The 69,951-nt window shown below is 43.0% G+C and overlaps 9 protein-coding genes across 9 annotated transcripts; 3 read left to right on the top strand and 6 right to left on the bottom strand.

The window, feature by feature from the left end:
• The first annotated feature begins 24,522 nt into the window (after window positions 1-24,522).
• On the top strand, window positions 24,523-25,239 carry LOC128717942 (myb-like protein AA). Its single transcript, XM_053811617.1, has one exon. The coding sequence runs from the start codon at window positions 24,523-24,525 to the stop codon at window positions 25,237-25,239; it is 717 nt and encodes a 238-aa protein (XP_053667592.1).
• Window positions 25,240-30,744: 5,505 nt separating this feature from the next.
• Window positions 30,745-31,441, bottom strand: LOC128709665 (general odorant-binding protein 72-like). The gene is made up of 4 exons (XM_053804671.1): window positions 31,261-31,441; window positions 31,129-31,181; window positions 31,003-31,038; window positions 30,745-30,939 (listed from the first exon to the last, which is right to left on the bottom strand). The coding sequence occupies exons 1-4, from the start codon at window positions 31,439-31,441 to the stop codon at window positions 30,745-30,747; spliced, it is 465 nt and encodes a 154-aa protein (XP_053660646.1).
• A 724-nt stretch (window positions 31,442-32,165) lies between these two features.
• LOC128717941 (uncharacterized) lies at window positions 32,166-34,439 on the bottom strand. Its single transcript, XM_053811616.1, has 5 exons — window positions 33,729-34,439; window positions 33,546-33,666; window positions 33,367-33,475; window positions 32,480-33,293; window positions 32,166-32,399 (listed from the first exon to the last, which is right to left on the bottom strand). Exons 1-5 carry the CDS (start codon window positions 34,437-34,439, stop codon window positions 32,166-32,168), a joined length of 1,989 nt encoding a protein of 662 aa, XP_053667591.1.
• A 1,552-nt stretch (window positions 34,440-35,991) lies between these two features.
• On the bottom strand, window positions 35,992-38,194 carry LOC128717939 (uncharacterized). Its single transcript, XM_053811615.1, has 5 exons — window positions 37,937-38,194; window positions 37,706-37,865; window positions 37,373-37,635; window positions 37,163-37,295; window positions 35,992-37,100 (listed from the first exon to the last, which is right to left on the bottom strand). The coding sequence occupies exons 1-5, from the start codon at window positions 38,192-38,194 to the stop codon at window positions 35,992-35,994; spliced, it is 1,923 nt and encodes a 640-aa protein (XP_053667590.1).
• A 7,107-nt stretch (window positions 38,195-45,301) lies between these two features.
• Window positions 45,302-46,401, bottom strand: LOC128707675 (40S ribosomal protein S3a). The gene is made up of 3 exons (XM_053802632.1): window positions 46,052-46,401; window positions 45,589-45,898; window positions 45,302-45,460 (listed from the first exon to the last, which is right to left on the bottom strand). The coding sequence occupies exons 1-3, from the start codon at window positions 46,390-46,392 to the stop codon at window positions 45,302-45,304; spliced, it is 810 nt and encodes a 269-aa protein (XP_053658607.1). The 5' UTR covers window positions 46,393-46,401.
• A 32-nt stretch (window positions 46,402-46,433) lies between these two features.
• Window positions 46,434-47,102, top strand: LOC128717938 (mitochondrial import inner membrane translocase subunit TIM14). Its single transcript, XM_053811614.1, has 3 exons — window positions 46,434-46,439; window positions 46,675-46,914; window positions 46,989-47,102. The coding sequence occupies exons 1-3, from the start codon at window positions 46,434-46,436 to the stop codon at window positions 47,100-47,102; spliced, it is 360 nt and encodes a 119-aa protein (XP_053667589.1).
• Window positions 47,103-48,917: 1,815 nt separating this feature from the next.
• LOC128709059 (uncharacterized) lies at window positions 48,918-49,385 on the top strand. The gene is made up of 2 exons (XM_053804045.1): window positions 48,918-49,085; window positions 49,158-49,385. Exons 1-2 carry the CDS (start codon window positions 48,918-48,920, stop codon window positions 49,383-49,385), a joined length of 396 nt encoding a protein of 131 aa, XP_053660020.1.
• A 459-nt stretch (window positions 49,386-49,844) lies between these two features.
• Window positions 49,845-50,793, bottom strand: LOC128719728 (S-adenosylmethionine mitochondrial carrier protein homolog). Its single transcript, XM_053813357.1, has 2 exons — window positions 50,725-50,793; window positions 49,845-50,642 (listed from the first exon to the last, which is right to left on the bottom strand). The coding sequence occupies exons 1-2, from the start codon at window positions 50,791-50,793 to the stop codon at window positions 49,845-49,847; spliced, it is 867 nt and encodes a 288-aa protein (XP_053669332.1).
• Window positions 50,794-61,807: 11,014 nt separating this feature from the next.
• LOC128709725 (protein tramtrack, beta isoform) lies at window positions 61,808-67,228 on the bottom strand. The gene is made up of 3 exons (XM_053804734.1): window positions 67,091-67,228; window positions 65,714-66,851; window positions 61,808-63,174 (listed from the first exon to the last, which is right to left on the bottom strand). The coding sequence occupies exons 1-3, from the start codon at window positions 67,226-67,228 to the stop codon at window positions 61,808-61,810; spliced, it is 2,643 nt and encodes an 880-aa protein (XP_053660709.1).
• Between the last annotated feature and the right edge of the window lie 2,723 nt (window positions 67,229-69,951).

The following is a 69,951-nucleotide window of genomic DNA, read 5'->3' as shown; positions in this document are numbered from 1 at the left end:
CGGATATGTTAAGCTGCTTCGGAAAAAAAGAAAAAAAAAAAACATATAACGTGTCCCGTGTACCTGTGGCCACCTTTCCCTCTGTCTCTCCCGGTGGGCATTGAATTGTTTTCGGAATAAATTGACTTCGATATTGCACGGGACGACCTCCAAAAATTAAGCAATTCCCCATGCCAACATTCGGCAAAGTCAAATCACAGGCAACACCCACTTTCTAATCTCTAATCGCATGCCATGAAAGGTAAGGTTTCTTCCTTTGGCAAGCATCAGGTGCAGCTGGTGGGCTCTGTTGCTAGCTTAGCGAACACGAACAATATCCCTGCATGCGAGTTTCGCTACTGGTGACCCAGTCACACGCTGCTCAGCACCGCATGTTCCGTAGAAGATGCTGCAAAGACTTTGTTATGAGCCTTGTGGAAAGTGTCAGAAGTAATTAAGGTTTCACCTTGTACCTTGGCAGCATCACTAAGCTGTTGCAATGCCGGTTCCCGTACGGTTTGCAAGATTGTTTCAAAGAACTCTCATCTCGTCAAATCTTATCGGCTCTCGCACGTCCACCCCATCGAATTGGATCGTCCACCAAAATAACGGGACTGCAGATTGATCTGCGGGATCTTTAATGGTGCAGGTAAAAATCCAACTCCAGTCCCCGCGTGGAAATCGTTCGTTTTCTTTCGCCGCGCTCGGCAGCATCCGGCAGCAGACACTCATCGGTTAGTATCCGAATACCCTGCACTGCGGTAAATCTTTCTGATCTGATAATTTCCTTCGATTTTCTTCGACCGTCCTCCGTAGCAACGTTCTGCACCCAGTAACCTGTAACTCATTGGAAGGTTTCGATGGATATCAGCAACATTCACCGCGTCATCATCACCGCGAACAGTGTGTGCAAGCGCGCGTCATTATCGCATCTGCAACACAGGGTTCATTGGCCAATGTCCATGGGCCCATGTTTGGACCAGCGCGCTATTTGTTGCAATTGCCGTTGCAACAAATGCGGCAAAGAAATAGCATTGATCGTGAAAAACAAAACTGAAACATCGGCGAGACCAGCTGACTTTGCTGCGATCGTGGTCGATCGTGGCTGGGATGCACCACAACCATAATCATTCGGTGTTGGTTGAATGTTAGGACAGTGAGAGAGAATGTACCGCGGGAACCAATTTGGATCCGTGTTGCAAAAACGACGCAATGTTACCACGCTCAGGCTGATATTGAAAAAGAGTTTTACATGAATTAACGATGTTTAGTTGTTTAAAACACCCGAAACGAACCCGCTTGATTATGTATTCTACAGAAAAAAACCATTTTATAAAATTAATACTCATATTCTTACATAAACTACGTTACGATCAAACATCCATCCTCCATACGCTATAACCATGTACAGCCATTAAACCGATCGTCGTCGATCGACCCCTGTGTTGGTGCCTTCTCGCTACGCAAAGGATACGTGGATCAAGATTAAAACCCAGGTTTTGTGGCTCCAGGTTGCTGTTACGCTACCCCAAAAAGCTGCTGCTCCCCAAACCGATCGTTTAGCTGCACAGCCCCAAGAATGCAGGATAATAATGTGGGTACGCTAAACATCTGCCTCAATAAACAACGGACCGACCCGAGCGCAGAGTGAACACGAATTCACCTTCAACCAAACCCGAAAAGCAAAAACCAACCCGCAAGCTTGAACCTTTGCGAAACCGACCTGGCTTTGGTGTATGCTGTATGGGGCGCTTCTTTTTGTTTTTGGGGCTGGTTTGCCTTGGAGAAAGATTCTTTCGCCGGGAGCCTTTTTACCCGGACCCTCGTATCGCAAATCGTTAGCAGAGTGGAAATAATATCCTCTGCATTACCCCCCGGGTAGCCCCGCACAACAGGTGAGAAGAGTGTGTACGAAGGGGTTCCTTTTCAAACCATTCAAGGCCCTCGTCAGCGACCAGATATCCAAACGTCCTGGGATCATTTTGATTTGGTCGGGTTGGGGTTAGATCTCTCCAGTATAAGGTGAGATCGGTGTGTTTGATGAACCGGAGAAGTCTAAAAAATAAGACATAAAAAATATAAATTACCATTTGCTAGCTTATTTTGAACAACAAATTATCTAAATTTCAATTGGTTTGTATTACGAAGACACAGCTTTTGTTTTATGTTTAAAAATATTAAAATAACTTCAGAACAATTCAGGTCCAATATCGGTTTGTTCGTGCACTTTTAATCCAGTACTGGCTCGTCTATTTCTGATCGACCGTTCAATCGACTCTGACGAAATTGTGTCTACATTTTATTATACCGTCTAAACCCATCATACCGTCACCTTGACGACAACGAAAAGAAAATCAGCCCTTTAGATGTTTCCGTTAAGGAGAATCTCTCCAAAGCAAATCAAAAGACTGAAAGAATTTGTGGCGCAACAAGTGACGAACCCGCACCCAAAATAAAAAAAGGCTTCTCTCGCCCAACGGGGCCCGAAGGCGGCTGGAGGAGTAATTTGGCAATGGAGAAACTTTGCACTGACCACCGGCTGTTGCTTGCTTGGAACCGCTGGACAACTGGGGGCCACAAAGGCTGCGGCCTGGCCATGAAGGAAAACCCAATCCCCAACAGGATGAGCCATAACTCTTCGGTTGATTTACTTTCCATCGCATGGTTGATCTTTTCTTTGCATCTCAGGATTTTGTTCACGTTTGTAGTTCTTTTGGGGAAGAATGTAATTTGTTGGGGAAGTGTTTTGTAGTTTTGTAAGTTTACTAAAGACTCTAAATTTTTATCCTATTGATGTTATTAGGGTGCTGTATTTTTAAATGTGATGTCAATAGAATTTATTAAACAGAATTTATTCCGTGTAATGGATTCAACGCATTTTTAATATTTAAAAGTTTTATGCTACTACAATTGATTTCACTTTAAAATCTTCACTACGACAAATGTTGTACATCAATCAAGAACAAGGGACAAGGTGGATTAGATTGGATCCCTTTTTTCCAGGTTCCAGCGTCAGGTGTTTCCGCTTTATTTATTTTTGTCTTCTGCCTTTATCCTCTCCATTGAAATACTCGCTCAACAGATTGTTTACTCGCTGATATCCTAGCCGGTCTGTTAGGGAATGCATTACGACTTCCGTTTGACAAGAGCTTATGTAAAGATATGTAAAAATTTTTAGACATGTTGCTTTTAATACGTTTCGAAGCATCTGGGAAGGTAAATGGTACGACTGATTTGAATTCGCATTGTTTCTTTTCTCCTTTAAATGCTTTATGAAACAAACTTGGCGTCCATCAGAAGCATCTTGCAACCAACGGTACAATAAAGTTGCCGTTTCCAGTATGCTGGAGTCTGTGCAAAACTGAACAATTTGAGAGCCCGAGAGTGCACATTCAATTCATCCGTGTTTTTCTTCGAGACACGACCTTCTCCCTGCTGCCCCCCCCCAGTTCTGTCCGTAAAAGGTGGATAACTATTCAACCGTAACGAATGATCGCAATCGACTTCTGCTCAATATCGTGGATTGATTGCCTGCTTGCTCGCGGTTGTGTGTGTGCTGCTGCTGCTGCTGCTCTGTAGAGTCTTATTACAGCACTGCAAACTGCAATTGACGTGGCAAGCCGGGGAAGAATTTTCTCGATTTGTGTGTCGAATGTGACGCAGTGGTTGTAACGATAACTAGAACAAATCGAACTTTACTTTGTTGGCCGTCCAATCATAAGAATATGATCCTTTAAAGTAAAATCCTTTTCTAGTCAATTTGTTCAAACGCAATGCGTTTTTTCGACAATTACTATCCGAGGATCATTTTCCAATTAAGAGCATCTTTTTGGAGACCAACCATCACCAACCATCAACTGTACAACTGTCTAAATCGCTTTACAAGAACAAGATAATACGCCTGAAATACATTCGTTTGGTTAAGTTTTGCAGAAGACGGTAACATTTTTGGGCGTTTGTGCCCGGCAGGCACAGCAACACACTTAGCATAGTAATTATTTCGTAAGATAATTTCCCAAACAGAAGCAAAAAAAGCCGGAAAACCACCAACAGCACTGATGGCGACGCCAAACCAAACGACCCACCGATGGCTGAGGGCCCTTCCGATGCGGGCCTTCGGGGCGTTTGTAGCGTCGCGCTATTTGCTGATGCTTAAGCTGGCTGCCACTTAAACGCCAAATTGGAGTCACTGCAACGAGTTCTGCCGCGCGCACAAAGACTAAAATTATCCTTCAGCAGCATTGATTGCAGCGAAAATGCAATCAATGGATGCTGCAAGTCGTTGGATTCTGACAAGCGGAGCAGACGTGTCGGTGCGTTGTATATTCAAGTGGTACACAGGTCTGTGTGATGCATTTCCCTCGGTTTTGCTTGGGGATGGGGAACAAGTTTAACAACGGTACCTGATGGTATTCGTAAGATGTAGAATAACGTCTTGAATTTCTGTTTGTGAGATGAAATTTGCCACAACCACAAGGAAAACACTCATTTTCATCCATAAAGGATGATCTTAATATCATGATGATGTATAAAAACTTTGTATGTTCTAGAATAATTGAGTGGTAAATGTATACAGGTTCAAAAGATTTTCAGTCTTCAAGATTAATTTAATCCATTTGTTTTTTAGACACCGTGAATAATCTATATATTTTAGAACAATATTGTTTACTATTTGATCATTTTTGCCAAATGTTTAGATGGCACATTTTTATGCCATAATGATAATGCCAAAAACTGGTGATAGAATACCTACATGATGCACAGAAATGAAATAACCCCAGAGCTGAAAATGGTCCATAGACGATGTGAACTTTGAGTGCTTCCTGCACTTCGAAAACCGAAAACTTCGAAATTCCATCACCGACCATAAACAGGGTGTATGGGAATATTTTAATCTCCCCAAAAAAACAATTGGTCGTATGACGTTATGTTACATACTGCGAAGTTTAATAAAAACAACTTACATACCAACCTTCAGACACAATTTTCTTGAACAAACTCAACATATTAATGTTATCAACATTTCAACAAACATGTTTCGCTGTAGTTTAGTAAGGACGAAATATCTTGTCCTTTATTTACAGGACAAAACACGTTCGTTCCTGTTCAATCGTGTATTTTGATTCCTTCTTCTTCTTCTGCTTCTCGCCATCTTCATTTTACCGAGCCTGTACAGACACGGTAAGCAACAGATGGCGGTTGATGTACTCTTAATTTTCCCCTTTCTAGGAGCTAACAAAACCATTCCCTCTTACTCACCCTGCTTTTTTCATCCAAAGATGCGGCCGGCTACATGGAGCAGACTCGTCCAGCTAGAAATGGGAAAAAGATAACAAAAAAAAAAAAAAACAAAACACAAAAGCAAATGGATCGCAGGGCAAGGAGTGACACACAAAAGCAGGCTCAGGTACTTGCGCACACGCACGCACGCGCGCGCGCCCTTTTGTGCTCGCTTCCAGCGTAGCAGCTGCTGCTCCTTCCTAGACATTGCTCCCGGTTTGCTCAACAAAGGATGTTCGTTTCCTCCGGTCACCTCTTCTGGCTTGGTATGATCATACTTCTGCCCTTCGCCCTTGCATGATCGACGCTTTTGGCCACGTGTCGTATGTGTGCTGTGTGTGTGTGTGTGTTTTTTTTTATTTGGAGCCAAAACACAATTTCGGTTGCCATTTTCCAAGGGTAAAGCAGCCAGACAGTCCGTGAAATGGTACGATTGTCATTCGTCCACTATGACCACATCGAATAACGCATCGATTGTGCTTGATCTTCTTCTGTTGCGACGGAACTTAACTAGTAATTTGTGCAAAACAATCGAGTCCTTGTTTCGTGGTGCGCCAATTCTTGATTGGGTTTCAATTTGCTTTCTAGCTAAACAATGGTGTTCTTTCCCGGGAACGAAAAAATGAATTCAACAAAAGGGGCTAGAGACAGCTACTGCGAGTAGTCATCTTGCAGAGTTGTTCTAAAATGTCCGATTTTCGTGTGCAGCATTTGTCCAGATAAAATAAAATTTTCTAAGTAAAATTTTCATACAAAACGTCCAACAGTGTGTCAGGTCGAGACAGGCTCCAACGCTTTACAACGCAGAAAAAAGTTAAAAAAAAAAACAATCAAATACAAAGGTGGCCAGGACCACCGCCACTACCGCTCATTTGCCAACGCTTCCTTTCGCTTTCCTTTGCACCGTTTTCCTAACCGAAGGTACCGATGAACATCTGCCGCAAACTGGGGCCCCTAAGCGAGAAGCCCTTTTTTTGTTTTCCTTCTCAATTCCACGTACGGTTGTTCCCTTCGCGCTTGCATTGTCGTTATTTCCTGTCCCAGGATCTTGAGAAAAGTTTGCGAACGTGTGTGCGCGCGCATGTGTGTGTACGCCACGAGCGAGCGGCGTGCTCGCGTGTGTGCGTATGTGCGTTCGATAAAAGGCGCGTTTTTGAGGTTACGAGTGTGTGCGTGTGTGTAGGGTGGCGCACTTCAGTTAACGACGCGGCAAAAATCCTGCAAAAGCAATGGTCACTGTGTGCGTGAAGAAGTTTTGCATCCAGTTAGTACTGTTGCAGGGGATGACTCATCCACTGCATGGGTTGAAATAATTGTAATTTCTAGGATTTGTACCTTTTCAGTGAATTTTTCTATTTTCACTCAAATCATCCTTCGGTGATGGTATTCTTCACATTTTAATGTGCTGCTATCAAAACAGGACCATTCTTGATAGCATTCAAGTTCTTTGTATTTCTCGTTTGATTAACACTTCACGCGATGTTTCCTTATTGCCGTAGGTTCGTTCATTTGAGTCACCCTCCACCGTGTTATGCTCAAGGTCAAGGTTTCGCTGGGTATGAAGGGCTGCACCGTTTAGAACTGTTGCATCCAACTGCTGTTGCGCTGGTAATAGGGCACACTGCACAACGCGCATTGTTTTGGTTGTGCTAAGCTAAAACAACCACAGTTGTGCATAAAACATAAACATTCCATAAAACAGTGGTATGCTTCTTAACACACACCAAACCACGTGTTGGTTCGGTTGCGTAGTTTCTAAGCACAAAATTGTCTTTGTTGGAAGGGTAACTTGAAACCGTCCGGCCAGGCAATCGCTTGCCCGGTTTTTTTCTTTATATTCGGATGTTAAAATGATGGGTGTAAAAAGTGTAACGGCTCGGCCCGTACCACCCCAAACACAGCAGCACTGGCTCATTTATTTATGGTATGGCAGCATAGAGGCTGTTTTAAAGCATGTTTCCGGTTTCGGTTGTATTTTTTTTTACTTGAATGCTTACGTTTTTAATAGACGCATATCATGGATAAAGATTTCATTTCAACTTATATAATTTTGGATGTTTTTATTGGCTGTTGGATGTTGGAACTGGGTTTAGAACAACTTAAATTGAAAAATAATAATGTATAACATAAAACAGATTAATCATAACATACAAACCGAAGGCTCCCCAAACAATCGAAATGATCAGGATCGATTTTGTTTTTGCTTATTTTGATTACATATTTCGAAAATCCCCGAGATCTTTGTTCTCCTATCAGCAGTGTGGCGGCATGTTGGCACACAAAGGCGAGAAAAGATACCACACTCAGCACATGATGGCGAAACAGAGGGAAAACGAATTCTAGCACCAACGAGATGGTGGTGGAGGCGGTGGCCAAAAAGCAAGCAAGCATGAATTTTTATGCTACCCTTTAGCAAAAACCTTCGAAACATGTTTCACTCTCTTGGGAGAGAGAGAGAGAACGGGCGGGCTGAAATCAGATCGTACGATGATCACGGAAGGATCACCTTGCTACAAATTTTCGGAAACTCTTTATGCAAGGGTTGTTTCACGGTTGTGTATGTGTGTGAGAAGCTCACATGAATGCGAAAAAAAATCCCAAACATGTTTGAAAACTTGTGCCTTTTGTTGCGAACTGTACTTGGTCGTACAAAATTCCAAATTTTCTTCCAAAGTTAGCATCGTTGTGGCATTTTTTTGGAACGAATATCCATCCAGGGTTTTGTATATAACAGTTCCTTAAGAAATTTTCCTATCATTTCACGTGTGTGAGTCTTTTTTTTTTTTGCACACGCATCAGCGATGTAAAGCAACGTCTTTTTAGTCCGCGTTTTGTGTAACATAAAATCCGCCTCATGACAGTGGTGGTACGCGTTTCGATACGCATTGCCACAAACCGAAGGACCACTACCGTGGTAGGCAGAGAAGCAGGAAAGCATGCAGGAACCCACAGACCGCCGCACTACTCAGAAGGGTTGGAAACAAAAGAAACTTTCCGGGTAACACGAAAAGGAAACCGTCGCCAGAAGAATAAACGGCGCGCGTTCGGTCTGGAGGAAGTAAAACGGTTGGGATGGGCGCGTGTATGTGTGTGCGTGTTGTATTGTTCATGGGGAACGTGGAGGGTTCGTGCACACTAGCAATGCGCTCTAAAATTAATGCTTATTTTTGTGAAACAAACACAACAAATTGGAAATGCAACCAAATTGTATTTTGTTTTGTTGCGGGAAGATATGAATAGTTTCAAAAAAATACTATCATTTCTTCTTTTGCTTAATTTCTGATCCAAATTAATTGGTCGTTTTTTCCAATCCAATAATGAAGTGAATCAAAATTTGCTATACATTTTTTGAAAAAAATATTTATTAAAAACAAAACCAAAAAAAAGGTATCCATGCAGAGAAGTGCAGCGAGCCCTGTAAGTATGCTGTGTGTGTGTGTATATATGTGTACGGTTCTAGGAAACCGGGAAGCATCCGACGAAATCAGTGTGTGAAGAAGAACGAACAAAAAACCGTTCTGTGTGCGATTTGATGAACAGCCTCTGTGAATGTGTGTGCGTATGTGCGTGCGCTCTGTTGAAGATTCTGTGGTACGTGAGAACAGGATAGCGCGAACCGTGCGACAGAAAGACCGGTTGCGTTGGTAGTGGTGCGATCGTACCATGCTACGAAAAAGTCCGTTTGTCGCTGCACGATCGTAGGACTTGGGCAGTAAGTTCATTTTCAATTCAGCGGTTGCCGCAGTCGGTCGGTGTTCTTGCTGGTGCGTGGTTCGGCTAGACTGGATAGTGAGTTTTTGCTGGAGACCCTTAGAGGAAGAAGTGTGTGGTGATCGAATGTGAGAAGCGTCTCGTGTCGAACGCAGTGTGAACACGGTTTTGCAAGACAGATGAAAGGAAGTAGGATCCATCCCTCTAGCGGAGAGAAGATTATTATGATATACATTTGGTGAAGATTACTCGTAGTGCGAAGTACCCACCAAACCTCTCGCCCGGTATGCAAGACCCGGCATTAATAGAAGGTTCAGACATTGTAGCCCGCAAAAGTTAGATGAAGATCATGCTCTGTACATTGTGTCTGAACAGCTCTGTGAGTCATACTTCTCCATGAAGGAAAATTAACAGCCGGCATTGCGGCGGTGAACTGTGTGATTAACGCGCACGAGTAGCAACTTAAGCTCTCTGATGTTCTTGTATGGTTTGTGACATTTCATGTTCGAAATCCAAGCAGGTGTAATTTGTCAAGAAGTTGAAGGCACCGGTACACGGATACACCCGACAAGATTAAAACTATCTTAGAGTGAAGCTAGAGCCTTCGATAAGCGCGCGACGCCTAGTGAAAATATAAGTGTGGTTCAAGTCTGATGTGTGTTCAAATTGGCAAGTGAGCCCTGCCGTAAATTTCAACTTGTTCCGGAAATTCAACCTACTGTGGCGCCTGCTGTATTCACCAGCGACTGAGTACGTAATTACAACCTTTTACTCATAATTCTTGATTGTTCATACGATGGTGATTAGTATTGACGTGTTTAGGATGAAATTGTTACAAAATCTCAAGTTATGGGTTTTTATTGAAGATATGGATTTTTTTTGTGACATCCCTCTTCCCATCTCGTCTCTTTGTGTATCAATAACTTCGTTTCTGAAATTGTGAAGGCGCACGCTAGGGCGGCTCCATCGGTATCCCAGCAGTCTTTCATATTCCAAGATATGCGTGCTTAGCTTACGAAAGACGTAAAATTCATAGCGTTTGTTGCCGCCTGCTTGAGATATTTTTTTTCCTCTTGTCGTCTACCAAAATGTTGCGTCCAGAACAGAAAAAGGCGTCCGATCGTAGTTAGTAGGCAGTGCGCTTCCGCTGTGTGTTACCCTGCCAACGGCAGCAGCAGTTAGTGCGCAAAGCCCCACACACAGTGTGAGCGAGAGGGACCGATCGACGCAATATCGTGGAAATGGCGTTTGGGGATGTGTGTATATAGTTTAAGTGAAAAATTGTCGAACCGGAACGGAACGCAGCCCCGGGGACGGGTTTTGAATCATTCTTTTAGTTTTTGTTTTGAGTTTGTGTGGTTCTCGGCCACTGCCCCCTCCACATCCACACACCACACAACCCCCCCCCCCCCCTTCCCCGTTCGAAATGCGTTTCCCCATACAGTATGTGATCGCAACTTAAATGTTTTTTTTTTCTTCTGGTTGGAACGAGTGTTCACTTATTCCTTTTATTCCGTGAGCGTCCGCATGTTTCTTAAACGTAGAATTGAATTTGATGGTTTGTTATTTTTGGGGTTCTTCATTCGGACCCTTCTGTGGAACGATTTAACGTCCCAACCGACGGATGATGGGGGATTTAGAGCAGATTTTCTAGTGAAGTATGGTGGCATTCTAGGAAATAGCGAAGGTCTAGGTTCATTTGCCATCGATGATTAAAAGGGAGAGAGAGAGAGAGTGCGAGGAATGGTATTATGGGAATGTAGCTCCTCCAAGTGTAGAATTGCTTGTGCTCTTTCTACGGGGTAACGTTTAATTTTATGCATAATATTTTTAATTCCATCGCTTTGGAAATGTGGCAATAAGAAAATTGAATTGAAATGCGATCTAACTACATTCTACTTTTATTTTCTTGTCTCATGCTTGTTTGGGTTTTTTATAATTGGGACATCCGGAGGCATTGGTTATCGTGGTTAGCGGACGATCCGTCCACACTACCTGTTGCCTTTTTTATACATCAGGGTTGGATTGGAGAACGTTGGTCGAAGAATCAGTAGGGTTTCATCTGCTAGCAAGGCTTCTTGCTTCATTCAACTGGTGATCGTTTAGTCTGAACTGCAACTCAAATGGGAAATAGGAATTGTACGAATTTGATAATGTAAAATGATTTATTCTATCTTTCTGGTAATTTTACTGCATAGAAGTTAAATAACGATAGCATACCTCATTCAAACATAGATCTTGTACATCGTTTAAATCGGGTTCCCCAAGCTTTCTGCTTTTTTTCTATAACATATCGATTGTGTGTGCCTCTGAGTGCGAAGGAATGGCAATTGTGAGGTGTGGTGTGTAACTTTGACTCTCCTGGGCCAGTTGGCTGTCGTTCCCTCCAGCAAGAACAGGGGGAAGTGGTGAGTGGTTCGTGATTTCTGAAGCGTAACGCCACTTCTTCTGTGGTGCTTTTTGTATTTCGTTCCTGTATTGGGGAATGATTTCAGGAGATCAACGCACATTAAACATATTCACCACACTCGGTTCGTTTACTTTGAGATTGGTTCATTTTTTACTTTAAATTATCATTCTGAACATTATATGAAAGAAGTGTCATATTGTAACGCTTATATATTTTGACAACAATTTACTCCAAGGGCTAGTATTTCTGATAGTATGTGGGTGCGTGTTGGACAAATAGCTTTATATATTCGTTTTAAATTTGTATAATCAGCTGCTGTCAATGCTATCTCTATGTGAAGATATCGATTGGTGTTTCCACTAGCCTGCACCTGGCCGTAGCCACGCTAGTCCTCCACATATGTTTGTCAACCGTGTTCGGTTGTATAGGTTCCACTTCGCCCTACTTCTTGTAATCGTGAAGGTAACAGCTGTCTTTTGGTTTACAGTCTCAGTATCTTGTTTAGTTTGTTTATTTACCACCAATTCGTTGGAAAATACCGCGCGATAACATTCCACAACGCACAATTAAATAGTTAACCCTGTTGGTGCACATGAACGCTTGCGCGGTGGTTGAATCAGTTGAAGAATTTAGAATCTGTATTAATTTCCACTTACTCCTATGAGCTCTTTCTCGAAGATCATTAAAGTGGTGTGTTGTTCCGTTTTTCTGTGGATGCCCCCCAAGTACCCCGGGGGGGGGGGGGGGTTTGTCCAAGTTGGCGAAGGTTTTCTTCGATTAACTGTAAATATGTAAATCGAACGAATCGTGAACAAGATCGAGAAAGGAAAAGAGAGAAGAGGTGACAACGTATACATACCCCCTCTCCTCCCTTTACACGATCCGGGGCTGTTGGGAAGTGGAAGAAAGTGTGCGGTAGATGTGGGACGACGCATACGATTTGTCCCGTTTTTCATCTCTGTCCGAAGATCATCGAACTCTCGGCGGCGAGTCGAGAGCATTCCGGATGGTGCGGCGGTGCGCTCTGTGTGTTGCGCCACCGAGTGTAATGCAGCAAAAAGCGTAAAGACGCATGAGACACCTACTATTAGCGCAACACTCTCGTTTCCTTTCCGCGTGTTAGAGTGGTGCGCGCTCCGGGCTCCACCGGGCAGCCTCTGTAGGAAGAAACACCGCTAGTCATCGCTTCCCCCCCCCCCCTCCCCCCTCCTTTCCCGTCACACACACCCACAGGTCTGCCGGTGGCGCGGTGTTCAGGTGGTGGAAGTTGTGTTCCGTCCCAGAATCGATTCAACAATTTAAGGAACAGAACGATCTTCACGGGTTTTGTGTCCGATTGTGTCCTCTTTCACCTTCTGCGTACACACTTCCTCCTTCCTGCCGCGTACCAGAGAGACAACCAACGGGATATTTGCCTTCTGGCTGTTGGAGTTTGTGGTGCAGATGCCGTTCTGGCAACAGCGAGGTAAATACGCATCGCAAGCGAGGTGAACAACGGCGGAGATGGTGTGATCGTTGTGTGGTGGTGGTGATCCGTGATGTGTCGTAACTAACTTCGACTCTGGTTGTTCCGATGGCAATGGAACCGCGCGCGGCCCCGCGTAATCGACCGCGCTTACGGTACTCTCCCGAACTCCTCTGCCTTTTCACAGTACAGCGAGAAAAACGACGACCCGTGAACTTTATGGTCATGATAAGTGAGGGAAATGAAGCTCTAAGAAAGGTCCATCGTTTCCATCTTAGGAAAATGGGTACGGATACGAAAGCGAACGGTTGACGCAGAGGGAACGTTTAAATGAAACGTTTAAGTCTCCAGAAGAACAGCTGTGGCACACATAAAACGTTATTAGAAAATGGGCAAATAATATTTTAATTCAGTACCGGGAGGCTTGTTTTCCTTGTTTCTTCACAGTGATCCTTTGCTACTCGTATTTTTCCATCAGGATCATTGCGTATCACATGGGTAATTATTGTAATTATATTATTATTGTTCTAACAAAGAATAAAATTCTCAGATTTTGTATCATCTGTTGCAGTTAGCGAGGACAAATTATTTATTATCATGTATTTTGGGGCAGACTCTTAATTCGTTACTGATCTTCACATGGCGGGGCCGATGCCGCATCTCACCTAGACCTTCCAGTATCGGCATCTCCTTGGTGTTGTGTAAATACTTATTTAAAAAATCGACAACAATCCCTTCAATTGAATGTCAACGAAGACCGTGAAACCAAATTGTTGTGTGTGGAGTCATCCAAATCTTCCAGTCTTCCCCAATGAAGTCACCAAATTTTGTGTATCGCGCGCGCAGTTCAATCTGTGATCGTGGTAGACGCCTGACGTGTGGGTACTACAACCGGGACCGGGTCTCTGTTTGCTCTTTGCCCACCCTGGCGGGGTGGAATCGAAGGTACTGTTAGCCATAACGGCAAAATGTGCTCGTACGAAGGCGCGCGCGCGCGCGTGTTTCTGTATGTCGCAGAGCTGTTGTGCGGCGGCAACTTACCACCCAACCCCCAAACCTAAAGTAACGCGAAAAACGGGAAGTCTCTCTGCATCCCTCGATCTCGCGCGAACAGTCAAAATCGTTGTCATCGAATTCTCGATCTCCAAAGTTTTTTTTTGTTTGTTTCGTAGTTCGCTGCTTTACGAAGCTTCTTTGTGCTTTCGCTCGCCTCGTTCTCTGCTTTTTTGTGTGTTTGGTGTGTGCCATCTCATCATCGCGACCAAAGGTGTGTGCTCCTCCCCAATGTGTGTGTCGCGGCCCAGTGTGGTTTTTTTTTTTGGGGTGGAAGCAGACGCGAGGAGTGGGTGAGAAAAGGTGCTGACCTGAGCCCCGTTATAAAAGACGCGTGTAACACGTTCCAGTCCGGGGAAGATCGTTGAGTTTGAGTTGATTTCGTTTTTCCTGCTGCCGGTTTTTGGAGGAATCCGAAGTATCTCTCTCTTGCCCTGGTGGCGTTTGTTTGTGCGTGTGGATAACAGGCAATCGATGGGCTCCGGCCAATTGGTGGGATGGAGAATTCTTGACGATATCACCGTTACAATACCCGTCGATGATGATCCGCGGCGCTGCCCCCATCTCTGTCGTACGCATCGCCTACGGAACTAAAGCGATCGAATTGAGATAAGACATTGATTGAAGAACCGTACGGTGTGTTAGGTGTTTCGCCTGCTGTCCGGCGAGTGTCCGATCTCGAGACGACAGATCTTTCGTACGGAACAGATCAGGTGTATCCTTGTGTATTAGCCACAACTGATGTATGCGGGGCTAACCTTAAGAACTCCCATGGCGGGCGGGATGTGTTGTACTCGAATTGCAATGAAAGCGGGAAGTTGGCTAAACATCAAACGAGAACCAGTGTGCGGTATCCTATTACAATTCAGCAAATCTTCTCAAAGGTGGTACAAGATGGTGTCCAATTACAACCCATCAGCTTCTGCGTGTGCGCAGACCTTGGACCTTCGTCTTGATGACAGCAAAGCACATTTAGGAGCCATTCGAATGCTTTGCCTTGACACGGATCCTGTTTTAGCAAAACCCCCTCCCATGTAGGAGATCACGCACTTCTCGGTGCGTCAAGAACGAACTGTTAGCAGATCAAATTTAATCGGGAGCACAAAGCCAAAAAAGTTCATATTTTTTTAAAGATAAATTAAAATGTCTACATGAAGTGAATATCGAAATTGTTTTGCTAAACTTGTTGTAAAAAGCACTAAGTAAATGGAATAACATTGTATGCTGTTGGAGCAGTTATAGAATATAACCAATGAACTTGCATTTAAACAGCTGTATTTTAGTGTCTTTAACGTATATATCAGGTCTACGCTTCGGCCGAGATGAGGGCAATGTTGTGTGTTTGTAGCTAATATTGCACTTGTCCCGGCCTATGCGTGGATGTGCCTGACAATCAACGACGGCGGAATGACAAAGTGTGTATCACGTTCCAAATGTAGTTAGGAATAATAATATCTTGTTCGGAAATTGATATATATTCTTTTGTGAATTTGGGGAAACGAGTTGAAACTGATCTTTAATAACATTCATAACATGGTTTTAAGAACATCTCACTCGTTTTCGTTCAGGGGAAAGTGTCTTTCGGGTGGGATTTTCGTGCATTCTATCTCGGAATTGAACGTTTTCTTTCGTTGGCATTGAAGTTTTGCCTTAAAACTCCCATCATTAGACGCATGAGTTAAGCGGAACTGAAAACGAAGGCTGACATAAGATTCGCCCCCCGGAGTCCGTTCATTTTCCATGGACTTTCGGCTTCTGGAACTACTGGAGCGGCCCCGGTCTACGTTCTGTGGGTACCCATTGTTTCGAGCGTGTGAATGTTAAGACATAATATTTTCGCTCGTCTACCACTCACGAGACTCGTTTGTTCCTTCGAAAGACCATCCAACCTGAGATATGTCGCTTTTTGGTGGGGCTGGGGTGGGTGATTATATTGGGGAACTGTTCTTTTTCTTGTGATGTGGGGGAGCTTCGTGGTATAAAATGTGGCGTAAACATCGTAACACAGGCATGTGTGTGTGTGTGTGTGTGTGTGCGAGCCTACATTATCCCTAATCTGTGCGGTTGGGGATAACTTTTCCCGACTTTTCCTTTCTTTGCCTTTGTTTAGGAAAAGCCTTTCCCGGTTGCGAAGGTTGGGAAAATGATGAAAGTCGAGTTGGGAGCTGGACAATGTAACAGAAAACGCAAGTTCTTTTGCCAGTCGGCATTCATTTTCATCCTGTGATGAAAGCAGCAAATTGGTTTGTTTACTTCTCACACTGTGGAAGAATTTCTTTCATGTGTTTGTCGTGTAAGCAGTGAAAGTGGAAAAGAATTAATAGGCAATAAATGGGACCTATGTTGAAATGTTCTTTACCATGGCATAGCAAATATTAATCAACTCGAAATATTTGATAACAAATGATCCACTTGGAAATCGATTCTGAATCTTAATATCTGAACCTTTTTGATTTCGCTTACTGCCAGTGCTTGATGATGACATCAAGCGTAAAATTATCATAGATAGAGGCAAATTCAAATCGCCTGATCATTACCTTAACATGAAAAAGAGGCAGGCGATCTGCTGATCCTGCCATTGGTGGCAGAAAAGAGCAACAGTTAAAGTCCCCAGCCTTAACAGTACAGACAAACACACTGCGAGGAGAGAATTATTCCTCCCCATTAATGTCAAACGGTCGTTGAACTATTTGCGAGACGAGCAACAAGTGGAGCATGGTTGGACCGTGTATTTCAAAGAGCTCCCCACATCAAACCCCCACCCACAGGTGTTCTCTCTAAGCTCTAATGGTACTATTCATCATCAACATACGAGACATCGCGTTCTTGCCATCGTTACTCATCGTAACTTCTCCATCAATCGAACCCAACGATCGTGTGTGTGTGTGAGTACGCGCTGTGCGAGGGAACAGCAAAATGACGCGAGCAAATCATCATCATCTGTTGACAATCCATAGGCAAGTGGAAGCGCGGGATTGCCAAGCACAGCGCTGAGCGAAGTGAATGTGGTGCAGCATCAACAGCAACACCAATCCTGATGGGGATGTAGGCATAGAACCGTTTTCCACCGTCATCGTTTTGTTATTCATCGCTGGATGTACCGGAGAAATGGAGAATCTCTGACAGACGCGAGTTTGCAGGCGGTGGTCAAAGAACACCTTTACCACAGGCACAGATACACAAACGGATCAGAAGAATCGAACATTAATCAGCAATTGTTAATTTGATCAAGATTAACCGCCACCATCATCGTCATCACCATCGTGCGCGCTATAACAATAATAGATGTAAATTGCTTTCGATAGAGAAACAGCACTCGTTCTTACCTCACCCGAGACATATTCGCTTGGTGAATGCATGCAAAATTCAGTGTCCATCATTCGAATGGTTTGTAGTTTTTTTTTTACTGCCTTCACAACAAGTGGATGGTGAAATAACATATTCTGCGCGGAACTTCTCTGCGTGCTTGTTTAGGCATATTTTACATTATTTCTTCCTCAAATAAAGATTTGTTTCGCTCATCATTAGTCGACCGAAGGATCGCTCAGGCCAAGATCTCAAGATAACGCCACGGGGTAATCTCTCAATCACCTCAGCATAAACATAGAAGGGCTAAGGCATAGATCGAGAGGTGTGTCTCGCGAAAAAGACTCGCGTGAATTGAGAGAAAAGAGGAGACGATCGCCGAGCCTTACACATCAACGGAGGAACTCATTGAATGGATACAAAAAAAATAACACAACAGATCACCATGCGTTCCGTTAGAGGTTAATCACTTTTGTCCGACTCTTTCCACGTTGGGTTTGGATGAGAGGTTACGTAGCGGTACCCACCACCACCCCGATTGGGAAAATAGAATTTGTTCCTGTTCTGTGTATTGATTGTGGTTTTTGTACTGAGCATTAACGTTGAATATCAGCCTGTTGTTTTTACTTCAGACTGCTTTTTGTGCAGCTCTGTCTCATCTAACATGTATATTTTGCGTAATGATTCATGCAAAAGAATCACAGCCCCGATATACGATTACGCGGCTGTTGAAACTTAACCTGGGTGTGCGAAATTTCGGACTAACAATGTTGCGTCTGGCACTTCGCGCGCGCACCCACCGCTCGCCGTCACCCAATTCGAACGCAGAATTATGTGATTGTATGAATTGTTTGGTGGGCTGTGTGTCGTCCCTCCCGCACCCCACCCCCTATGCTTACACTCCACTGTTATCCGGTCGGTTTGGCCTTAACCTTACCTAAGGCCGAAGCTCTGCTTTCCGTTCGCGAGTGGTGGCTCCGTCTCTCGCGTACAATGGGTGTTGTGTGTTCCATCAGTGTCCAGTACCATGAGACGACACGGCTAGCAATGCAGGAAGAAGGAAACATCTACTAACGATCGTTGAGCACACACACACACCAGCGCATATTATACATTCACCGTCCAAAACTCTGTGCGCCGCGGAAAGCAATAAGCAGCGGCGCACGCGGGCGCGCGATACTTTTCTAGCGCGCTGTCTTTTCCCGGTCTTCACAAACCACGCCGGCGTACGGGCGAGGCGCGGTCCATTACAACGCCCGCCACCCAACCTTTATAGCCACCTTCTCACTGTCAAGGTTTCTGGGTGCTTCAAAGCGTTGACCTTTTTTTTTTTTTTGGTGCGGTGGTTTGTGTGTACCCTTAAAGCCTCCCCGGGGGGTGGGACGAAATGGCTGGTGATTTGCCGTTTAACTTGTTTCTTCGTCTCATCTCCAGACGCGCCACAAACATGTGTCAAACATTTGGCCCGATGTGTTGTACCTTCAACGAATGGAGGGAAACAGTTATTTCTTGCCGGTGTTGCCCTTAGAGGGAGCGGGTTTTGGAGTGATGTAACAGTTTGTGTGCTTCAAAGCTGCAAAAATGTGTGGATACACTGACTCGTGTCTGGGACTTATGGGAACGGTTAAGGTTACTCCGCCAGAAGTCTTCTGCATCAACTTTCTTTCCTAGGAAATAGTGTCCGCTATTCCTGTAGCATCTCGGAACCAGCACCCCGAACGCGAGGACATCTGGGGGTGTAATGTTTCCATGGACCTTTTCTCGGTAAACGACACAAACAGCTGATGGAGGGAATGTTTGGAACATTGGAATGTTTCAAGGTTTGTATGATCATACGATCAGGTTTTACCTTGAGGATATTGCAAGATCAATTTAACATGACTGTGGAGGATACTGCGGCTAAGCCAGAAATAAACATAATGTGCACGTCCAAAGACCATTTGCCTTCCTCTCCAACGCACTTAATATTGATGCGTACGGAAAGATCACCGCATCCAAACCTTCAGACATTCCGTGGGGGACGGCGTGCTTTAGTGCATCGCTCTAAGGAGAAGTCGAACCGCGATTTTCTTCTGATCGGTATTTGTGTAACGGTTTGCCCAAGAATACTTGGGGGCTTTTCCCGAGCCCCCCCCCTCACTATAAGTCCCCCTGTAGATCTCAAGTTTGGAGAGAAAGAAACGGTGGTCCAGAAGAAAACCCTGGTGTGGCGGTGGTGGGTCCAACCTGTGACGTTCTCGTTGCGGCGGCACACACGGAACCCGTTAAATCCGGTTTAAACCATCCAAAGGAGAAATATCGATGGTGTGTTTGCTGCGCCCCTCTTACCCCAAGAAGTGCCTCTTTGCTTTTCTGGCGGTGAAAAAACCATGGATTTTTAAAACCGCGCTCTCGCACTAGTTTGAAGAAAGTCGACGCTTTCTGGTGGCCCAAAGCAAAGCAATACAGCCGCAGGGGGGGAAGAGGAGGTTGGAAAGTTCTTTGCTTTCTTTACACCACATATAGAGCCCCCCCCCCCCCCCCCCCCCTCCACGGCCAATGGTCGAGATTCTTCATGCATTTCGACGGCGAGATCCGATGATGATGTGTGCAGGGGAAGGCAATGGCAGGAAGGTTGGGTGGCGCATTTCAAAGCATATAAACTAAAAACTGCTGACAGAGTCACGTTTCTGAATCAGGAACTGGTGGATGTTGATGGTGAGGACGAGGGTGGTTTGTGGTGCTGCAGTGGGAGTAGAGAGTGGTCCAGGAGAGGGGGAGGAGGGTACCCGTCGAATGCTGCTGTGCAAGCAAGTTTTCAGTCCGTGAAGATTAAACTGTGAGCCGAAGAACACAGACCTAGCACCAACAACAGTGTGTGGTGATTGTTCTTCGTATGTTTGTTATACAATCATTGGGCGCGAGACTTGCTTGAGAGCAGACTCCAGCGCCTCTGGTGTCCAATAATCAGAAGCCTGGAGGAAAGATTTCTTGTTAGCTCTCCTCCAGTTGCAGGGGATGATCGTTTGTCGAATTCAATCCTTCTTCTGATATACAATCACTGACACGCACGCCAAATTGTGTTGCTGTTTCTGGTACCGGGTGCAATGTTGTTTGTTTAATACACTTCGAGGTAAATAAAATGTACGATTTTATGCTCTCTACTTCGTACGCCGTATTAGCGGATTAATGATCATTGCTTGGGGTTGGAATTTGCCCTCGGAGATGTATAAAATGTAATGTTTGCTCGATCGCGAACCGGTGGGGATGCCGCTTCTTGTTTGGCTGCCCCTAGTGTACCACAACCTTAACGATCTTTACCCGGTGGTGGTACTATATGAGAAAGGGAGAGGATCGACAGCAGTATGCGAGCTTTTGCAGGAGATCGCTTTAAGCAAAAGAAGTGCTGTGTGTTGCAGTTCTTTCGATAAACTAGCGATGAAATTGTTTATTCCGGACACCCGGCAAGATGGTGTGTACTGGGGAAGAACCATACGCGGCCCCCGTCGGAAAAAGGAACTTACTTCGCGAATCGAAAAAGTTGCATTAAGCAAAACAAGCCCCACTGAAGGTGCCGGGAGAAGGTTTCTAACCGGGTGGGTCTCTCCCCCCGGTGTGTGTAATACCGATTTCATGACGCTGGAATTATTTATGACGCTGGTGGAGCAGTCCGCTCCCCGCGGTGTGTGTTCTTTTCGCCGCGGCCATTGGAGGGGGAACGTGAAGAACGTGATCCAGGAGTCTGTAGTAGAAAGAACGAGAAAGATGTTGGTGGTAGACCGTGAATCCATTTCGTGCCACCGGAGAGACTCCAGTGTGTGTGAAGGAGGTGAGCGCAGAGGTAGGAGGAGGTGATCGCTACTTGCAGTTAAGGAACAATGTCCGGTAAAGTGTCTACGGTTGATGTTCACTGGAGCAGAAACTCTACCCCCGTGGACGGGGGAAAGGAGGCTTGAAAATAAGATAGAATAAAAGCAGTTCTTCTTCTAGCCATTCGTGGGCTAAACAAAGAAATAGGAATTTTACTGTGCTCTGGAATCAATTCTGTTAAACAAATCTGCTTTGAGCTGGGGCGAGACACGAAACCCCCCCCCCCCTCCCTCCCTCCTCCACACGTTGTTGAACTTTAGCAGTGTTCTTTCGCGCACGTGCGGTATTTGGAAGGAATTGAAGAAATAACACTGCCGTACCCTTCACCCACCAGGTCGAGATTATTAGAAACGATCCTATCGTTGGGTCCATGCGCGGGGGGGGCATAGCAACAGCGCTTTCAGGACGGAGATCAACCTCTTAAGGTGTGTGCTGGAGTTGCTGTGTGGTGGGTGGAAAACGCTGGATGGAAATTGTGGAAGTTCGAGGTGAATGAAACTATGTCGCGAATTGCTTAGCGCGGGGAGCGAGGTTCGGTCAATGACACACACCGGCAGAAGAAGTTCATGACCATCATCGGGCGTTTGAATGCGTAATCAATGTACCCCCGGAGGGGTCGTCACCAGAATTGGGCGTCACGTGTAGGTTTTCAAGGGTTACTTGGGAGCTCCAAGCCGTGCTTCTGGTAATGTTCCAGTACAAAGTGACAAAAAGTCTATCTTTTACATGAGTGTTTCTATGCCGAATGGAGAGCACCAGGCGAACGAACGAACATTTGCACGCGCGCGCCAACGGTTGACATGCACATTTTGGTGGAAACCTGTTTTTTTCTGTAACACAGCAGACTGTATCCTCCCGTGCTGTGTGAGGAGAGAACAGGGATGGAGAGAAAAGTGAGAAGCATGTAAAATGCATCGGCACATCATACACACCCTTGTGTTTTTGTGCGTTGTCCCTTCATACGTAGGCAGAACGATCGTGCCGTTCCCTTCCAAGTCGTTTAAGCTGCCCGAGGGGTGGGGGAGGTGCAGTATTGCATGGGAAGTTACTTTCCTGTCCTGTTTTTATTTTCGGTTGCTGTCGACATGGCTGTTGCAGTTTTGTTGCAAAGCATGCCGATGATGTGTGTTCGACTGTGGAGGAGGGACGTCTCGGCAGGAGATGGAAGTACCGTTTTCACACGGGAATGAATGAACTCTACTTGCTGTTGCGTGGTGTGCTTCTGTGGTGCAATGGTGTGCAATGCCAGCAAAACATCATCTCGACAAACGTCGCACCACAACGCCCGCTACCCAGGCACAGAAGAATTTCCTTCCGTTGGATGTGGTGGTACATTCTTCCTTCACCTTTATCACGAGCACTCTTACGTAAGGAAGGCTTACGGATGTCTCTCTTCCTCCTCGGGTGGTAGTTTTTTTTTCCTCCTCCTTTCATGCCCGATCCTACATAAACTGTAAGCCACCCAAACAGCTCTCCGTGTGCGGCTTCTTGCCCTTGAATCGTTGAGGTTCTGTTTTTTTTTTGTTAAAGGTTGTGCGAATGTAGCGAACTCATTTCACTTGTAACCACCCTTCAGGAGAGGATCGCTGGTGTTGCTGTTGCCCTTCACCGTGTTTTTGGGGTCCTTCATCACATTTTCCTCTATGGGTGGTAAAGGTGAACGACCTCACTGTAATGATGCAAGTGGTGGAACGGTTAATCCTCCATCCGTTGGGATAGTGAAACAAAACTTACTCAAAGAAAAACTGTTGTTTTTTCTGTCTGAAACGAATTTATTCCGGTTTTTGTACATTACATCACCTTGGTCTACTTGTTGTACTCATGTTTGCCATACATTTATGTGCGTAACGCAATTTTCTTCCCCATCGTGTCCCGTACCCCTATCGATCGATCATTAGAGGAGACATAAATGGAAGCAAAAGGAAATTGCGCAATACACACGACACGACAACAACAGGGGGGGAGGGGGGTTTAGTTGTGCACAACAAATAGTGGTCAACATGTTTAACTTTCTTTCTGTTGGCTAAGCAGCTGCAGCTGGTGTAGAATTATTTTCCTCATCCATAATTAGTGCAACAACGATCTTAATGTGCCTCAAGACATTATTTATTGTAATATTTTAAACTATTTCATTTTGAAAGATAGAAATAATGCAACAGAGAAAATATTGGTGTCGTAATGGAACATTCGTGAAAGCTAAACGGCTTGTACACTTGGGAGTCCCTCAGAGCAGGAGAACAGAGTCAGTGTCTTTTTAATGTCTAAAAATGTGTTTTGTTTTAAAGAACTAAGCAACCATGAAATGTCCCCAAAATAGAGTTCTCGAGGAAGAGAAGGATGCTATAGAGTGGTCTCGTTGTTATGCCACAAGTAGCTCTTTTAAGATATTTGGTGAATTTTATGCCATAACTCGCTTATTTTCGGAAGCGCGCGCGATCTCCTCGCGCACAATTGTGGGAAGCAAAACAGGTTAGAGAAAGAGGTGAAGGTACTTGTTGAAATGCCCCCACCATACAGTGTTGCTCTCTGGTGTTCCATAACAATTTCCGCTCTTGCCCTTGTGTGTGTGTGTTGCACACGCGTGTGAAGTGTTTATGCCCTCGTCCAGGACTCGCCGAACACAAATGAGTTACGCTGCCGTGGTGGTGTGCTGCGTGTGTCGTAAAGAGAGGCTGTAAAAACCGACCGGCTGGTAAAATTCCAAACTGGTTTTCTGGTGATGCCGTGCCCTGGGCCTGTTTTCCTCGATGCAAACATTTTCGGGCTCCAGCGGTCTTTTGGGTGTTGGTGTAGTTACGGGCATGGTGGATAGCTTACAATTTTCATCCTTGTTAGGTTCGATTTGATCGTCTGCAGTGCCTTTTAACTAGTCCAGTTTTATATTAGTAACTAATTTTTACTTTATTTTCTTTCTTTTTCCAATTACAGATCATCAACGCATTGCTTTGTGGTAGAAACATAGTGATAGGCCTCCTCGAATCGAACGATACTCCTTCCGTAAGCAATAATAGCAAAGCACAAACGCAGTTACATTAACGTTATAGATCGATATAAGGTTTATTTATGTGTATTCAAACCCATACCAATTTCATTTTACAATTTATTGCCTGCAAAGTTTCTCATTGTATGTAGCGCATATCGGGTAGATAATTAAACTGTAACGTATTGCAATAACTGAAACCGTTTATAGCGATCTTTTGTGCGTGGGATTGTCGCTACCATTTCTTGACTTCCAATCATCCATTATTTCAAATCCCAATATTTATCTCATGCAACCAAATATTAGGTTATAATTTTGAAAGATTACTACTACCGGCAATAGCGGATAGCGAAACGATTTAAGATAGGATTTAAGGTACTCAATCGGTACGTAATTCATAGGCATTAGGACGAGCAGAACAATCCCAAAGACAGAGACAGAGCTTTGTAAACGATTCTCGTAGTTCTCGCAATTCGATCGATACTCAAAATGCTCCCCACAAGCCAACATCAGCAGCAACAGACGCACCAACCGTCGGATGTGGTCGCGCAACAGCAGCAGCAACTGCAACAGGACGCCCAAACGCAACATCTTCTAAATGTGGCCGCCTCGTCGTACAGCACCGCCGTTTCCTCGAGCGGTGGTTACACCATGAGCTACCCGGTGGTAACCGGCCACCATCTCACCGAGAACAACAACCTGATCATGCATCCATCGTACGGCAAACCGGCGGCACATGTTGCCCATCAGTTGCCGCCAGCCTCACTCATCACGCTGCAGCCGGTACCACTCGAGGCGCACCATCATTCGGCACTGCACCATGTGTCCAACTTGGGACCGCCGCCACCGGGAACACCTGGTTCCTTGCAGCAGCAGCAACAGCAACAAGGACCACCACCATCCCAACAATCGACCGTCGTAACGTCGTTGGCTCCTCCGCCCGGGTCGGCCTCTCTCGGGGGTTTAATAATTGGCGGCGGGCAACACTTGCATCACGCATCATCATTACAGCAACACCAGCAGCAGCAACAGCAGCAGGCACAGCAACAGGCACATCAGCAGCAGCAGCAACAGCAACAGATGGAACAGCAGATGGGAGTTGCATCCTCGAGTGCGGGATCTCAAATGCAGCAAGCACCGTCTTCCATGTCGCACGCATCCTCCATGAACGATCCCAACGGAAACGGTATGTGTGTGGTATTTTGATGTTGGAGTGTGTGCTATCGGTTGACAAACGCAACGAGAAGGAAATGCAAGAGTAGAATTTATATTCGAATTCGGTCGACACGGTATTTGTTGTAGTACAGCATACCCATTTCCACCACCCCCACGAACAGAGCACTCTCAAGCTCTGCAACATTTTCTTGTCAAAGACGAGATGATCTGTTGCTAAGAGAAAACTTGCCTTAGTGTGCTCAGTTCGTTTTGTGTAGAGGAAGGTGTATGATCTGTCAAATCAAAACCGTTATCACACCGAATATAATGGCAAGCGAACGTTCCTCTCTCTAATCTAATTCCACTTGACATCGAAACCCTTCCCAGCAAAGAAGACATGTTGGATGTCAATGTTTGGATTGTAGTTGTGAGAAGGACATTATGTAGTTTGTTGTTGGTGGTGGTGATGCCTATTCCTGGGAGCACAAGATTCTTTCTAGAGTATCCTGTCCAAGCTAGCAATATCGAAAATTCAATGTGAAGGAAGGATGACAACTCTTGTTGAGATTGGGGCTGTAGCTGTGGAGAGATACATTTTCAACAAACAAAGCGCATTCATGATTGACCATAGACGAGGATACCACCGGATGTTATGGGTGAGCAAGGGAAACAAGATGTTTTTCTATGGTAAGATGCATGTATGCTATTCAACTTGTTCCTTTTTCAGCATGATGGTATTAAAGATCCAGGATTTAGTTAATAGCAATTCAATAACATTTTGCTACTCTAACGAAGTAACCTCCATTAAAGATCAGAACTAATCGAAGAAATAGTTTCTTCTAACACTAAACTGTGGTATATCGTGTCGTACAGTCGGTCGGGCGTTTGTTGCTAGAAGAAAATAAGAACCATTTGCAAAGTTCAATTGATCAACTTCCACCATCTCAAGACGGTTTTCTTTGGTGCGTACAGTCTCGTATACCTTCAAAATCGTGCAGTGTGTGTGTGTGCTGTGTTCTTCAGGTTAACGAATGCTTAAGGGGAATTCTTGTCCATGATTGCAAGTACTCTGTTAACTTCGGTCCCTCCTAACGGAATATTTGCCTCCCGCTTTTGGACGCTTACCTCCCAACATCAGTGGACAATATAATGTGAGTGTTCCTTTTTGCGCGGATATTAGACGTACCGGGGCTAGAGTTTTTACGTGTGGTCTATAGATGACTTTTCAGCCATTCTTAACTTCTTCAGATAAACGGACGGGGAACAGAAACAGTCTGCCGGGAAAGGAGTTCTTTAAGAGCGCGAACACGAACAAAAATCCAGGATGTTACAGGTGTGGTATGCGTGAGTGTTGGAGGACGCGGATAAATAAGCTAATTTTGCACAACTCTCAATGCGTGCTCTTGAAGTGAACGCACGAAGTTCTTGGAGACCTTGGATCTCTACGGTATTTCCATATAATTTCGATAGCACCCAGGATTGTCTGTCTCTCGCGCTCGTGGAACTAAGTTAAGATGAAATAGTTTGGTTGGAGGTTTGTTTTTAGCAATAAACAAGATGGATGATTGCGAGATTTCGTACAGAACCTCCGTCATGGAAACTACCGATACGCACACCTACCTTTCTTCCTCTCTGGAAGGGTCTCTTATAGGGGAGGATAAGAGGGATGATCTTGAAGCGGCGCCCCGTGTGTGTGGTGTGATCGAGGGTAGAAATTGGAGGCCTCCAGCCATGAACTTGATTTTTTTCCCTATACACTCTTCCTGTTCTTCATCTGGAGCGACCGAAGAGACGAGATCACCTCCTATTGCATCATTACTACTATTGAACCAAATCCCTCGTCGATCCCTCGTGGACCAATCCGCACTAACGAACCGCTTCTCCGTCACGATACCTAACAGCTTCCTTTCCTCTTCATCGTGGACGTGCGCGCGAGATCCCCGAATAGCGGGATATTGGTGGGGGAGGAGGAGGGGGAACTGGACTGGATGAATGTAAAAGGGCAACCCGCGGATTGACCCGAAACCGCAAACCAACAACCATCATCATCTTCCGTAAAGCATGGCATCTCATAGTTTCTGTTATTCCCCGGTACTCCTAGCAAGCGCACACACACACACACGCACACAGGGCGAGATCGTGCAGCGAGAAAGCACCGTTAATGAAATAAAAGGAAATATCTTCACCGGTGCAGCAGCAGCAGCAACAGCCGAACGCGCGGCCCCAGTCTCGTCATCCATTTAACCCCGTAGGCTCTTTATAGAGACCAAGCCTTTTTCAGTAGTAGAGAGAAGTGGGTATTATGTCGTCCCTCGTTTCTCGTCCACCCTTTTGTCTTGTAAAAATTTAAAGAGATTTCTAAGAATTTTGCATTTTATATGGTGCTTCTTATATTGCACGGCCAGTAACCGCACTCGCGAGTTAGGTTTTTAGCCCGCGCATTTCGTGTGTTGTAACAGGAGAAGCGGAGTTTTTGTTGTGGTACGCAACATTTTCTAAACAGTTTTTCGCTTCCGTCATCCATCTCCTCATCATCAAGAAAGTAGGAAGACAGTACTTAAAATGAATTAATGTTTATGTAACAAATTTCGTTAAGTGTTACTAAATTTTAATATGAAAATGTTTCTAAAAGATCTGAAGTCGCAATCAGATCATCATTTTGTGTTAGGGGTGCGTAAAGACGAAGTTCTTTTTATTTCCCTTCAGTTGTGTTGTGTTTTTTGGTGCCTGCTCTACGTAAGTGTGCATCAGTCTTGCAACGAAGACCCTATAATTTGTGAAATATTTCGGATACGTTCAAAAGTCCGGAGGACCGCAGTAAATTGGGATTGTATTTTTTGTTGTTGTTAGGGTCTTAAAGGAGATATGCAGAAAATAGAGACCGGGGCAGTTTTGTCTGCACGTTGTGCTTTTTTATTTAAACAGAAATACCTTACAAAAAAAAAAAACAAACACGGCATCAAATAAAACAAAAAGACGAGATACAAGACAGAATAGTTTGGTGTCGGCTTCCTAAGCTTAAGAGATATGATAAACACGGAGATCAAAGAGCTGATGTGGATTCTTCACCGCCGAAGATTCCTTTCCGAGCTTTGAATTGTGCCACCGGTCGTGGTCAACAGTTATGGGAGTTTCCTTAACAAGATTAGCAGAGAGTTTCTAAAAGCGTAACTGAAGTGATTAAAATTTGGAGAACCGTTGTTTGTTCGGTCGAGTGATCGTTATTTGCGGTTTAGGGACAGGAATCGTTCAAATTGATTTCGATCTAGTTTTTGTTGTTTGAGAGTGAAGTAATGTGATCTTTTTAATCGAAGAAGTACTGACAAATTATTCGTGCATCTACGTTGCAAAACGAGAAATAGAAAAAAAAACAAGTCATAAACAAATTATAGCTAGAGCGGCAAAGGAATAGGTTGAAAACATTCGGAGCCCACAAAAAGAATTATATAATTTATATTTAAATATTGATTGTACATAACGGTAAAGTAATATTGATGCAAATAACATTCTTCAACCAATACCAACTTTTCTAATCTATGTATAAAAAGTAAAGCTTGTTATACTGTAATTAATGTATCAAAATGGAATGTGAAATGCGAAAATGCATGTGCTCTCTACTACTAGGCGATCGGATTTATCTTAGTATATTTAAATAATTTAAAATTGCATGTTCTTTTACATTAGTTGAAACCTTTTGTATTTACCTTTCCGCCCTTGACATCATCTCCCCATTTTCCTCCCGGAGACGAACCGAAGTGCAATCAAGACGAAACATAGCGATCGCGAAGAAACAGATCGATGAAGATCGAACCGGATGAAACCATTAACGTAACTGTTTTCTTTCGCCTATTGGCTTCCCACTGGTGGATTGTGTTTAGTGCGATGGCAAAATGAAACGGTCGTACCCCTTCTATTTTGTGTAGCATGGTTTGAGCGGGAGCGTTCTTTCCTTCTGTGGACCTTTTTGGAGCGAGGCGAGAGCGTGGACGGAGGACTTCGCCATCAGTCCCCCCGATTACGATTCACTTTGCTCAAATCATGCTGTGAAAACATATTCATAGCCGTACGATCTCTTATTCCGTCATTCAATTCCATATGTTCCACTGTCTCGCTTTTTAATTACTTTGTATTGTTTCATAACATGTGTGCCGTGCATGACAAAATGTGCGCCAAATACTTCCGTTACGGTTCAAAGTGAGATTCTCTTGTACATGTTGTGTTTCATGGAATATTCGTTCGGTTTCGCGAAGGGAGCGAGAAAGAGTGGAAGTGTTATGTTTTTTTAAGGCAAAGTTAAATGGAAAAGGATTGATTTAACACGCATTTCATGAGAGGCGTCAAAGATGTGCATGCAAAAAAGAGCTTGGCTTATTAACTAGCATTTCATTATAACATCATGTAACAAGATTACTAAAATTGAATGCTTTTACTAGATCGAAAAGAACAAGACAAATGAATAAAATTGATTTTTTTAGGAAACAGGAGACAAAAGAAAACAAGAACAGACCTTAGGGCTCCGGATGTAGGTCGTGACCTGTGCATTATTTGCTGCTTTTTTCTATGTCAAATTGCACTTGTCCCGGCCTGCAGCTTTCCGCCCAACATTCAACGATGATGTGTTATTTGATTTTTTAAATTTTAAGTTACGATTGAACGAAAACTAGCGTTGATATTGATTGAATGTAGAACATGGACTAACATTAACTAATCACATTCACTGTATTCGTTATGATAAGGATTGGAGTGGTTGGGTTCCTTATGGCTCAGGACATTAAAGAAAACAACAGCCGCCAGGCCCAAGTATTAATCATAAAATGCGTGGATACATTCGGCAGCGGGGGTGGGCAATTAAAAAAGGATGTTAGCAACAATATACGACAACGCTGGGACGATCGCCCCCGGGCATTTCTGGGCAATGCATGTTTAGTGAAGCTAGAATAAAATGTATAAACAGCTTACAACCTTGTTTCAAAATTGTAAATAATCGCTCAATAATTAGTAGTATAAATAATATTCAGTAACAGTGGAAACATTAGTGCCAGTAAATGTAATAACTAATTGACCATTATTGATATTCCATTCTTTCATACTGTTATGTCTAATAGCATACTTGAGTAAGGCTAATCAAGCTTACAAACTGATTATCGGGCCGAATTTAGGTTCTATATTCGTTATATCCGTTACGATCCGATATACTCACACTAGTTCTGTACGTGATAGTGGTATTGCCTAACTTTAGGCGCCTACTTATCTCATTACAAACTACACATGAAGCAATGATCGATCGTAATTTACGTAACATTGAACATGCAGTTCTTACGCTTACGTTCTAAAGTTCTAAAAGCTTAACCAAATAGCATTTTTGGATGCATCCTAATGTTAAAAAAAAACATAAAACAAAAATAAAATTATAACACATGTTTATTTATTGTGTTTACATTACCACTTCATTGATGTGTATGGCATGGAACAAGTTTATCATCCGTAATGCATTTTCCTTTGCCACAAAAACATTTGTTTACCCTTAACCATACTACAAAGTGTAACTACAAACGATCAAGGGAAAAAGAATTTAGGACTAGCTTTGAAGAAACATTTGAGCAGCGTAAAGGCAACGTCACATCTGTCGTCAACACCATCAGCTACATTGCGGCAAGAGTCAAGTCCTAGCCGGAACGGTTCCCTGTACACCTGCGGCAGCATGTCAATCTGCTTCACGGCTGCCTCGTAATTGAGCTTTCCCCTTTTAGACTTTGGATACAACAAGATTTTCACTAGTGCGGTAAATTATTACAAAGATGTTGTTATACTTACAGTTTGCGTAAGATCCATCAAGCAGGCCACGTAACACTGGAAGAGATATAGGTCGAGTGTTCGAAGTTTCAGTACAGATTCACAATTACTATCGGATGTGCGCGCATTACGCGTTGCGCAACTTACCTTAAAGTCTTTATCATCGGGAAAAATACCCTGACCAGGATAGTTGGCCATTTCTAAAATGGGTTGAAAAAATATACAAGATATTGCACGTTAGCTAAGCGATGTATTCTGCTCAACTATGGTGCCCTATACCTTCAGAGATCTTATGTTTGTTCAAGCATATCTTACGCATCCCCTTGGCGATCTCATCCATGTCGCTCAGTGTGATCGCCTGTTGGGCATTCACTACTGCCGATGGTTGATAGCGAAGCAAGCAGCACCAGCAGCACAACGTCACCAATGCAATAAACTGGCTGGAGGCGTACGGAGTCATTTTCACAACGGCGGCTAAAAGTCAACTAGCTCTGACACAAGCAGTGCACATCCCCAGAATGTGTCTAAAATCCCGGAAATGCGTTCTGTTCCTAGTGGTAAGTGGCGATTAACTACTAGAGAACGTTCAATTAGAGCAAGTTTCTTTTTTTCTGCAAATCATGTCTCCCTCGCTGGCTCATTCACCGTGCGAACACCGTGCAACGATTAGTGAAAGAAAGCAAGTAAACCGATCGAGTGTATTAGTGGGAGATGACTCGATTCAACTCGATCGGACACTAATAATTACTTCGATCAATTATCATTTCAAACAAAAGTTTCCTTAAATAGATTTTGGATTACGAAATTTGTGGAGTTTGAAATTGAACGAGAACTTGTACCACCATCACCACGCAGGTAACAGTGATAACATTTTGCTATCGTAAATGATTGACCAACGACAGTTCATCGATTCAAACCGTCATGTTTACGCGCCAAACTGGCTAGTGTACGGGCAGGCAGCAATGATTTCGCTATTTTGCTGTACATTTTTTAGTACGGTATTAGTATCAGCATTTCTACTTAACAGTCCGAGATATAATGTTCGAATCTAATTGCTTCATTTTGACTTTTAACCGAGTGATTTGTGGCCAAAGCCAGGCTGATCGAGAATAGTGCAATTAAAATGCCTCCAAAATGGTGGACTATAACTATTCTACAGGTAGTTCAATGCCCCTACAATGAATCTATTTGGTATGGAATTCGCAAGCCCGGAACAAACGCCCCTTTGATGCCTTCCATCGGTTCACCATCAATTCCGCAGCAAAGATGATGCAAGCACAACCTTGCCCGAAAAAGAGTATGAAAAACGCTCCCAAAAAGTGTTCGATCGACAGCGGTGTTGGCTCGTGTTCCTGCTCCTTAGCGCGTGCATTGGCCATGTTTCGCTGCACCGTCAGTCCAACATGCCTTATGAGCGACTTGGTTGGTAGAAGGAAAATAAATAGTCCCGAGTTAGTTGTGTCCCTACTAGGAAATCCACTCTGCTAACACACTCTACCGTTAATTCCAGATAGTGTAAGGCACCGCATTGATGCAGCTCCAGGATGAAGGCATTGTAGGCATCCTGCATTGGCCACACCTTGCTGCAGAACCCGTTCGTGTGATCCAGGTAGATCGGTTGCTTCAGTGGCTGTAGCAGACGGGACGCCTCGATACCAACCGGTGTCCCCAAGCCGTAGCTACCGTGCATCATACCCTCGAAGGCGTAGCCCATCCTACGATCGGTGAACGGTAGCTTCTCGCGCACCGCACTGTCCGGTATGATGACGAAGCTGTCCCGCATGCGTATCATTGCCGGTGTCGTCGCCATGTACAGCGTGTAGATCCACGCATTGCTACCGCCCGTCCATCGCATGCCGCGCTTCAGGAAGTCGGCCACCGTGTCGATCGACGGTTCGTACCGGGGCAGCGTCATGATGCTGGCGAGCGAACCGGTATAGCTGTTGCCGATCATGAACCCACCGAAGAGCAGCGCCGTTAGCAGGACGGTTGCGGCGAGCAAATCGTACCGCAGTCGGGCGGACTGTTCCACGTACAAGCTGAACATGAAGAACAGTGCATCGAGCAGATGTTGGGCGCGTGTTTTATCCGGTGCCGCTACACCGCGTGAGATACGCTGGTGGGTAATGGTGACTACGAATACGGTCACCGTACCGGCGGTGAATGTGAAGCCCACCGTAACCCACAGTGAGGGAGGAAACGACAGGAACGGAAACTGCCAGGAGGGTAACAGTTGGGGCCTTGGCACCAGGGCCGTTATCATCGATATGCCAACCATTGTCGTGATGGTAGTTACCTCGAACCAGGCATGCCTTGAAGAACGATGGAGAGAAATTAAGGATGAAACCAGGACGAAAGGATTTGTAATTGTGTAGGACACCTTACCAAGCCAACAGTGCTCCCAACCCCAGATCGACACGTCGCTCCACTATATTACCCAGTATTGCAGAATACGATCCATTTTCCAGCAGTTCCCCCCAGTCCGTTTCGATCTCTAAAATGCGTCAAGAATGAAAGGCTGTCAGTAAACGCCCAGTAATGCCATAAGCGTGGTGGGACCCTACTCAGCTCCACGGAACAGTTGTGTCGACGGCAAAACTCCAGCGTCAGTATCAATTCAAAGCCATCCAACCACAGCTCGTGCGTCACATCGTCTGCGTCCTTGGCATTTCCCTGCCCTATTGGCTGAAACAAAAGCAGGACAGTTGCAGTGTCTAGTCTCCAAACCTTCCATGGCACGCACTTACCACCTTCTTAAAGGAGGCACAGGGCACATACTCCAGTGTGCTAACACGTATCCTTCGGCCCTTCATATCGCGCACTTTGTCGGGGAAATACTCCAGCCTGCTTTCGGACAGATTCGTTACGAAAGCCCCACTGCTGTTGGTGGTTAGTTCGGCAATTTGTATCAACGCCACCGTCACGCCTATCGGATGCTTCGGTAGTAGTTGTGTCGTGTGCAGCTGAAGCGTTGTTCCCGTTCGGTTACCGTGCTTATCGGGCGGGACAATAAGTAACACATTCACCAAAGATTCGAACGTTTCGTTGTGTGCTAAGAGCGTTGCGCGTACCGACGGATTGAGGGACGTTATGGCGATCAGATGCTTTGTAGGTGGTCTCATTTTTGCCTGCTCGTGCACCACGTGAAAATGTTCGAGAAAGGGAAGCAGGGCCAGTTCGGTTACGATGAATCCGGCACAGTTCGTGTCGACGGCTTGCAGGAGATTTGTCCGGAACTGATCATGCGATGTTGCTGTGGCATTTACCCGATGATCGGTTTCCAGCACGATCAGTACCTGCGCCATCGGTGGCATCCCGGTAAAGTGGATCGCTTCGTGTGGCGTTCGTATAAAGCAAACGGAGTAATGTTCTTGCTGGGTGAAATACATCCCCAGCAAATGGCTGAGCAGCAGTTGCACGCTGGTGCTGAACGCTTTCGATGCGGCAAAGTTATCCATTTCGTGCGCCAAACACAACCTCTACTTTAAGAGTATTACATTCGCTTGCTGGCGGAGGCTTTTTATAGAAGGTCTTCAATGGGGTGACTGGGAATAAATAGTGCCTATACATTTTTCAGTACCATAAATATAATAATATAATAGTCCAGTTCTAACAACAAAATGACACTACTTTGACCTCTGTTCTGTACGTACACACCCCACAGCAGCAACCCGTGGCAAGCGGTCTATGTTTCAGGTTGCTACACTCGTTAAATTACACGTAAATTAGAGAAAATCATATTTGCGCTTGGTTCTCTGCTTGATTCTGTACGCTTACGTACATTCTCCTTACAGTCATTGCATAAGATAAAAATCAAAAGCATTATACAATAGCGGCGCGTGGCCTTGAATAAAATAAATGTGCTAACAAAGCGTTCTACAATTTAAGTCCTCTAACGATCTCTCTGCTTTATGAGACGAATAGATAAGAAGTTACCACGGGTGTTGTAAGCTGAAGATGACCGGTTGTATAAATTGGATTGGTGGATAATCTGTTTTTGTTACATGTAACAACAACATACATTTATCTATTTTAGAGCCTCGACTAGAGAAGGTTTTTCCAAATCTTATGGACGCCCCATCTCATGGGACAATTTGCTCTCACGGGAACAAATCCACAATAATCGGAGCGAAAGGTAAATCGAGTATCGGCAATATCATATGTCTGTGATAGACGACAGAAAGTTAGGACTTATGGGGAGAATTCTAAACGTTACAAATCATTAGTTTCACTTGACGCATTCAGACCAACCACTGCAAAGCTAGAAGCATTTCAACTGAGAGCCGATTCTTTTTGAGTGATTAAACCAAAAAGCCGGGTGCAATTGTTTATATCATAATTAATCTAACAAATAAAAATGATTGGAAATGAAATGAAATGTTGCATTGATAAAAGAAAAGCTACCGCAGCTGGTACAAAGACGCAGAAAACTTAAATTGCATTATGACAATGCACCAGCGAACACTACTAAAATTGCGATGAATTCAACAAAGAGCGGTAGTTGATAAGAGGATTAGATTAGGACATTCTATTACAAACGTTGTTGCCTTCAGACTAAGGTTAGGTAAATAATTACTTTAGTATGAACTTAAACGAACCGGGTCGTTCTTTATGAAGAATTGATCAAACAAATGATCGCACTACTGTACAGGTTTAGTTCTTGTGCCCTAACTCTTTTCTAGACCCGTCGGCCTATCAACCTTCTTGGTATCAGCGGGGTATTTGCTAAACCAAAAATGAGGATCAAAAGTGATTTTCACATTGAAACTAATGTTTGGCTGAACGACCGGAGAGATGTGTCAAAGAATCAAACAGGTACTGCCAAGAATCTATAAAACAAAATTTCCGATACCACCGACCCTTACCACCAGGCGTTGGTAAATGTGATCTCCAATAAATATAACTTGGTGAACAGCTTTCTACAGAAGTGTTCTACTGATCTCATGCATTTACGAAACCATCTCAAAAACGATAATCCTAACATACGGCAAGTATCAAGCAGAAGCTCCGTTACATTGGACGATGGGTCTTAAACCGCCGACCACATCTGTACCACAATAGTTCCGTAAGAAACATAACCATCGCAAACGACAGCCCTGTAACCAGTATCAAAAGCGCTCCAGTAATGTTGGCTATACGTAGCGGTGTAAATTCATCACTGCCGCTTTCGCGCGAATAGCGTATGATTTGCTGCGACTTGAAGTTCAAAAGCTTGGCCACCCCAATCAGCTCCCAGTATGCCAAAATGCCAAACGCTTTCAGCTCCAGCACCAACCGATCGAACCGGGCCCGGCCTGGCCACGTTTTCGTACACATCGCAACGACCCACTCCCAGTAGATGTCCTCCGCCATCATTTTCCGGTCCTTCAACGAGTCCAGCTCCATATGCGGATAGGCAAAATGGCCATACTCCATCCGCTCGACGATGATGGCCACATCGCGCTCGTACGCACGGCGCGTAATTTCCTTCTCTTCCCACTCGCGAAACGTCTGCAGCAGCGTCAGCACGTCCGGCTGGTACGCCAACCGAATCGAGTAGGTCCAGGCCACACTAATCCCGACCCAGGTTGTGCGCGTTTCCGCCAAATCGTGCACAGTGTTGATGCTTTTCTCGTACTGCGGAACGATCATGGTGCTAGCCAACCCTCCATTGTAGCTGCTGCCGATCATAAATCCCGCAAACATGAGCGTGCCGAAGAGAAAGCAGGACGCCAGTAGCTCGTTCGGCATCGGTACACTTTGCTCCATGAAGAATCCGATCATGATCAGTACGGAATCGCTGATCGTGTACCGGGTCGAATCGGTGAGCTGCAGGATGCGTTGCCGACTGCGGGACATGACCAGTACCGCGAACGCACCGGCAATGAAGGCGGCCATAACGGCACACCACAGTGGGCCGGAAAATGAAAGGAACGGGGTGCGCCAGTTGGCCACAGTGTGCGACTTAGCCACGATACACGTGCAGCCGGATCGTGAATTGACGGCACTGAAGGCAAGATGCTGAAAGCTGGTGTGCCACGAGTAGAGGCCCGATATTGAAATGTCCACTTCCCGCTTTGCCGGTGCTCCTATCAGCCCAAACTTGGTACCGTTGTCTAACACGTCTCCCCATTCGGTAGCTGCTAGAATAATAGAGCATGACGATTAAAAGTGCAAAGGACACGCTGGGTAAAACGCTTACCGACCGAAACCTCTAGCGTACAGTTGACAATCTCACAGAATAGTAGCACCAGCCAGGCTTCTGTACCACTGAGCATTGCCGACACGTTTGCTTTCGGGGGCAGTATGTATCGCGCATTTCCTTCTCCAAGTGGCTGAATTAGGTGGCAAAATTAGAGAGACACCGTTACGCATGCAAATTACGAGCCGCACACCTCTCAAACTGGCCTACCTTATCTTCCACGAATGCGTTCGGTAGGTAGTTAATAGTGGCCAGTCTCAGACGCCGTTTGTTCATGTTGGCAATCTTATCCGGGAAGTAATTAACATTGAAAATTTGCGGACTAGTACCGTTCCGGGTGTCGACCACATCTATCAGCCGAGGGCTGATGGTAACGGGGACACCATCGGACAGGTCTAGCGTGTAAAGCTCGACACGACAGGATACTTCACCGGTAGTATCTACTGGTAGCAGAATTAGTACTTCCGGTATTTCTGGGAAAGAACAGGTTTTCAGCTATTAGATTTATCCCTCGGAAAGGATTCGGCGTCGTTCAACTGATACCTTCCACCACAAGCAATTGATTGATGGTTGGGAAAAACGAAGAGTGCCGATCAAGCACCACAAGAACCCTTTTCTCCATCGTACGCTGTAATGCTGCTTCGTGCACCGGACGAAAGGCTTCAAAAAACGTGTCTGCCGTTCGTTCGGTAACAATAAAGGACTGTGTAAAAAGCAGAATATGGCACCTGGAAACAATCAATTTGGATTTTGTACATCCATCTCCGGCCTCACCTGGCAGCCCATATCCACTGCAACACCGAGCGCCATTTCAAAACCATCGTCTTGCGATTCCAGCACGATCGTTGGTATCGGTGAAGTGTGATGAACGGTGTCCCCTCTAGCTCTTATATAACAAACTGCGAAAAAGTGAGCGAAATAGTTCACTACAATATAATTAATCAGCGTACTGATTCCGGTGCACAGTAGCCCGTCATCATAACCACCGAAAGTGTAAGGATGGAGAAAGTAGGAAAGATTTTTGCCTTCCATTTCCAATGCTGGTTGATATACGCTCAACACACTAAGAGAAACGTGGATTGTTCATTGCTTTATATAAAGAAAGAACAAACGGTCTGTCGCATGAAGAAGGTGTAGTAAAAGGACAACAAATCATAATCTTTTAATGCGGTTGAAAGATTTTCACAGTGTTTGTTTTAGGGCGCATCGTATGCAGTTTGTCAACATTTGTATTACGTATACAGTCGCGGTAATAATTTTAAACACAGCGAGAGATTGGTACAATGACAATGTCTCTTTACGAAGGAAGGAATCTTGTCGTTACAAACGTTTAAGCAAATCCTCAACATAAGAGTGGTTAGATATAAGAATTTTTAATTAATAACTCGTACGTAATACAGATAACGATTTAATAAAAAAGAATAGATGGTTTTATCATCACTTCCGGATGTGTGCGTGTGTTGTGTGCATTCGTTATTCAAACAACGTTACGCAAAGTAAACACGTTGCTGGTTGATATTGATTTTAGCCTATCGTAATCTGTTTTTAAATGGTTCTGTGATATATGAGAAAAAAAACACGCAAATATCGCTTTTCATTATAGCAGAAACGTATTATATGTTTTTATTTGTTTATTTGCATTCATTGTATCGGTGTAAGAACGGTATATGTAACGGAATAGAATCGATATGTCCATTATATCGATAATCGATATGATGATAATTGAACTATTAGGAACAACACAACTGAATTAATTCTCATCCAAAACGTATAGAAATAGGATCCTTCTCTATGCTTGGAATCACAATCCAGCTAAATCAGCACACGCTAGAATACTGTACTGGATGATAGGGTTTTTGAGATTAATTTGTAAAGTTGAAGCCATTTTTGGGTTCTTTTCAAGTTAAGCGGGAAAACATACATATTCTGTGTAAAGCTTCCTCCCCTTACACACTCTACCATTCTTTGTGACTTGATAAATTTCATTTCATTTCATTCCCTTAAACTTCAAAAGCGTCCAATAATGGCTTCAACTTATGCTCAATCGAAACTTGAAAATCCTGTGTAAACATATCGTTGATGTGGCGCAGACGTATCATGCACCGTATTTTCGTGTGCAGAAGAATCTCATTTCATGCTAAGTTTACCGAAATCAAACCGAGTAGTTGATATCGACGGCTTATTACAGGACAGATGCTTTTAAGCTTTTCTTACTAAGCATTGCCATGCATGTACGCAGCATGTGCACGAAGGTTACCAATTTGGTTAAATGTTGTCATTACCTGTTTCCATAGTCTTTTCATAAGTCCGGGACATTCACTTATTGTAATGTAGTAGAGATAAACTTATCTGAAAATAGAGCATTAAAAAGTGTAAATTAATATTAAACTCAATAATATTTGTAATCGGCCAAGGATCAGGTTTTTGCAAATTTATCAGGGCCATTATGACATCTTTAGTTGAATTTCTTTAACATCAAACTGCCGCAGAACGCAGCAGTATGGTAGACGTTTTATAGAAATTTAACGCTCAGTCTCGTCATCTGTTTCATCACATGGTTATGTGCGTAGAAATTAATCCGGTTGTAATTCTAAACAATTTCTTTGCAATAGAGCTTACCTGGAATAACAAATGGAGAAATCCATTTAACGAGGAGACACATGTTCTGGGTGGTTGCATTTGAAAGGTATCTATAAAATATAGTAACGCAAAACAAAGATAATTATTTTATTCACACAAGCAGTTCTTCGATTAACAGAGAGACAGTGATATGCATCAGAGCCATTATGACATCTTTAGTTAAACTTCTTTTACATCAAACTGCCGCAGAACGCAGCAGTGTGGTTGATGTGATATCGAAGCTTAACGCTCAGTCTCGTCATCTGTTTCATCATGTGTCTTGATCAATTATATCTCCCTATGTTCGACTCATTTAATTCTCAATTGCCGTATTTGGGCAATTTAATTGTCATTTGCACTGTGGTCATTGTTAAAAAAAGGTATACTTAGAAAAAGAATGAGTAGAAAATGATTTGGGACATGCGTGCGATGTATCAGGACTTAATAGGGCCCAAAAATGTAGAAATTCTTACAGCCTATAGCATGCCTAAAGCGGCCAACTATGTTGTAGGTTAGCACTGGTATGATTATGGTTCTGAAGTAATAGACAACTCTTCAATTTGATACGTATTTTAAATGATGTAAATATCCTCAAAATATATTCGTTCTTTTCATTCGTTATGGTCGAGGTAAGAGGTGGGACTCATCATTATTTTATATACATATTCAGAGCCTTTTTTTACATTGATTTTCAACTATCTAGAGTCGATCATTTTTTAACTTGATTTTATAAACTTGCTTTTTATAAACTTTACATTTAAGATATTTTAATAGAAAAAATAACTTGTTCATACCTTTTGGTTCGCTGCTTCTGCTGTACCTCAACCTTTTCTGGATTTTCAACGCTGCGAACCTATGAAAAGGATGAAGAAACAAACATTTACAACAATATTCAACGTTTCGTAGGGTTAACAAACATTTCTTGCTCATTTTTTGTCTATTCAGTAAGATAATTTAAATTGCGTAGAATTATGGAACCAGTTTACTTCACGTGTGTATCGGAGAGAGCTGGGTGAGATCATCATAAAAAGGGTTTTTATAGTTCGTAGTATGAAATGGAGACTATTCTTACCTTGGTTGTTGTTTGTCGTGTTGTGTTTTTGCAATAATCCACGCGGTACACCTATGGTGAAACGAGAGACATCATTTGAGATTAATAGCCATTCTCTAAAATAACTTTTGGATAAGTATTTATTAACTTTAATTTCAGTAAAATAATTTAAATTGCGTAGGAAATTATGGAACCAGTTTTCTTCACATTTGTGTCAAGAGAGCTGGGTGAGATCATCATAAAAATGTCATTGAATATTTTTTTCAGTGGAGTAGATCCTTACCTTTTATGCAGTTCTTTGTGTACCGTTTTATAGTTATCCCCTCAGAAAACCTATGAAAAACAAGAGACAAGAATGAAAAATTAATAAAAATCCTTGATGTGTTGACAAACTTCTGGGTTACTTCTTAAGGGCCATATCAGTAAGATCATTTAAATTGCGTAGAAAATTATGGAACCAGTTTACTTCACGTGTGTATCGGAGAGAGCTGGGTGAGATCATCATAAAAAGGGTTTTTATAGTTCGTAGTATGAAATGGAGACTATTCTTACCTTGGTTGTTATTTGTCGTGTTGTGTTTTTGCAATAATCCACGCGGTACACCTATGGTGAAACGAGAGACATCATTGGAGATTAATAGACATTCTCTAAAATAACTTTTGGATAAGTATTTATTAACTTTAATTTCAGTAAAATAATTTAAATTGCGTAGGAAATTATGGAACCAGTTTTCTTCACATTTGTGTCAAGAGAGCTGGGTGAGATCATCATAAAAATGTCATTGAATATTTTTTTCAGTGGAGTAGATCCTTACCTTTTATGCAGTTCTTTGTGTACCGTTTTATAGTTATCCCCTCAGAAAACCTATGAAAAACAAGAGACAAGAATGAAAAATTAATAAAAATCCTTGATGTGTTGACAAACTTCTGGGTTACTTCTTAAGGGCCATATCAGTAAGATCATTTAAATTGCGTAGAAAATTATGGAACCAGTTTACTTCACGTGTGTATCGGAGAGAGCTGGGTGAGATCATCATAAAAAGGGTTTTTATAGTTCGTAGTATGAAATGGAGACTATTCTTACCTTGGTTGTTATTTGTCGTGTTGTGTTTTTGCAATAATCCACGCGGTACACCTATGGTGAAACGAGAGACATCATTGGAGATTAATAGACATTCTCTAAAATAACTTTTGGATAAGTATTTATTAACTTTAATTTCAGTAAAATAATTTAAATTGCGTAGGAAATTATGGAACCAGTTTTCTTCACATTTGTGTCAAGAGAGCTGGGTGAGATCATCATAAAAATGTCATTGAATATTTTTTTCAGTGGAGTAGATCCTTACCTTTTATGCAGTTCTTTGTGTACCGTTTTATAGTTATCCCCTCAGAAAACCTATGAAAAACAAGAGACAAGAATGAAAAATTAATAAAAATCCTTGATGTGTTGACAAACTTCTGGGTTACTTCTTAAGGGCCATATCAGTAAGATCATTTAAATTGCGTAGAAAATTATGGAACCAGTTTACTTCACGTGTGTATCGGAGAGAGCTGGGTGAGATCATCATAAAAAGGGTTTTTATAGTTCGTAGTATGAAATGGAGTTTATTCTTACCTTGGTTGTTATTTGTCGTGTTGTGTTTTTGCAATAATCCACGCGGTACACCTATGGTGAAACGAGAGACATCATTGGAGATTAATAGACATTCTCTAAAATAACTTTTGGATAAGTATTTATTAACTTTAATTTCAGTAAAATAATTTAAATTGCGTAGGAAATTATGGAACCAGTTTTCTTCACATTTGTGTCAAGAGAGCTGGGTGAGATCATCATAAAAATGTCATTGAATATTTTTTTCAATGGAGTAGATCCTTACCTTTTATGCAGTTCTTTGTGTACCGTTTTAGTTATCTCCTCAGAAAACCTATGAAAAACAAGAGACAAGAATGAAAAATTAATAAAAATCCTTGATGTGTTGACAAACTTCTAGGTTACTTCTTAAGTACCATGTCAGTAAGATCATTTACATTGCGTAGGAAATTATGGAACCAGTTAACTTCACGTGTGTATCGGAATGAGCTGGGTGAGATCATCATAAAAAGGGTTTTTATAGTTCGTAGTATGAAATGGAGTTTATTCTTACCTTGGTTGTTATTTGTCGTGTTGTGTTTTTGCAATAATCCACGCGGTACACCTATGGTGAAACGAGAGACATCATTGGAGATTAATAGACATTTTCTAAAATAACTTTCGGATAAGTATTTATTAACTTTAGTTTCAGTAAAATAATTTAAATTGCGTAGGAAATTATGGAACCAGTTTTCTTCACATTTGTGTCAAGAGAGCTGGGTGAGATCATCATAAATGCAGAATGATACAGTGATTGTTTATGCATTATCACATTACAGTACACACCTTTTGATGATGTTCTTTTTCGCTGTTCCGTTTTGGGTCAATTCATCTGAAATATAAATAAAATCTAATTAGTATTTATACAATCTTTCTCAAAATGTGGCTTATGTTATGAAAAGGATTTTAAATTACTTTTTAACGCGTAGACGCGTAGTTAGGAACTAGTCGTTTCATGTTTCGTTCAAAGTGACGTAGAAAAATATATCATCAGATTAAACTATCTACGCATGTAGGTAGTCTATGTATGGAGAGTTCTTTTGTACATATATAGTGCATGTTTACCTATTCATGTTAAGTAGAAAATTGAACAGCTGAACATCTGTCTACACTTAGGACCGTAGTTTTGAAGAATCTGCAAAGCAAACAAAAAAATATATTAGACAACCATAATTTTCATCGCAATGAAATAATTTGTGATTGATTGATTAAAAATCTTCAGATCAATTCATTTGTTTCGTTCATAATTACATGTATTCAGAGACGAGAAATAACATTTATGATTCGCTTCATCATTAGTAAGCAACTGTCCTACAGGAGCCAACACAAAACCAAATGAAATCAGTGTTGAACTCACCTGTCAATGGTAGATAAATAAACGAGTCTTCATCTCCTCTAGTGACCCGTGATAAAGTCCAAATGTAGATATCTGTATCAAAAAAGAGAACAATTATGTTACATTCATTCGTAGGTTTTCATTGAACGATACGTACCATTCATGCCGAAGACCACAAAATATCATCATAAAAATGTCATTGAATATGTTTTTCAATGGAGTAGATCTTTTTATGCAGTTCTTTGTGTACCGTTTTATATTTATCCCCTCAGAAAACCTATGAGAAACAAGAGACAAGAATGAAAAATTAATAAAAAAAAACCCTTGATGTGTTGACAAACTTCTGGGTTACTTCTCAAGGGCCATGTCAGTAAGATAATTGAAATTGCGTAGGAAATTATAGAACCAGTTTTCTTCACATTTGTGTCAAGAGAGCTGGGTGAGATCATCATAAATGCAGAATGATACAGTGATTGTTTATGCATTATCACATTACAGTACACACCTTTTGATGATGTTCTTTTTCGCTGTTCCGTTTTGGGTCAATTCATCTGAAATATAAATAAAATCTAATTAGTATTTATACAATCTTTCTCAAAATGTGGCTTATGTTATGGAAAGGATTTTAAATTACTTTTTAACGCGTAGACGCGCAGTTAGGAACTAGACGTTTCATGTTTCGTTCAAAGTGAGCTAGAAAAGTCTATCATCATATTCAACTATCTACGCATATAGGTAGTCTATGTATGGAGAGCATGTTTACCTTTTTATGTTAAGTAGAAAATTGAACAGCTGAACATCTGTCTACACTTAGGACCGTAGTTTTGAAGAATCTGCAAAGCAAACAAAAAATATATTAGACAACCATAATTTTCATCGCAAAGAAATAATTTGTGATTGATTGATTAAAAATCTTCAGACTAATTCATTTGTTTCGTTCATAATTACATAAATTCAGAGACGAGAAATAACATTTATGATTCGCTTCATCATTAGTAAGCAACTGTCCTACAGGAGCCAATACAAAACCAAATCAGTGTTGAACTCACCTGTCAATGGTAGATAAATAAACGAGTCTTCATTTTCCTCTAGTGACCCGTGATAAAGTCCAAATGTAGATATCTGTATCAAAAAAGAGAACAATTAAGTTACATCCATTTGTAGATTTTCATTGAACGATACGTACCATTATGCCGAGGGCCACACAATATCCGGAAATCCTAAAACGAAACCGATAACTGTTTTCTTTCCAACTATTAAATTAACTCAAGCTACCAATAAAGAAACAAATCTCCTGTTTACACAACGCTCTCGAATGTTGTATTTTGTTTCCTCTCTTAATGTGTGTCTCCACGTTGCTTCCTGTCCAAACGCCGGCCACCCCTTTTCTTGTTGGAAATTATACTTTTGTATAAGCCAAACCACACCATACAACCAGCAGATGAATGGTGAGCTGACATCTTTCTCGATCCATCCACCTAAACTACCGCCCGTGCGCGGATACTTAAACGGACGTCTGCACTGGTGGCTCGTAACCTTCTGGGCGGTCAACGACGACACCGGAAGCCGCACCGGTCGACACTTCAGCAGCCTTACCACCACCATCGCCGTGCAGTTCCATCAGACTGGACAGATCGAACCGTGGCTTCTTCAGTACCTTCACCTACAACAACACCGGGAAGCGAGGAATTCGTAACACGAACGGTAAAGCACGCACTTGCAGGAAAAGCTTCAGCTACAAGCAGTCCTGCCACTTGCACAACCGAACCTGCGGCACAAAACAATGCTTACCTTACGGATGTAGACATCGTGCAGGGGGTACACAACCTGGCATGCCTTCTCGATATCCTTGGCAATCGAATCGGGCAGCAGTTTTTCCACGACGCCCTTCAGATCCGTGCTAGTGATCTCGCGCTTGATGATGGCCGTCATCTTGGCGCGGATGTTCTTGATCTGCGAGTGTTGGGCGTAGCAGGTCTTGCGCTGCGACATCGAGTCCTTGATGGTGAATCCGATGCAGAACACACGCAGCACGAAGCCATCGGTGGTCTTCACATCAACCGAGCACTCGATCAGGGTTTGCCATTTCTTGACCATGGATCTATGAAGGCAAAGAAGGAAAATAGCATTAGTAATAAACGAGACACATGCGCTTCCGCGGCTCGGTGAAAGCCGCATTTGTTGTCTATATGACGCGGCACAACCGCGACTCCACAAACACACACACACGCACGCACATAATTCCAGCACTTACCGCAGCTTGTCGGTCGTCAGGTCCATACCGTGGAAATTGGTAAGAACATCACGGCCATTCACGCTTTCGGCAACCAGCTTGAACTTGCGGAAAGATCTCTCCGCATCAGGTTCGTTCTGCAGGTCGGCCAACGACACCTCAAACACGCGGCCCTTCAGACCGTCGGAAGCGATGCGCGTGCCCTGGGTACGGTTTACCAGAGTTTTACCGACCTGGCGGTTCTTGAACATGTTCGGGGCTTTCACATCGTACCAGTCCTTGCGCGTGAACGGATCCACGACCTTCTTTTTCGAACCTTTCTTGCCTCCTTTAGAGACACCCTTATTTTTGCCGACCGCCATGGTTACACTTCACGATCAAAAAGAACGGAAGTTGCTGTTCGATGACAGCTCGTGACAGCCGCCAGCCACTGAACTGAAACTTGAAATACTGTCAATTTGCGGCACCCATTGCTTTGACAGGCTAAATGCTGTCACTTTCACCACATTGAGAATTGATTGTTTATTTTCTGCAGGAAAGCACGTAATCCGGAACGGTTTGTGAAACCAGCTAAATAAATGGTAAAGTAGAGCAATTTTTCGCGGAGTGGGTTATAAATTAACGGTATCCGTATTTTGCTACAGACTTCTTCGATTATTCTCGCCGGTTTGGGGCTTGCTGTGGTGGGATACGGTGGAAGAGCTCTCATGCGCCAAATGCCGAATGCTGCGACGAAAATGCAAGAAGCACTGAAAAACCTTCCCAAATTCGATGCAGAAATGATGGCCAATTCAAAATATTATCGGGGAGGATTCGAACAGAAAATGAACAAACGTGAAGCTTCCCTCATTCTCGGCGTAAGCCCATCAGCATCGAAGGGAAAGGTAGATAAACGAATAGGTTGGTTTCAAGGCGTGAACAAGAGGGTAATCGAATCGGTTCTTCTATGTTGTTCTAGGTAAAGGATGCTCATAAGAAAATTATGTTGCTTAATCATCCTGATCGCGGTGGTTCACCGTATTTGGCTGCAAAGATCAATGAGGCAAAGGATTTCCTCGATAATACGAAGTAAAACATCGCTTTGAGCTGTGGTTGAAAGTGTACAAAGGAACGATAGGCTTTACGATAAAATAACAAGGGTAGTAATATTTAAACAAGAGCAATAATATTATTTATCTATTCTAAACGAGTACTTTTTGATCTTGAAAGATATTCTGATTGTCTGATTGTCAATTCCGTTGTTAAAAGCCGCAGATATTGCCAAATGTTTCCCGAACTTTATTATAACCTTCAAGTGATATCAAGAAAAGCGGATTTCTTGCAACGAAGCAAAAAATTACAATCAATTTCATCATCAAATAGTTTAGAACAACATCTGTGCTAAATCTTTGTTGTACTAAAAGAGACTGACAGCTTCCCTGCTTTTGTTTTCATTCAATTGACTGATGAAGTACAACACATCACAAGCAAGAACCGCTAGTCTAGAAGGAACCCGTCTATCCCAATCATAATTGCAAAGAACTGCCGAAAACGACAGCTGTGATACATTTACTGTTCTTCCAATCGCTTGCTAAAGTTTATTTATTTTCTCGTTTCGGTGAGTAGCTTTCTTTCTTTTTGTGTACTACACACACCTGTAGCTGGCATTGATGCAATCGAACGCCGCCGGCATTCAAAAGATTCCAGCGTGGCACTCTTGGTTGCTTTCTAGAAGCATGCCTTAGCTTCTACGGTGACCAATATCAATTGTCTCCTCTCCTTATCAATCTTGATTGTGAACATCATTTTTCTATTGATTGTGTAATTTTAGACGGACATTCCACTGGTGCTTGGTTAGGCGAATCCGCACAAACAGCCAAAAAGGGACAAAATGCGAAAATTACGCGGAGGACAAACAAAAGAAACGCGCAAACAGCGCCAGGAGCGGAAGGAGGAAAATTTGAAAATCCAGCAACAGATGAAGACAATAGTATTACCCACGGTAGTAGTGATTTTTCTGTGCATAGTGGTGTACGTATTTCTAAAAACTCGTCCACGATACGAAGAACTCTAGTGAGACGATGACGATTTGTGGCAGGAAAATGCCTTTCGTATATGTATGTGTGTTTTTTACTTTTGGCGGGATAAACCCCATGGTGTAACTCCGCGTGGAAGGTTCTACTTACGTTGCAATATATTTAAAACAGATAATCGCCGCCTAATCATACGCACAAAATGATTCTATGTACAGTATATTGTGAATATAGCGGCGGATTATATTTACACTCAAAATTGAATGCTTTTTCCTTTCCGCCTGTAATCCTGTGGTGTAATCCGAAACTGCAAACCGAAAAAGTGAGTGGAAAAAAGCAAAGATAAGAAATTCCAGCACCAACCACGTTCTGCACGCAAAATAAACTGCAACAGATTTTTGTTTATTTTATCGCACTCGACAAAACAAACAGAAAGGGAAATGAAAGGCAAATCGCTGTGTCCGGGATTCAACGCGCATTGGCCAAATGTCACTGCCTTATCACAAGACCGCATACGACGGGAGAGAAATGTCACTTTTCCATTGCATTACGATAAGATGCAATTAAGCAAACGATTGAAAAAGAAAAACAACCCGTTACCGTGCATAAAGCACACACCCTTCTTCTCCAGCACAGGTAGCGCGGCAACTGCTGCAACAACACCACGCGAGCCCTTACCGCGCACTTAATTGAATTAGAAGGCAACAGAGCACAAAACAAACACAGCTCACTTTGTTTAGAGAATTCGCACAGTTCAACGTGGGGTGCGCATAGATCAAGCAGGCACGATATCTTCGGGCGGGCGATATGCAACATTGATCGTAGTTAACTGTGATTGTTCCTAGCGTAGTAAAGAAACCAAGAAAAAAAAAAACATGGACTCCACCGCTAATCAATCGGCTCCCACTGTCACACTAGAATCATCCGTGCCAGTTACGGAAGGTATCAATATTGCAAAACGATATCACGACCGTTCGGATAATTTGTACTTCCTGTTCATTCCGTTGGCCGTTCTGGTGACCGTCATGTTACTATCCGTGGTGGTAAGTACTATCGTGTACGATGGATGGGTACAAATAGTAATTAGCATTCTTTTGATCTTTTTATATCTGTAGGTTTACTTAATGGCAAGACGTCGCCATAAGATACGGTCCAAGTACAGCTACGTTCCTAGCTTTAGTTTCGATTCGTCCGATCTGGACGATGAGCGAGAAGAACGCGAAACGGATCACCTACTCAAAGGCGGGAAACTTCGTCTGGACGAAGCTCCATTTGAAGATACTTCCGGTGTGAATCCGTTCGCTACAGCACGATCCGCAGGTAGTCGCGAGTTGTTTGCTTAATACAATTAAGCAGTGTCCCACTTTGCTATTCTCCAAGTTGAGTAGTGTTAGAATAGATACTAGTGAAGGTTTTGTGATACTCTAAGCAGTAAAGAAAACATTGTACTGTAACACCAAAGAAAATGCGTTGGTCCGTCTTCGACCCTCGGTCACTGGCTCACTGGAACGATTAGGAAATCATTCGATTATGCTACATAGTCCTGCACAGGGTGGTCAACATTCGAAACGTTGCATCCACCGGATGTCGTTTGTGATATAGCAAGGAAAGGGAAATATTTTGTACGCAGTTTGGCACTGGGGAAGGAGTCAGTTTGTTGTCCCATAACCTTATGATGCATTTGTTCATGTACGGTGTTCGATTCCAACTAACAATCCATTATTGAATTAACTAAGTGTTGCTGTGCAGTATTCTTTGGTTCATCCGTACCCTCTTTGGTTGATCCGTACCTGTAAAGGATTTCACCTATCTTCATTCGCGTTCAAGAAGCGTAACGTTAGGTCGTACATTCCGAAAAATATGGCACCGCCCAGTGTTATCCACGTTACACGAGGAACAAACCCGGCAAACACGCCTCTAATCCCCCGTTCTCTGTATATGTTGCGCAGTATTCGACCCATGCCACCCATCCGGCTACTTTCGGCTTGTTCCGCTAGCATGATGCGCGTTTTTGCCACATCCAGTGGTGTTGTCAGACCAGCCGCAATTCCACCGGATATTGCTCCGCAAATTGCTACGGATAGGGGCGTAAGCGCAGTGCCAGTTGCATCAGTCCAGTGCAGCTTGAAGTACTCCCACAGCGGGAACTGAATCAGCGAAAAAGGCACATCGCGCATCACCGTTGTACCGAAACCACGGTACAAACCTTTCCGGATACCTTCGTTCTTGAGCGCACTGTACACTATTTGCAGCGCCGATGCATTTCCTTTGTTAAGCAGAGCTTGCCGGCGTTGTTTCACAATTTCGATTGGTACACGGATGAGACAGGCCACAACTTCGGCGACGGCAGCAGACATCATATGCACGTACGGAAGCTGGTCGTGTGCAGCGTACTGCCGTAAGTGCGATTTCATAGTTTCGTACGTGCAAAAGAACAGTGCCGACGTTGGGGCACTGCCTGCCGCGGTCGGAGCAAGTCCTTTGTAAACACCACGAAACCCACCGGAAGCGACGAAACCACGCTCACTCTGTAAGCGCGTTTTAATTGTGTCGATAGGAAATAGTACAACATCCACCACTAGTCCGGCCACTCCACCCGCCTGTTGGGAATAAAGAACCAAAGTGCTTGTGAACTTTTGCGTTCAATATTGGTATGTAAAATTGTGATGGAAAGAACATTACTATCAACGATGACCAGTAAATGTTTTTAACACCCAACGGTGCAGAGATTGTCGCTTCTTCCAACTCCATGACATCGCACTATTTCACTTCCGGGATAAATGCTCTCCCTGACTATGCCACCAGCGCTTAACACGTCTGCTAAAATGATTACTGTAAAAAAAAGTTATTATTGTCAGTAATCACACCGGTAATTGGTTTCTTTCAAATTGCTCGCTAATCCATGCCCAGAGAGAATCTAATCTTCAATCATAATCAAAATCTCCCGAAAAACTCACGTTTCGTCTGTTTGGGATGCTGGGCCCGTACTGTTTGTTTACATTTGGTGAGAAATGTCAAAAAATGAACAATGAACACCCTTTGAATGAATCACGACGAAGACAAAACGCCCTCTAGCGATGGGTATTGCAAACAGTTTGAAATTTGAATTGCACGGTTTGATAATTTGTTGGTGCGTAAATTTAACACGTTGCACTAGTCGTCAATTCAATGTTAGATGGTACATTGAAAATTCATTCTAAAACGATTGCGGCTGCGAAAAGAAAGATATTACATTTTAATAAAAAGTACACGACCACTCCAAGGTTGATTAGTTATATTTTTCAATGAACACGACTTATCCACAAAAGAATACAAGCTGGCCGATTTGCTTACTTGGCTATGATTTTATTTTTCCTTTATCGTACATTCTATGTGAACATGTTTCACTCTATTTATTGCATTGATTTACACATTAAAGCTTCCTTATTTCAAGTCTTTTTAACCAGTTTAGTAATTTCTATCTTTTGCTATCACCATCACCACATCAAACTCGTTCTTATCGAAATAAATAATTCTCCCTCTAGAAGACGCTGTATATAGCTCAGCTTCAAAGGTAGCCTCTTCTGCGAGATTTTCATGCACAGTTCACAATTTGCTGTACCCTGGCGATGTGGTGCGTCGTGGTATAAGCCTCATCACGCGTTTACGCACGCCAACAAACTTTTTGCGCGACGATGCAAAGCCACCAGTAATGATGCTAGACAGACCCGCCACCTTACTGACCGGTTGGCGATTAGTTTTGCCCAACCTAGTCAAGGAGCCACGGCGCAACAGGTGGGGGGATTTCCGTGGTGTAAGTGGCTGTGCACCGTCCATCTCGATGGCAAAGCTGTCGTCGAACTGATCCAGACAGGATTGTTCTAGCAGGCAGGAATCACGTCGTACCGTTTGTCCGATAGTGACCCGTGCTACCAATGCCGAGGAGTTCCGTCTATCGTTGTTGAGTGATCGTAAGAGGTGCCTGGCCAACGGTGGAACGTCGGATGTCAGCTGCTTTTGCTTGTGTTGCTTCTTTGGTACAAGTTTGCCACCACGGATCGGTGTCCGGAGCGGAGAGGTACGTTGGAAATTGCACGGATCAGCCATTTTAATACAGCACGACTGGCAGCTTTGTAGAACTTTCGGTGAATCTGCCTTCCTGATGTTCTTGAAGATTGTTCGGTACGACTGCTGAACGGCGACTAGTGATGCTGCACCGATCGCAAGGATGTTTTAAACCAACGTCGCCAGGTATTTCCTCCCAACCTGAAAGCGAGACGAAACATATTGCTAACCTAGGCAAAACAAATATCGCACGAGAAGTACATTGAAATCTTTTTGTTTTGACTTCATCTTTCTGCCTTGCTCAGGATGTACCCGTGGATACCAGGCACAATTAATAAATACCCTCGACCTGGACAAGATCGAACATGAACCAACGGAGTGCAAATCGGATGCCATCTGTCTGTCTCAGATTTTCACGTGATGGTGCTGCTCCATTCAAAGTTTGGCAGGGAAACGAAGGAGTAAAACAAGACAAAACACAATACCCGGGACATTCGGTGCGAACGATGCAAAAAAAGCCCATTAGTGTGCGACAACATACGGATCATGGGTTATGCATGCGCATTCTTGTCTAGACTACCTTCAATTTTTTTTTTTTTTTTGAGTTCTATTTTGATCCCTTCGTTTACATACACACCTACTTTTGCTGGATGCTGCTGTTGAGTGGTAGGTAGCGGGTGATGTTTGTTTGAATTATGCGTCCAGCTCTACGGGCACACCGGGGTACACTTTTGTGTCTGACGGGTAGATTGCAGAAGAACCCGTCAGACACAAGGATAATTACGCTTTTATCTATTTAACACGTTCGTGTGTTTGAATTGAAGTCATTCCAAATATCCACAGTCTGTGTTCAGTGGAATAAAGCTACACATTCAGCTTAGAGCGATACTGTCATCAGGATGTTCTACTTACCCGTGAGCTTTAGTTCTACTTTTTTTAAATTTACCTTCAAAAATGCTGCACAACAATCGCAGCATCAACGCCGTTCATCACTCAATTTAGGGTGATGAAAGTCTCCTCCTTGATTAATAGTATGATAAAACAGTTGGACCAGTGCGAGCAAGCATGCTAAAGGGGTGCAATAAAAACTGAACACCACCACCACCACCTGATCTGGACGACAGGGCCCTCTTTAAAGTCAAGGTACTAATCTCGTCCCTATTGCGTACCTGTTATACGCTCGTTAGCAGCCATACTTTACCCATTGCACACAACCACATCACGAAACTCCTTTCGCTCCAAGGCCCAAACGATTGATAACTCTACGCTTCGTGCAATGTATGCCCTCGGTTGTTCACACATTTATTTATCCTGTCCCGTGTAAGGATCCAGAGTGTAACGATCAACTTACCAGCAGCAGCACTGTCGGTTGTCGTTTTGGTGCCTGGCTCCTAGTAGGGTTCTAAAGCCCATCAATACATGAGTGGTTCCACCGTAAAGTGTGTGATCGTGTGCGAACGGGCCAAATGATGGGAAATTCCCCTCGTTTGGGATCCGAAGTACAAAACGGTCGATCCATGAGCCAATTTAAATGTTCGTAAACGGTTGCTTCTGCTGGCAAAGTGGACAGGCAAATGCATTAAACGATCTGCAGCGCAGAGAATGCATTTATTAGCTGCACTCCACCCATATGCATACGCTTTTGTTTCGGGGAGTGAGATAAATTTGACAATAACACTTGTGCTACAACAATAAAACCCATTTCTAATTTTGAAAAGTGTATACACCATTCAAGACAGTAATGCAAAAGAAAATTCCACCTGCACAGAAGAAAGAAAGCAAAACTTCGATACATTTATGTTCACTTTGCAGATTTATTGAGTTCAGTTCTTGATTTTGCAAATCCTTTTCAAACTATATTACCTTATCGCTAGAGACACTTCCAAACAAAATAGCTTAACTTTAATCTTATTTAGCTTTTGCTAATTCTTTGATTGTTTTTAATATCCATGCAAATATAATATTCCGCTGTATGCTTTGTAAAGACAAAATTGAGATGTACAAAAAATATCATGGCATTCACTGGACGCTGGAGTGTGTTAAGCTTTGTTTAGCTAACCACTCTTTAGCTAATGTCTATTCTACGTTGTCTCTTTCATAAAGAGACACAGTCATTTTTTTGCGGTGTACGATACTACAAAATTTTAATCTCTAAAATATCAATTCATATTTCTTTAATCAAATGCCTTTTCATTGCCTAATAACTAAAAATCCACTGGGGCGCATCGGTATGTAATGACTTATATTGTGCAAGAGCTTTTGCTGCCATGCTGCTGTGAGCATCGTGCAGTATCGTATAGTAATAGTTCTGGAGTAATAGAAAATTGTAATAGTAGTAGAAATTCTTACATGTGATCTATCACAAAACAAATGCATAAATGAAATCTAACCAATCAAACCAAATGCAATTCTGTGTAGGAAAAGCTACCAAAACTTACTTTGGCATCTTATAGTTACAGCTGTAAACTACTCAATTAAACACCCAAAGCACGTAATCGTGAATGTTTTACCGTGTAGTTAAACGAACTGAAGCGACCAATCCAACCTAACCGCCTTATCCTGTAACAGAGATCCATCGATGTTTAATAGTACGTATGGATGTTCTCCTTCTTCTGTAAAATCTCCTCCTTCTGTTTAATGATCTGATCATTGGGCATCTCTCTTGCTCAGTCTCCAAATGTTCCGTTGAGGCAGTGCTGCAATGCGCACGGTGTCTTAAATCTAGCCAGGTGGTGTTGTGCTGCTTTCTTTTTTAACCTTCCAGCAGTTTGAATGAGTTCCTGAAAATGGCACATTTTTGTGAAGTTGTGCATCGTTGCATCATTTCCTTTTGTACGATTGAATTAATTGTATAGCAACTGCTCGTCCGGCGAACGCGTCGTTGTAGGTTCGTCGTTTGCTAATATGTGAAGCTTACAGATATGAACAATATATTTGCCTTATCCTAGTTTGTTGCAATCCAATGGTTTAGTTACGTTTTTGTTTTGTTGAGCAGCTTGTGTTCTGAAATGTATCTTTGTTGCTTTAGAAACAACTCGATTAAGATCTCGGCGAGTCAAAGCGAAACTTGTGATGCGATGGCATTCTTTTCGTGTTCTTTTTTACTAAAGCTTGGTTGATGAATTGTAAAGTAATGGCATTCATGTATGTAGCGTTTCCATTTCATTGACTTCCAACACCGTTTAAAGCAATAAACTGAGCCGGAACAGTCGGAACATTCATTTGCTTGGCTATGATCGGCTGCTGGTGGTTCTGCTGCTCCTCAAGCGACTGGCGTAAGCCTAGGTCCCGCTGTTGCTGCTCCTGCTGCTGTTGAAAGTGTTGCAGCTGGCGAAGGTTTATGGCATGGACAACGCTTCGAATCTTCATTACATCATGCTCCTGTTGGCGGCGTCGTTGCTCGTCCTCCAATTCTTGCACGGGAACTGAGTTTTCGGCATGAGGGTTATGATTGTAGTGCTGTTGTTGCTGTGGATGCACTTGCGACTGCGATAGTTCTTCGGGTTGCCGTCGATACTCGAACATCTTCGTTTCGTACGACTCATGCAACATGCGCAAATGGTTCTTCATTTTATCCGGCCTCGAAAACTCTTTGTTACACACCGGACACGGAAACACCTTACGCTGTTTCCCTTCGTGGTACAGGAACGCGTGCCGCTGGAAGCTGTACTTGTTCTTGAATGTGCTTTCGATCCCGTCCTTGCTGCACTCCATACACTGGTACATTCCCGCGTTGATCGTAGCGTAACGGAACAGATCAAGCCCACGGACGGACATCTCGGTGAGTGCTTCGGCCGGGTCGTTCGGTGATAAGGATTTGCGCGTACGGCGCTTCGGCACTTTTAGATCCGACTTTGGTGTACGATGTTTCAAATCGAGTTCATCTTTCAAATCACACGGGCTATCGTTCGCACGGCCTGAATGTACGTCTGATTTGTTGTCCGCTTCCGTGAACATGGGTGTGGATGAGCTATCCGCTTTCAGCTCGTTACCATTCTGGTTTACTACTACCTCGTGGGCATCCGATGAGCGACGGTGCTCGGTTATTGTGAGTTCCTGCAGCGCTCCCTTTCGTTGGAGTTCTTCCAACAGTGGCAATTTGAAATCGCGCAAAATCGATCGGTTTGATGTTGCTTGCACGGGCGGCGCAGGGTCAGCTATTACAAGAGCCTTTTCGTCGTCGCTATCTTGTTCTTCCTCAGTAACAGTCTCTGAACAGTGTTGTGGTTTTTTCTTCTCCAGATTGATAGGGAATATCGATAGTTCCGTCTGCAGGGTACCATATTTCGTACCTGTGTGCAAGAAATCTGAAAGAAATAACATTGAATTAGCTTGATATAATTTTTTATACTCAATTTTATCACAAAACCAAACGTTTTAAAGGTATCTGAGTTACAGTACACTAAGTTTACAGTACACTAGGCAAGAAGACTGATACTGGATGATTCTATAAATAAGCATCATTGAACAGAACAGGAAAACAACAACACAGATTTCTTATCTTTAACAAAATCAACCCATCTAGTGCTATTAACTCAGAATGTCTCACGATAGTGTGTTTCGGATAGCTAACAATTGGATGAATCGGGGCTCATCAAAAGATCGGAGCTGATAGAAAAAAAACCAACGAAGATGTTCAATTTGATATCAATGTTTATTATGTGTGGTTTACGTGTCCGTTATTTCCAACTAACAGTAATTGTTTAAATATATGCATATAGTTTTCAGTGTGTGTGTGTGTTTCCATTGTGCTCGGTTTTGGGATAAAACATGGGTCACAAATTAGATTGGAAATTTAAAACAAAAACTTATTTTAGCTTAGTATCATGTTTGCACAAACGTGCTCATCTCCGCATCCTTCCACAAAACGAAAACAAAAAATTACACATTTCATTAAATTCCATTCTTTTCGGTTTTTTGTCGTTGTTGCTGTTGATTCACACAATATGAGCACTACCTAGAACAGGGCTCGCGTGTGGTGGTGTGTAAAACAAAACATATAAAACCGTGTACCGTTGTGGTTAAAAGAATTACCTCGCAGAAAGGAAAAGGCAAAACAGAAAACAATTTTAAAATACTTTTAATAATGTTGTGTGTGCGCGTTTGTTTTATTTTAATCTTATTTGGTGATTGATTTTCTTTGTTATGCTCTCCTTTGTTTGTGGATTAAAACTAACACGAACCTACCCCCTTCCCTTCCCACAAATATGTTCTCTTATCGTTCGTTTATGCCTTTTATGATGTTTTTCCTTTTCCCTTATTTGGCAATATTGATTGCCGTTCCGCTACGATATACCCCCGCGTCAGGGTAAAATGTCGATCGAGAAAAAAAACGGTTAACTAAAATTTAGTTTGTAAATGCTTTTGTTTTCGCTTATCTTTTCTTCCGTTTTGTTGGAGTACAAATTTTAAGCATCCTTTCTTAGCGACGAAGCTATCCTTTACTATCGCTTCCACACCACTACGCCAACATAGTTCTATGTACAACCGAACTCGGATGAAAAAGGGAGTGATGGTTTATCACTGTACTTTCATCACCCTTTTACTAGCTTTTCTTTTAGTGTGTGCCATCATATACACAAGGCTAAATATAGTACCCTTAATACGTTAAAATTGCACTAACTATTAGGTTTGTGTGTGTATTTTTTGCGATTGGAAATTGCATCGGTGCAGCAAGGAAAAGGGGAAATAAGTTTAAACAAGTGTTTTACTTTTATTGCATCCATTCATTCTACGTGCACTTTGCCTCTCTTCAGAGTGTGCGATGTTTCGAGAAACAAAGAACAAAAAAAACGCTATTAGTGCACGTGTCTTTATGAATTAGAGATTAGCTTGCGATCAGTACGATCATGTTTTTTTTTTCGTTAAAACAATGGTGCAGGAGCATACGTACACTCGCGGTACACGCAAACTAGAACATTTATTGCAATGTGTTGTTTTTGCTAGTATTTTTAAACTCTTTACTCGCATGGTCTCTCTACATGGGAGGACGTATGTATTATACATATGGTTGTTGTCGCCACGGTAGGTTTGTTGTTGCACATTTGATGCAGTGTTTTGCTCTATTACCGACCATAACCCCCATAAATCAGCTACCTTTTGCCTAGTGGTGTTGCATTTGAAAAAATACGTCCGCTAAAAACAATAACTATATTAATTAAACCATTATTGTAAAATGCACGCACGTCCCTTTAAACACGTTGTTTTCCTCGCTCGCTCTCTCTCTCTCTCCCTTTTCTGTCTGTGTCTGGATTCCGTCGTCGCACACGAGATACACAAATTGCGCACGCCCACATGTTCCGGGGCCAACGTTATGTTTGGTTTACCGGGGCTTTGTCCCGAACAAATATATTTTTTTACAAACAGAAACCGTACATATATGTTCAATGCTGGTGCTAAATTCTTAACAGCTAAGGATAGTTTAATGATAAGTGTTGCTGTTTGCTTGTATATAAATACTACTCACACTAATTACTATGCTAAATATTTGACCCTGCCCACTTCTATCTACATATCTACTTTCATTACAGCGTACATATTAGTCTCTCTCTTTTCAGTGACACATGTTAACGTTAACTGTTTCTATGCATATTCGTGCGTTTTGCCCAACGGAATTTTTTATTTTTCCGTTCATTAACTATCGGTAATTTGTTTACGTGTTTGTATGTGTGTGTGTGTGTGTGTGACCGATGATAAACGTGCGCGGTACATGTGGTGGTTCTTCCTGGTGGAGGTGGGTGTTGGTGGTGGCTACAACAAATACATTCTAAAAATTACTATCTCAGCCTTTTTTTCATTTTATACATATATCTATCAAAGTTATGCAGCTTCGTCCACGTAAAAATATGTAACGCCCCCGCCCCCTGTAACGTAAGCTATCCATCTTTTAGTTTGCGTACTTGCGTACAAACTCTAAGCCATTCCTGCACGGCAAGATTAACGAAGGTTTTTTTGTAGGAGAGCGCTCTACATGTTTGTTATGTTGTTGTTTTCTCCCATTTGTAAGGGTATCACGACCTACACACCGATTCCCAACTGTAAACGTGCCCATTCGAAACCGATCGAATTAGACCGCTAGAAGGGAACTAATAAAACGGACACGGCAAGGATAGGCTCTCTTCCTTCCTGGACGTCGAACAGTACAGACCTAAGCAGAGGTTAGTCTCAACTTAACATTTCCTTTAATAAAATTTCCTATATCGAATAGAATAGATATCCAATGTTCAATTCGAGTGTGTTTGGTGCGAACACCCCCGCTTGGGCGCGTGGCGCTGTCTCCCCAAGTCGTACGAACGCTCCAGCTCCACGAATCAGTTTTAATGATATACGCGGATCCTTACGGAAACGTCAGTTACCTGACCGATATTTCGTCGACTTCCACTCAGAGACAGCTCTAGGTGAGAGATCGATTGGAATCCAGGAAATACGCGCGCCTAAAAAGAATGAATTTTCTAATTCTTCGAATGGCAGCTATCTATCATGTTATCAAGGCCCTTCAACCGGCGGAAAAATACGAAGATATAATCGAAGAACCAATTCTCCTCGTAGGAGTATCGGACATATAAGAAACTCGTCAATTCGTGTGGTTGACATAGGTGATGTCAGAGATTACAGCATATTCATAGTGCGTATCCGCCATCATCTGAATCCACATAAGTTCGTAAGTGATACCCTTACACTTTGATCTGTGTCTTTCACGAATAGAACCGATCACTTCGAGTTACAAAAACCAATGTTCTAAACGTAAAAATGCTGAACATTATTTGTTGTATTGAAAAATACGGGAAGTACGATGGGTTTTTTTGTTGAGAGAGTAGAGAGATTGTTACTCCTTCCAAATAGACATCGAAGAGAACTAATTATTTGAAAACACTAACCAACTCTAGGAGCAAAGGGAACTATCATCACAGCAGTACGTTGGGATGTTGATCTTGCATTTTGGACTATCGGAAAAGCTTACGTTACATTGACGATTCGCACGCGTTTTTAATGCCCTTCTTATACATACATAATTCTACCGGAGCGTGGGTTCATTTAATTCATTTTGTCTTTGTTTCGTACATTACATTTAAATAATATAACACGTAATACAAGCCATGCTGAGACCAACGTAACAAAGATTGATTGTACAATAAAAAAAAATGAAAATAATAATTCTATAACGGTCACATGGTAACACACCCGACATAAAAAACGAAAAAAAAACTGTTTCGCTAAGATCACCCACCAGCATCGACTCTACAACGACAAATAGACAAAACGCAGAGATTAACAGTTGCGAATATTCCACTAAACGTTGCCTATTATGTCGCATATGTGTCTTTGCTATCAGAAGGCGGCAATATTAATAATTAATTTCGAACAAAAAAAGTTAAGATTTTTTAAAAATAAATAACACATAAAGAAAAACAAACCGATCCATCCTATGAACAATCCGGACGAGTAAATAATAATAATAATGCACAAATATTCGTTTGGAACACACGTCTTTCCTACGTTCCTTCTTTTGTTCGTTCCGAGTGTCCATCTTCCAATACTTCGTGATTGAGAAAAAAAAGCTTAGCTAAACCTTTCATCTTTTGACAATGAAAATTACTTAAATGGAGCCGCCTTGGTGTGCGGGAATCCGCACCCAAAGACACGCTAGACAAAGTAGTAACCAATAGTTCGTAGTTTTCATTTCCGATTGTGGCAGAGCAAATCACTCTCGCAAGATGAAAATGGTACGCAACATTCTTAACGTGCGATCGAATGATCATTACATCCAAACAGCAGCACCGTTCTATTCGGCCCGTTTTTCGATTGCATTCGATTGTTATGTTTTGGGGGGAAGACATTTGTGAAGCAATTGTTGTTTTCTTTTTCTGTTACTGTTAACACACAAGATATGCCCCCGGTGGAAGGAATTTTGTGGAGTTGCCTCTTATCCAACACACTCATTGGGTCACACATATATGCACAGGTTGGAAAATGTGTTTGCAAAACGAAAATATTACAAATAATTAAATATAATTACAATTAAATACACACGTGTGTGTGTGTGTATACATACAGATAACTAAACAAACCTATCGGAGAATCTAGCAAAGTTGCCGTTTGTAGCGCCCTCTCCAAAAGGGTGTCACCAAATCTTTTGGTAAAGATTAAATACAGGTAATATATAACGTAAATTTGTTTGCCAATATTTTCCACCCACGCACCGGAAGCACACCACTACTTTAACCCATTTCACATCGGTCTGTGATAAGGATAGTTACTTAACATACAACATTAAACCATTTCACACTTACAGGTAAAACAAAACAACTATTTAAAAAAAAACAGTACAAAGGTCCGTCGTCTACCCTAACAAACTCAGCATTCGCGGATTGTCACATGTTTTACGTGCTTTGTTGAGAGAGAGAATTTAGACGATATCTAAATAAACTACAAAATACCCTTTTGAAGGAATGATTTTCCTAGCAATTCGTATTGCTAGTAGCCTACCGACTCGGGTGTTGTGTTCCGTTCGCTTATGCTTTGCGGAGTTTTGCCGGGGTTTTGCGATACAGTGTATCCAACTGTTATGTGTGTGGTTGTGTATGTTCGCTGTTCTATTGGCTTTCCCTAAGAAATTACTACTAGCCTCTATTCTGTGGTTGGTCGTTTCGAAAACAGTCGTTTCCTTACCGAAGATGAACGGATTAGCACTCCCACCTTAACTTAAACCTTCCGGTGCCTCCTACTGGCTGACTGTCGCTGTAGCCGGTTGGGCAGCTGCGAGTCCGCTGGAGCTGGACGAGACCGAACCGGTCGGTGAGTTGGCACCAGAAGAGGACGAAGTTTTATCTTGAAACTCTTTCTTAATGGTAATCGTCCCGACCGTGCCGCTGCCGGCTGTTCCTGTTGTGGTGGCAGCCGCCGGCGAGGCTTGACCACTCCCGGGAAAGGGATACATGATGCGAATACCGCCGCCACTACTGTTCGTCCCTGGCTTGGGCTGCAATCCAACAGCATTGATGATCGAGGCCGTTGTCACCGAGCTTCCACCACCGTTCGTTGACTCGCTCCGGCTACCGAGCAGCGTTGCACTGAATGATTCCTCACCACGGGAATTACTTCCACCGCCACTAGCTGGTGACGTCCCACCAGGGCCAATTCCCGTCGTCTGCTGCTGAGCATACTCCTGCTTGTGGATAATCTTCACGTGCGCCGTCATGTTGTCCTTGCGCGTAAACTCTTTCAGACAGAACGGGCACGGATACACCTTTACGTTGCGCTTGTGTGAGGTAACATAATGCCGACAGAAGTTGCTAATGTGCGTGTACACACGGGCACACACCTTGCACCGGTACACGTGGTCACCCTCTTTGGTACAGAAATCACGCACACTGCCCTCGGTATCGTCGATCACGGCGTACTTATGTGTGCGCGAACCACTATCATTCCCACTGCTGCCACCTCCCTTCACAGAGGGTGAGTTTGAGTTGGACCGTGGGCTCGACGAACGGAGCACACTGCCCGAAAACATATCGTACACCTCGGAACCGATGCCGGACAGGCACAGTGACGATCCGCCTCCGGTGGCGTTCGTGGTTGAGATCAAATTTTCGTTCAGATTATTGTTCAGATTGTTGAGGATCGTTTGCGTGGTGGTCATGCCGTTCGGTTTCTTTGGTGCCAGCAGTCGGGTCCGTTTGTGCAGTTTCACCGTGGTTTTGTTGTTGGAACCAGCGAGAAAACCGGTCGCACCGGATGTCGTCAACGGTGCCAGTTTCGGCAGTTGCAGTGCCTTCGTCGGTACAACCGAGATCTGTGGCATGCGAGTTGCGCTGGTAGTGCCGACCAACTTTAGGCCTGGTTTCGGTTGCAACGGCGGTAGGTAGCTGTTACTGCTTATGGTCGTGTCCACCGCTCCACTATCCGTGCGTGGATCGTATTTAAACTCAACCGGTTCATCGTACTCATCCAACAACAGCTGTGGTTCCATTAGGCTTGAATTCAATTCCCGCTCCTCATACTGATCGTCCTCAATATCGTCGTCCTCTTCGCCGCCCGTTTCATCCATCTTGTTGCACTTGTCGTCATCCACAAAGGAATCTTTCGAATCTATAAAAAGAAGACGAAAAAGATACATAAGATAATAGGTTAGCTAAAGCTGACAAGGACTACGGACACAACTGGTAAATGTAAAAGGGCTGGTGGATCAGGAAGAGTGTACAAACATATCACACGGAATCAGTGAAAGAGAAAGAGTGAGAGAGGGATAGAGAGATAGATGGAAAGAGAAAGAGAAAAAAAGAGAGAGAAAAGAGAACAATGCAATGATATTTCCCACCCACATGGCCGCCTGCAGCATTAGCAATTAGGGAAAGGTTTTGCATTATTCCACAACTCTTCATGAAACAAATCACCACACATAAAAGAAGCTCAGGGAAGTGGTGTGAAGTTTTAGTGAGATAGTTAAGGCATTACATTTACACAAAAATAGAGGGAGAAAGAGTTTGTTAATACAAAATTAAATTATTAAACTAAACATATCCAATCTCCCAGACCGCTTCAGCTTTCGTGGCAATGATTTAATTTTAGGAGGAGGATTTGTTGGTTTCGTGTTTGCCTTTCCCCTCGGGTATGTAGTAATAAAACACGTGCTTTCTTACATATATGTGTGTACAAGGTGTGCTTTACGATTGCAATTGCAAAGCCTTAATAACAAAACAGTTTCCTGATACCATAAATCTATAAAGCAATACTAAAATCTACGACAGAGAGAGAAAAAAGAGGTAGCCAAATAGATGAAAAGAAAAGCATAAACGACTTAAAGCATACGATTATTGATTATTTGCACAACAATGAATGTGAAACAAACGAGAGCAAATGATAGTGAGTGGTTTTATGAGGTGAAATACAATGGGGTTACCGTTCAATGTGTTTGTTCAAAAGATTCAAAGAGTTACCACACGCATTAAACGATTAGAAGTAAGCTAGGAGAAATTTTAAAGTCCTACTATACTACCATGTATGAGGTCCACGTTCTCTGCTAGTACGGCCTCCTCAGTGGCCAAATTATACTTTTTTTTTACTTTATATGATATGATATGGCATGCTAATTAAACATTTATCGCTTCTCAAACCTGATCATCTCGTTCGAATAGAATTCAAATTAACGGAAATTTTATATATAACCGAACATCGAGCGTGTTGTGGTAGTAAACCTACTCTCACCTACGGGTACTCTCATCTGCTAAATCACGAGCCTTCTCTTCATTAAATCATTCGATCCATCATAAAGCGTCAGCGGCATGGGAAGGCGGAAACTCACCTTTTCATAAATGTGTGCTTGTCCGCGATTTCGGCACGTATATGTATCTATCATATTTGTATAGTGTTTTTTATTCGCTTAACCTATTGTGTTATGTATAGTGTAACCGATTTATTTATGCGAGCAGCTACCACTAGCACTAACCCGAAGCATTGAACAGACAGGTTATATTATTTGTTCATCCATTTTGTTTTGGATTTGAAATTTTCGAACGCCACATAGACATGTAAAATTATTGACAGGTTTTGTTCAATGAAGGGACAACACACACCAACACGCTATGGTGTACAATGAGCACATATATATAAAGCAATGTATCGAATAGCGAAGCAATAGCAATATGCATCTCTATTGCAGCGATGTATTCGGCACCCATTTTCTTCTGTAGAGAATTAGAGTTAACTGTTCTTTTGAATTGTTTTATAGTATGACACTCGGGATGATCGTGTTATGAACGAGATGAGCCACATTCTAAGAAAGCAGCAATAGCAACATTAACTACTAACATCCCTTTTAGCAATTAGCTATCATTAGCCGACCAGTTGACATTTTTATAACAATATCCTTCCCGTAACCCTATTAATAGGTAAAACTATATGTTTGAATGCGAATATGTATATACATTGTTAGTACATCTTACAAAGAATATTATTAAGAAAGATACAAGAGGGTAAAGTCATTTCCAAAAAAAAGGAATCAAATTCAAATTACCTAATACAAATAATGTATGAATTCAACACCGGAATGCTAAATATGTCATGGCAATAATAATAATAATAACTCGTATCCAGCTGATAGTTGCGTTTTCTTTTTCATTTAGTGTAAGAAATAATATTTTGGCTATTCTTTTCGACATCAAAAGAAAGAATTGCAACGCTACTCAAGAGGAAGACTAACGGATGTGACAACTATCCGCTACGATTAAACTCATGTAATTGCTGCTCATGCTATGTATCGCTTCTACAAATTTACAGACGAAAGCCACACACAGCACACAAACAACAATGAAAAAGGTTTGTGTTTTTATATTACGCCAAGCCAAATCAATAGATTGTTATACATAAAAGAAGCAATGAATAGTGAAAGAGTAAGCTAGCACATTAGCTCCCCCGCTAACACGCATTTTGTATCCCGAATCCGGATGAAAGATACGATCACGAAAAGCTGATCGCGTGTGCGTATGTTTGTGCGAATTATTATTCTAATATGCAGTGTATGTGTGTGCGCACACGATGATGTATTGTTCTGTGCGTTTTGCGTTTTGCAATTGGCCAAGGCATTACACAGAGTCGTGTAAGTATTCGCTTGTGCAGTGTGTGTACTCACCGGACATGTTGCTGTTCTCGCTAGTTGCCATCCGGCTCCGTTTCGATGCTCGCGATGATTTTGCCAGCGTACCACTATTGCCACCTTGTCGTTGATGCTGCTGTCTGCCGGTTCGATTCGAATTTGCATTGTGTGTTGCATTGTTGCCGGTGGTAACTTCCATAGATTCGTCCAGCGATGGTGTGGTTCCGCGAGGTTCGTCGCCCGTTTCCAAATCGTCATCCTCAACCAGCTCATCGGCCTCGTCATCGATTTCCTCATCATCGTCCTCATCCATTTGTTCCGATTTTTCGTGCATTGGGGTGTCGCAATCCTCGGTACGGCTGCTCACAATACGCAGCTGCTGATCGTCATCGCCCGAGTTAGAAGCACCGGAGCTTGCAATCTTCACGTCCATGATATCCATCGAACTGCTGTCGTACTCTTCGCCGGCGCCACCGTCAATATAGTTACTACCGTCGGTTTCACCTTCACCCGCATCGCTTCCCGATAGCTTTCGTGGGCGGCCCCGTTTGCGCTTCTGTTGCGAGAGGGCCGTACCGAGCAGCGGGTTGGTTTGCAGCAACGCGTTGCTATTGCCACCCTGCTGCAGCAAACTGTTGCTGTGGCTACGTGTGACGATTCCGGTGGACGAGAGCAGGGGAGGAAGTTGCTTCAGATGACCGGTACCGGTACTCTGCACCTGACCAGCTGGGGTCACAACACTCGATGCAATCGAAATACTGTTGGATGCTGGAGAGCAACGGTCTTCATCGTCATCGTCCACATGCGTTATACTGTCGCTGTTCTTCTGTGCGGACACACTCGGAACTGTGTTGGTAGCAACGGCACCAGCACCCTGTGCCGCGCCGGAAGCGGACGATGCTACCGTCGACGTCGTTGTCGTTGTCCCGGTGCCCGTTGGTGCAATTGGTTTGTCATCGTTCACCTCTGTGAGACCCTTTATCCGGAGGCTTTCAGCCACACGCAGAAAGGCAGCGAGTCGATCCTGATCGACGGACACCTCACCACGGTACATAAAGTCTAGCAGACACTTCATGTCTTTGAACGGGACGTCACGCAAGATCACGATCGGGTGCTTCTCAGGATGACTGACAAACAGCTGCTGAAAGTAAGGACTGCACGCGGACAGCACCATCTGGTTGAAAAATGGAAAAGGAAACATATGAGTTTTAGGTTGTTGTATTCGCTTGCACGATGCAGGGGCTTTCGGTTTTACAGGGGTTTTGGTATCCTGTAGTCTAATTGAATTTAAACTTTTGTAAAACTTTTTCACTTCGATTCTCATAGATGAAACCAAAAATCCCTGTATCGCAGAAAATATCGCTTCTATGTTTTTTTTGTTTATCATAACAGATCCTCACGCATTTGCCTTACCTTATGTGCCTTCAGGTGCTGACCTTCAACGGCCAGCGTCACATCGATGAACGTTTCATCGTGCAAGAGCTGGTCGAACACTGCGAGCAAGTTGGTCTGGTGGTTGTTCCACCGAAGGCAAAATCTTTGGGATGCCATTTTTACTGTTTCGATTTCGGGGTTTCCGGCTATCTTCCTAATACTGTGCCGCGCCGACTAGAGCAATCCTGTTTACTCTCTGTTATATGCTCGTTTGCCCGAACTGTGGTAAATTATTCCCACCGTTAAGCGAACACACAACTTTTCTCTTATCGTTGCTGCTCTCTTGCTGTTGTTGATGGGTTGTCCCCGTTGTCCTTCGTTATCTTTCCTCGACGTTTAGCAGGCAAGATAAAAGCTATTATCGCTTTGCGCTGTATTGTAGACCAGCAGCTTGAACTTAGGGTGATTCAGTCTTTCCTGTTCGCTTGAATGTTTGGTGGCTGGGGTAAATGAAACACAGAAACAAACAACACATTATTATTACTTTGTATTAAAGGTTGTATCTTAACAAAATTAAGAAGAAAAAAACAAGTAGTACGCTTAGAATTGTACAAATATATATAAAAGTACAAGTAAAAGTAAAGTGCAAGAAAATTAATGATTAGAAATATTCATATATTTAAATTCTCCTTTTAAATTTGTGAAGTGTATACAGAGAGATTGAACGAATGAGTTCATTGGAATCTCCACAAGACTTGCTATAACGCACTCTTATTCAAATAACCCATCAGTATTACAACTCACCCAAGAGTGATATAAATAACTCGGGAATGTTATAACTTACACACTGTGAGTGAGTTGATAATTGGAGTTTTTGTTGGAGTATTTCCAATCCTACACTAAAACCTACATGGCTTGCTCGGAATGATGATTGTGGAGTATAGTTGACGTCAGACAAACCCGAACGAGATAAAACGCAGACGACGCACGCCCAGAAACCCCATGGCTGGGCGGACGTAGTACAACGTTCATACACGACAAAAGGAAGAACCACTAAAGAAGACTAGCAACGTGACAAAACGCACCCATCTCTGACAGGCAGATAAAACATCATTAACCGTCATTGTGGGGGCTTCACTTCCTAACACAGGTCCGCCCTCCTTAACACAACAACGCTCTAACAAAGTGCCCTTCGACAAATTCAAATGCAAAAGAAGCTTTTACGTAGCCCACTCCGGAGGCTCTCGCTGTGCTGTAAACTGCCGGGGTTATGCTCCCGAACAGGATAGTTACAGAGATACTGTGTGATGCGAACAAAATTTAACGATTTTTTACGATCGATTACGTGTTATTCTAGCGTAACCAACAACTAACCTTCAGCGAATGTTAGCCGCGCTTGACTCTAAGGATCGATTCCTACGCTACGCGAATCACTAGATCACAGTTTTATGGAATAGTGGTAGTAAAAAGTCTCCAAACCGCATTAGCATCCGCGAAAGCGACACTTCACTAGGGTTGGGTTTTTCTTCCTATCGTCATCCCCATTAACTAACATCAACCCCATTGGGAGGAAACGGAAAGTCTGGGAGGGCAAAACAGGCAGTATATAGAGAGGGGGACAGGCAGCAACCGGGTAATGTCCTTCAGCACCATTTAACAACTAAACTGGTCACAAAGCTGTTTATCGGCTTAGGATGGTTTTTTTTGTTGCCTGTGCCCGCAGACAAAAATGAATACTGCCAAAGTGGAGACCCTTTGATAAAAGAGCAGAGAAGACCCGGTGTGCTAAGGTGTGGCAAAAGGAAGAGGACGGAGGAATTTGCTGTGGAGCGGCACTGTCGTTGGGTTTTCTGTCTACGACCGAGACTAATTTATTGTGGAACTGTGGAATGCTCATAAAGCTGCCTCTCTCCGTTCAGTAAATGGAGCCCTATTATAAATTGTAAAACTACAGCTATTAACACCTAGGTTAGGGGTTGAGGTTATTATCATAAATGTATTGCAGAGTGTCGTAACACTGTGGACACGTTAGCATTTGCAGTCACACAACACATAATCTATGGTTTTACTCCAGTGGAGTCAGGAAAGTTGGGAGACAATACGGAAGCCAGCTTCAATCAAAACACACACACACACACATACAATTGCACCTCAAACAACGTCTTGCAGATGAGGGAAAATCCGCATAAAGAGTAAACCCCCAAAAAAACTTGGATTTTATAAAACACGTGCAGGGTAGAAGAAAAGCATGATCGCGTCCCTTTTGCGGACCATCATCATCATGCCGATTCAAAAACACGACGACGACGCCCATGATCATGACCTTCACAAACCTGTCAAGCTGTCAAACCGATTGCATATTTATTACCGCATCGTCACATCTTTACCGCGCTCGCTTCCTCATTTCACTCCCCCTGTTGTCTTTATCGCACGTTCTGTCTTACACACATCTACACCCGGGTTCGTACTGCTTGCTTGCACTCTCTCTCTCTCTCACACACCGAGTCGCGCACAAGTTAATTTGATGCGTAGCAAAAGAGCGATGATGCCGTAACACCACGGACGACGAACAAGCAGCAACAAAACTACCGCAAAATTACTACTGCTCCAAACGCGTGAACACGCGACTGTCCCACTGCCCCAACGACGATCACCAGCGCATCCGATCGACACCCAACGGGGAAGTGAGTAATACATGAGCACAGGTACAGAGCTTCCCCATCCTGTGACAAAACATTGCTTCCCAGCAGGCAAAATACTCCATTTCATGTTTGCGAATCATTGCACAAAGTTTTGGTTTCATAGATAAGTTTGGGAGGTATTATAAAGGAAACAATGGCAAATGATCGTGGTTAAGTTGTTGAAAATGGAACACACAAATCTATGACTCAATTTGCATA

This window comes from Anopheles marshallii, chromosome 2 (genome assembly GCF_943734725.1).
Source record: "Anopheles marshallii chromosome 2, idAnoMarsDA_429_01, whole genome shotgun sequence".
NCBI lineage: Eukaryota > Metazoa > Arthropoda > Insecta > Diptera > Culicidae > Anopheles > Anopheles marshallii.
Note: the sequence above shows the minus strand (reverse complement) of the source record. Positions and strands in the feature narration are given on the sequence as shown.

Coding starts and splice junctions, on each gene's coding strand:
- LOC128717942 (XM_053811617.1), top strand. CDS start 24,523: ATGCTCCCCACAAGCCAACATCAGCAGCAACAGACGCACCAACCGTCG.
- LOC128709665 (XM_053804671.1), bottom strand. CDS start 31,441: ATGACTCCGTACGCCTCCAGCCAGTTTATTGCATTGGTGACGTTGTGC. Junction 31,039..31,128: donor CCGATGATAAAGACTTTAAG/GTAAGTTGCGCA, acceptor TATCTCTTCCAG/TGTTACGTGGCCTGCTTGAT. Junction 30,940..31,002: donor TGATGGATCTTACGCAAACT/GTAAGTATAACA, acceptor TTGTATCCAAAG/TCTAAAAGGGGAAAGCTCAA.
- LOC128717941 (XM_053811616.1), bottom strand. CDS start 34,439: ATGGATAACTTTGCCGCATCGAAAGCGTTCAGCACCAGCGTGCAACTG. Junction 33,476..33,545: donor CAACTGTTCCGTGGAGCTGA/GTAGGGTCCCAC, acceptor GACGCATTTTAG/AGATCGAAACGGACTGGGGG. Junction 33,294..33,366: donor TTGGGAGCACTGTTGGCTTG/GTAAGGTGTCCT, acceptor TCGTTCTTCAAG/GCATGCCTGGTTCGAGGTAA.
- LOC128717939 (XM_053811615.1), bottom strand. CDS start 38,194: ATGGAAGGCAAAAATCTTTCCTACTTTCTCCATCCTTACACTTTCGGT. Junction 37,296..37,372: donor ACGCATTCGTGGAAGATAAG/GTAGGCCAGTTT, acceptor CACCTAATTCAG/CCACTTGGAGAAGGAAATGC. Junction 37,101..37,162: donor TACGCTAGAGGTTTCGGTCG/GTAAGCGTTTTA, acceptor TTATTCTAGCAG/CTACCGAATGGGGAGACGTG.
- LOC128707675 (XM_053802632.1), bottom strand. CDS start 46,392: ATGGCGGTCGGCAAAAATAAGGGTGTCTCTAAAGGAGGCAAGAAAGGT. Junction 45,899..46,051: donor CTGACGACCGACAAGCTGCG/GTAAGTGCTGGA, acceptor TTGCCTTCATAG/ATCCATGGTCAAGAAATGGC. Junction 45,461..45,588: donor ACGATGTCTACATCCGTAAG/GTAAGCATTGTT, acceptor GTGTTGTTGTAG/GTGAAGGTACTGAAGAAGCC.
- LOC128717938 (XM_053811614.1), top strand. Junction 46,915..46,988: donor CATCAGCATCGAAGGGAAAG/GTAGATAAACGA, acceptor ATGTTGTTCTAG/GTAAAGGATGCTCATAAGAA.
- LOC128709059 (XM_053804045.1), top strand. CDS start 48,918: ATGGACTCCACCGCTAATCAATCGGCTCCCACTGTCACACTAGAATCA. Junction 49,086..49,157: donor TCATGTTACTATCCGTGGTG/GTAAGTACTATC, acceptor TTATATCTGTAG/GTTTACTTAATGGCAAGACG.
- LOC128719728 (XM_053813357.1), bottom strand. CDS start 50,793: ATGGAGTTGGAAGAAGCGACAATCTCTGCACCGTTGGGTGTTAAAAAC. Junction 50,643..50,724: donor TTTACTGGTCATCGTTGATA/GTAATGTTCTTT, acceptor TATTCCCAACAG/GCGGGTGGAGTGGCCGGACT.
- LOC128709725 (XM_053804734.1), bottom strand. CDS start 67,228: ATGGCATCCCAAAGATTTTGCCTTCGGTGGAACAACCACCAGACCAAC. Junction 66,852..67,090: donor AGCACCTGAAGGCACATAAG/GTAAGGCAAATG, acceptor TTTTTCAACCAG/ATGGTGCTGTCCGCGTGCAG. Junction 63,175..65,713: donor CGAGAACAGCAACATGTCCG/GTGAGTACACAC, acceptor TTCTTTTTATAG/ATTCGAAAGATTCCTTTGTG.